The following is a 57002-nucleotide window of genomic DNA, read 5'->3' as shown; positions in this document are numbered from 1 at the left end:
TGTACTTTTCTGCAATAAAAACCCCTAATTTGGAGTTGTTGAAGAAATATAAGTAAAAGTGCTGCTGCTTTTTAAGATAATTCTTTAAAAAAAAGAATATGAACTCCGACAGGTTTTGACTAATCGCCGCTACGATCGCTTTTGTCGCTTGAAATTCAGCAGAATTTAGCTAAAATTTCAGCTATCTTACTGCTTTTTTTCCTAAAAAAAAAACCTGTAAAGACTAATTAAAACTTCCTTCTGGTTATTTTCCTCATTTTCTCATTTTATTCATAGAAATGTATTTTACCTATTTTCTGAGGTACAGTTAACAATATAAAATATGTCCTTTCACTATCAAAAAAGAAGGTGTAAATATATTTTATTTCATCATTGAGAATTTCTCATATTTCTTTATTAGTGGCAAAAAAATGGACTTGTGTGATATTTTTTCTCGTGAAAATTTGTCTCTTTTTTTTAAATCTTTCTCTCTTAAGGCACCTAACTTTGTCATTGTCTCATGTCTAAATGCTCAGGTTTTCTTATCATCAGTATTTTCTCCTTCAATGCATTTGTTTTGGGGAATGGAAATTGCAAAAAAAAAATGGTATACTAGTGTTTATCTTAAATTCTCTAAACTCCTTTCTCCATATTAATGATTTTCTCTCATTAACTATTTACACACTGATCTACGAATTCTTATTAGAAAAAAATGGGTAATATTTTTTTTGTGTCTTCTTCACTTTACAAGAAAAATCTTTTTTAATAATGCTTTCCATTTTTCTTGCATTTCTTTTTGTGGAAACTACATATTATCTACCAATTAAAAACTACAGATATTTCCTTTTTAAATTATTTTTCATCTCTCATAGAGATTTCTTTTTTTTTTTTTTTGTCCCTTGCGCTTCTTTATGTCCTTTCTACACTGCAATATTTTAAAATATATTTAATTTCTCTTTCTTTTCCTATCAGATTTTGCGTCTTTCATTCTCATAAAAGAAAATTTAAAAACAAAAAGAAACTAAAGCGTAGAAGGGATTAATAAAATATTCGAGTTAAAAAAAATGGACAAAATATTTTTTCCGCACAATCTTTCAAGACTTTGCAAAAATTAAACATAAAATAAAAACATGAAATAATAAAAAAATTGACCAGAAAATGGACGGCCTGGATTAATTCTTAATATACATTTGTAATTAAGAGATGAGTTCTTTTTTTTTTCCTTTCTTTAATAAATGAGAAACTCTTGGTTCTTTTTATACATTTTTTCCCTTCTTATTTCAAGAGAAAAAATCACTTCATTCGATAAACTTTTCTTTTCTTAAGTATTGTCAAACAACTAATCTTGTTTCTTTTTTTTCATGATATGAACTTTTCCATGCTTCTTTTTTTTTACATGCAAGACACTTTTCTTTCGTCGGACGATCTTACACAAAAAATTGATGGGATTATATTTTCGAAAAAATACTTTTTTTTTGAGATTCTAAGAGATTCTAAGTAATAAAAAATCATTTCATTTATATAAAAAACACTATTCACAATAAAAATTGTTATTCCTACTTTTTGTGGTGATTTGTCAGCTACAAAAAAACTGAGAGGATTTTTTTTTTAAACTTACATTCACGATCTATCTCCATTTGATTTTTTTTTTGGAACACAACATGGCAAAAAATTGCTTTTTAAAGTTCCTTTGCCATCAATATCTTTTACGTATTCCACATTGCCATGGAGATTAGTGATAGAAAACCTCTTCCAGTTAGTCTAAAGTGTCGAATGGTGATTGTGACGATGGCTCCCAGAATGAGGAAGAAGGGAACAGGTGCTCTAATAGCTGCATTGTAAATTGCACAGTACGGACACTGTGAGCTGCCGCAAACTTCGCAAATATTCAGCAAATACGTCGGAAGGGCGTCAAATAATGTCTCATTGAATCGCTCTAAATACGAAAAAAAACATCATCAGAAAAGTGGTTCACTAAACCAATTCGCGGGAAGCTTGATCTAACCAGTTTGCAACGATTAAAATCGATTTAAACTTATTTGGGATTCCAAGACCTTTCCAACAAAGCCAAACTTGATAGAATCGGTTGAAAAATACACTTAATAGAGACTTTTCAACCCTTGATCTTGAAAAGCCGTTATTAAAAATAATTCAAAGACATTTTCGTATAGGTACAAAAATTTTAAAAATTGCAATAAAGGGAGGTGGATCTACTTTAAGTTGTGGGACTATATTATATGATTTTCCCGAATATTTCTAAAGGAAACTAGGCTTTAACGCAATGTAATTTAGATAGAAAAAACAATAAGCATTTACGAAAATATACAAAAATGTCCCATGAGCCGACTTATGAGAGTCACGGAAAAACTTTAAGTATCTTTAAAAGTCCTTTTCCTACGTTTTGAGAAATTATTCGATCCATTATCCTCCATATAATTTCGTCCCCTTTTGGCTTACGGGATTTTGGCTTTTTGGGATTTTGGTTTTTCGTGGTTTTTGGCTTTTCAGAATTTGACTTTTCGGGATTTTGGGTTTCGGCATTTTGGTTTTTCAGGATTTTGGCTTTCGGGATTTTGGAGATTCGGAATTTTGGCTTTTCAAGGATTTTGGTTTGGATTTTGACTTTTCGCAATCTTACTTTTCGGAATTTTGGCTTTTTGGGATTTTGGCTTTCAGAATTTTGACTTTTCAAGGATTTTGACTTTTCGCAATTTTACTTTTCGGGATTTTGGCATTTTGGAATTTTAGTCTTTCAGGATTTTGCCTTTTCGGGATTTTATCTTTCGGGATTTTAGCTTTTCATGATTTTGGCTTTTCATGATTTTGGCTTTTCGGGATTTTGGATTTTCGGGATTTTTTCTTTTCGGAATTTTAACTTTTCAAGGATTTTGGCTTGGATTTTGACTTTTCGCAATTTTACTTTTCGAGATTTTCGCTTTTTGGGATTTTAGTCTTTCGGGATTTTGGCTTTTCATGATTTTGGCTTCTCGGGATTTAGGCTTTGCAGGCTTGTAGCTTTTTGGAATTTTGGTTTTTCGGGATCTTGGTTTTTTCTGGTATTTTGGCTTTTCAGGATTTTGGATTTTGGCTTTTCGGTGTTTTGGCTTTTCGGATTTTTGGCTTTTCAAGGATTTTGGCTTGGATTTTGACTTTTCGCAATTTTACTTTTCATGATTTTGGCTTTACGGGATTTTGGCTTCCAGGATTTTGGCTTTTGGGGATTTTGGTTTTCGGGATATTGCATTTCTTAATTTTAGCTTTTCCGGATTTTGCTTTCGAAATATTTGCTGTTCGCAATTTTGCTTTTTGGGATTTTGGTTTTTATTAGGTTCTCGGTTTTTCGGAATGTTGAATTTTTTGGGATTTTGGCTTTTCGTGATTATGGGTTTTCCGGATTTCGGCTTTTCTGAATTTTGGCTTTTCAGGATTTTGGATGTTCGGTATTTTGATTTTCGGGACTTTGGCTTTTCGCGATTTTGCTTTTCGGTATTTTGACTTTTTAATATTTTGGCTTTTCGAGATTTTGCTTTTCAGAATTTTGCTTTTCGGAATTTTGGCTCTTCGGAATTTTGGCTTTTCGGGATTGAGCTTCTTGGAATTTTATCTTTTCGGGATTTTAGCTTTTGTGAATTTTGTCTTTTCAGGATTTTGGCTTTTCAGGAATTTGGCTGTATAATTTTTTCTAATATTATTGGCTGTGTATTTTTTCTAATATTAAAATTATTAATATTAGAAAAAAAACTGAACCTCTTTAAAAAAAAGTCTCTTTTAAAGGTAAATGATGATGAGTAATAAATAGAAGAATCCCTTTTAAATCGATTTAGAATGAATTTTTGGTCTACGGAGAAATCGTTAAATTTGAATTCATTTTTTAATATTGTTTACTTACCAGGTGCGTAGTAGTCGTAAATACGAATGGGCAAGTAACGAGACATATTGGCTACAGGGAACCATCGTTCGATCGTGAAGTTTACACAAATATCCTCAGAATCCAACTGAAATACAGAAATAATCCATCGTCAGTATCTTTAACAGAAATCCAAAAACCAAAAAAAAATAATAATAAAAATAAAAACTCACGTAATCAAAATAGAAGAGTACTTTCTTCTCTTGATACTTTGCCCTCTGCAGATTTCTTACTCTTCTGCTGAGAATATAGCTATCCAGCTTCTGTTGTTGCATGAAATATCCCGTGGGAATGGCCACATCCAGCACAGCCATGCCCGATCTTATAGATTCGTTGACATTGATCCACCTGAAAACCGAAGTGAAGAGAAAAACATTCATAAAAAAGTTCAAAGAAATCCCGATGATTCCGCTAAGGCTTTTTACCTCTGACATGAGTAGTAGGTGATATGAGACTGATTCCTTCCGTGGAAGACTGCATGGGCATTGAGATCGAAAGCAGGAACAGGTGGAGCAGTCTGATATTTCTTATCATCGACATTGTACTGAACGTGCATCTGGAGGATGGCATAACCAGCGCCCTTGGCTTGCACCTTCACAGTACCCCAAGCATTTGGAATCTAAAGAATTCAGTATTGGTAAGAATTTATCAGAAAACGGGTGCAAAACGTTCCAGGCATTGCGAAGTGTTCGAACTTTACTTTTTACCGGTTTAAAACCGATTTAAAAATCACTCAAACGATCCCCCAAAACAGTTTTAAGAAAAAAATTGATTTACGGACAAAAATTACATAATCGGTTCATAACCGGTTAATTACCGGTTCACAACCGATTTATAAATCACTCGAAAACATTGTTCAAAATACCTTAGGAGTAATATAATTGATTTTCGGACAAAAAAATATTTAATCGGTTCATAACCGGTTAATTACCGGTTCATAATCGATTTATAAATCACTCAAAAACATTGTTCAAAATACCTTAGGAGTAAAATTATAATTGAGTTTTGGATAAAAATTACTTAATCGGTTCATAACCGGTTAATTACCGGTTCACAACCGATTTATAAATCACTCAAAAACATTGTTCAAAATACCTTAGGAGTAATATAATTGATTTTCGGACAAAAATTATTTAATCGGTTCATAACCGGTTAATTACCGGTTCATAACCGATTAGAATTAGTTCAGGTTTGTGAGAAATTCCAAGGCCTTTCCAACAAGCCCAAATATGTTACCATCTGTATGAGAAATACGCAACCTAGAGTCTTTCAAACTTTTGACCTTGAAAAATCGTTATTATGAATAATTCAACGGTATTTTTCGTAAAACGTAAAATTGTAATTTTAAAAAATCAAGCTCACCTCGATACTTTGCAGTTCTGCAAGGTTGTTGTCCGTGATGTAGAGTGTCTTAGATTTCCCAGGAAGCGAAGTAGCTTCAACTGTCACCGCCAACTGCGACACATCCCTGATCCTCGTTCTAACTGTGTACTCGATAAGTGCCTTCATGGCCACGCTAGTGTCCTGCGTGGACGCCCAACCACCGTCCATTAGCCTTTGAGCATTGAGCCATCGTACAATCGGATCCACCATCAACTCCCTTCTCGTCACGTAGACCAACAAAGCGTACGCCGTCGTCTCAATGTTCATCGAGTCGTACTTGTACGGAAGCCTCGGCAGACTGAAATATTTCTGATTTTCGAGTTTTGTCGGTGGTTGCGGCACTTCTTCATTGCCCCAGTACATGAATTCTCCAATTGTTCTGGCATGCCTTGCCAGAACATTGAAGGATTGTTCTGCATGCGGTGCATTGCTCTGCATCAACGCATACGTGACAATGGCAGCTTCATACGGTCCTCCTACCTCTTTTATCAACTTCATATTCCGTTCTATCCAATCTATAGCTCTCTGCTGTGCCATTGCCACTCTCGCTCCCAATCCTCCAGATGCCAGATCTTTGACACTGGCCAGAGTCAGCAGAACATGAGCTGTTAATGTAATATTTCTAGATCTAAGAACCTCATTCTGTGTGCAATTCATCTTTCTGTCCGGTGACCAAGTAGTTTCATAGAAACTCCCTTCGGGCGTCTGATGCCTGAGAATCCAAGCGACACTCTTCTGAATCATATTGGGATCGATATAGATGAAATTTTCCCATTCATAGAAGCTTGCTTCTTGGAAAATTCGCACGCAATAGGAAGTGAGCCAAACACTCGGATCTGATTGATTCCAGTCCGAACGAAACAGTGAAAAACTGCCATCTTTGTTCATAAAGCTCAACTGTCTCTGATACCCAATGTTGAGATGATGGAAAGCATGCTTTTCCATTGTCTTATTTCGCTGATTGATCAACCTCATGTACATCACTGTAAACAAATTTGCAGCAAAACTGAACATATTCTGCTCAGCTGATTCCATTGGCAAATCCAGCAAACTCGTCACATTGACCGGCATTGTGGGGAAAATGGGTCCAACAACATCACCAACAAGACTAATCTGAGCCTTATTAGACCCATACACGTAATACCTGTCAACTTCATATGGTATAATTGGCGTTTCTGTCACATTGACATGCATGTACTGGAAGACATATGCTCGATTGCTGAGATCCAGCAAAATTGACTGATGCCGATACTGTGGCAAACCATCAGCTTCCACATGAAGCTTCCTCGTTACCTTATCCATTCCCAGTAGAGTTGCTGCATGCATTGTCACCTCAATGTCCCCAAGACGCTGTGGAACAATCGGCAGATAGACAATGGACGTTTCCTGAGCCTCCAAATAGATGAAGAACTGATGTTCACCAAAGGACGTACGAGGATTGTAGGATGCCACAATACCATTTTCCTCCACATGAACGAATTTGTAGTCCGGAGATCCATGTAGGACAACCGTGGCTTCAATTGCATTAGTCATGTAATTGAAGACTGTTACACGGATGCCCACTTGTTCTCCCTGCCGACAATCACTCGGCATTTCGACATTAATGAAGAACGGCTGAACTCCCACGTACTCTATAGCCTTAGCCAACATTCCGAAACCCATCGTTGGACTCACCTACGGACCAAACCAATTACAGAATCTAAGCATTTAAAATCAAAGCAGAACTTCAGGTAAGTTAACAATTAGTGGGCTGAGTCGCCACTGATTCTAGTACCCAGCTAGATTACCCCAAGAGACCCAAGTCCACACGTCCTACTTTTCTGACGTTCTAGATCAACCTGACTCGCTCTGTTATCCAATGACACCGCAGCGGCTTAGAAGCGAGTCATAGCCGACCCGATTTTCAAGTAAAACCCATTAAGTGATGGAACTGGAATTTACCCATAGATGGCCCTAAGTTGCCATTAAATCGCGTCATTGACGCCATCTTGTCTTTTTGACATTAATGACATTGACATTAGTGAATTGTTTTCTGTTAGAGTCTACAATTTTTGAATTATGCAATTTGCTGTGTCAATTAGCCGAAAGACGAACATTACGACAGAAGTTGAAATCCAAGCCTAAGTAAACTATAACAATTCGAACGTAATATTGATACCTGATGAAGAGGACATCCATCCTCGAAACGTCGTAGAGAATAAAATTGTGAAAATCAAAGAGAGGTTCAGTATTTTCATCCATTTCCTATTACAACATTCACAAAACCGCTGCAGAACCGTATCGAATGGATGTCGAGCTTACGTTGGGCATACAGTAGACTCTCGCTAATTCGGCTCCTTTAACATCGGGTGACTTTTTAATTCGGGCAGCAGTTAAATTTGAAAAGAGTTTGTTGACATTTTTGAAGTTCGATTGTGATTATCGAATGAAGCAAATATGCTCAAATTTGCCATGCTTTGTCTCAGTTGTGATGTGATTTTGCATTATTAAGGGGCTTTCATAAAATTTACAATTATTATGAGCATGTAAACTTAATATGAGTACGCAGAGGAGCTGTCCGAGATATTTTGATGGATAAATTTTGAAGTAGAATGAACTACGAATTGGAGAAAGCTTATGGACAACCCGACATTTCTGTCTCTATCCTCGAGAAACAACTGAGATAGTTTGGTCATGTTCACCGAATATCAGACGACACCATGCCCAAGAAGCAACTTAATGCGAAACGGGAGGGAATGCGCACGAAAGGACGTCCTCGGAAAACATGACATTAGGTAGTGAACGAGGTCCTTAAAGAGCTGGGCGTGTTGCAGGGGTGGTGGAGGGCCGCTATGAATCGCGGAGAGTGGCAAGCGGTAGTCCAAGAGGCTCTGTCCCTTAATGGGACTTAGTGCTATCTAAGTAAGCGAGAATTGAAAACTTTGTTGAATGAGGATAACACTCAAATAATACACTAATTTCTCCGCGGTGGTATTCACAAATAATGGAAGAATGAACGTTGAACTTCCAAAGCGCATTGATCAAGTTTGTCAAATAAAGAAAGCGCTAGACAGAAGTGCGTGAAGTCCGTGCTTAGTCGTTAGGCTAAATTATCGGACTTCAATGTTGTATTTATTCCTATCTTTACCTACTGTCACGACACTTGAATAATCACTAGAAATCAAATGAGGTAAGTTTAAGTTGCCCTGACACCCTTTTCCCATCATTCCATTTCCATCCATAAAAAGAAGCCATCAAGCTCCGAAACGTTGGCGAAAAATAAAAAAAAAAACAGGAAATATTGTAAAGTTCTGATGGGATTACACTATTATACTCTAGAGGAAAGCTTTTATAAATGAACAGAAAGAGATCTGGGATGTAATATTAACCTGCCTCCCGTTCGCCTTTTCGAACCACAACCCCCCTCTGGCTGGATTATACAGGAGTCACACGTCCTTCTCGGTCGGTGATCAACCGAAAACAAATTACTCTTTCGTCCGTCTCTTCGTTCTAACCGTCTACTGGTCCATGATCGTAACATGAGTCAGAGTTGGCAATCCTTATTATCAGCAATGTGTGCAAGAAGGAGGAAAGTAGTACAGCTGTGAGAGACCATCTCCATGGATGAAAAGGTAGCATCACAGGATGCGAAAACCGGGTACCACTACCGCGTTTGATAGTCGGCAAGTCTGAAGCTTACAATGTCATCAGGTTAAAATCCAGTGTTTTCACTTCTTGAAACAACTAAGGACCGATCAAACCATTTTTCTTCGCAAAGAGCTAAGAAATAAGCAACCCATTCTTCGTGTTGGTTACAACTTCGATGGTGTGGTCATAAGTCCGGACCAATTAACCAAAATAGCTCTTCAAGTCATTATGAAGAGTCGTCAACTTAAAGGAAAACCTAAACGAAGGTTGTCTCAAGCAAATACAGGATCTTAGCCGGGAACGCCTCGGAATCGACTTCGAGAACCTTTCTGACACGGGGGACGATCAAGGGGCGTTGAAAGTTAACCTTCAATGTCTTCGAAAACGAACCAGTCGTTCTAGAGAAAGCTGGGAGTAGAGCTCGTAATCTTACCCAATATAAGCAATATTGATCAAAAAGACGAAAAGAAACTCGGATAGGGATTGAGCCAACGACGGACAATGAACGTATAGAAAGTAAAGTACGCATTCCTTACAAAGCTTGAACTGCACAGTAGCTGGTCTATCTTCATGTATTCGTTTGAAACATGAGTCCTCAGTAAAGGAAATAGTTAACTCCGAGTTTCGTTACAGAGGAGGATTCTACGATGGATTTTTGCCCCGTATGTGAGAAGGGATGATTTTAGAGCCTATGAGCCATTACGTGTATAAGTTCTACCGAGAGCCTTGTCATCTGGTTCGTAAGGATGAGGAGAATCTAGCCTGGAAAGTCGTTAAGGATATACTGAGCGGAGTCAATGCTTCGTGGAAACGAGGTTGACCCAGTATCTGATGGACCGACGTCGTGGACTAGGATGTCTGCTCATTACCGAGGGAATGAGGAACGGAGTTGGAGCATATTGGCGTGTAACAAACTTGAGTGGCGACGAGTCTAGAGTCAGGTCAAGATAACTGGTGGGTTGTAATACCGGTCAAATAAGTCGGTAAGTACAATTTCCAACATCAAGTTCCCTACTTCGTACGTAACAAGGGACAACGGATAAGCGCATGAGTTTGAATTGATAGTACCATCCTACACTCACACAAGATGTCACATTCCAAGAAACCGCATCGCCACCTGTTACATCTCAAACGCGCTACATCGCATTTCAAACAATTGAGAGGCCTGCATGTTTCTAAGTTTTGGTCACCACGAGGAATAAGGGTCTCCCTTAATTCGACAAAATCTGCGTAAATAGATTTCGCAAACTTTCCAATTCTCAGATTTATCTATTTTTTTCGTCAATAAAAATATTGCAAAGCTGAAAAAATGTAAATTAGAAAGAAGACTCACCCCAAACGCCGAGACCATCCACAGGGCAGGTCGATGAGGCACGTCGATATTGAAGATGAAGCGTCCATGTGGTCCAATGTTGACGTCCTTCCATAGCCAGACGTTCTCATAGTGCCTTTTAATTCTGTTGAACCTGTACTTTCGGAAATCCGCCAAGAGCGTTGCATTGTGATAGTCACAATTAATTTCATCAGTTCCATCTTCACAATCAAAGTAACCATCGCATTCCTTTTCGAGCCTATAGCACCTTCCGTTGAGACATTCTCCATACCCTAGACTGACATTGCAGGTCTCCAAGCGTCTTGGAATAATGGCATCTGTGAAGACAACAAGTCCCGCGTACTCAAACGTTCGATTGGCATCAATACCAAAAGTCGATGAAGGGTAGTAGACAAGTTCATCGGGATTTCCTTCATGTGAATACCAACTATGCTTGAAAGTTCCATTTGTTTGTTCATCGAACGTCGACATTTTCGTAATGACATTGGCATAGGTGAGTTCATTGCCGGCCTGCATGGTGTAGAATGCATTGTCAATGCCTGAGAGTCCGACATAGGCTCCTGGTTCTCCGTAGATCGCAACTTCAACCCTGTCTCCCGTTCGAGCTTTGCGATTGTTAATGAACACTGTAAAGTTGTTGCGGGAAATTCCGTTGACGGGGAAAGTCAAACTGTCAGCAACAATCAAACCCCTACGGCCAACATGCCAAACTACAACTGTCGACACTGGCGCCATCTCGGCACTCAGTGTAATAGCCATCGTCCGAATTCCTTCATTCATATTCTCAAGTCCCGTCAACAGAACAATTCCCTTGGACATGACGATATAGTGGAAGTTGTCCATGTGGAAGTTTGACTGAACATGGAGTACAATATACTCTCCGACTTTTGCATCAGTCGTACTCGTTGTGACCTTTATCTGCTGATTCAGGGGTGAATGATGACCCAGTAGCAAGAGTTCTGTACTAGCTCTTTCACCCCTTGAATCAATGAAATTAGCAATGAGTCTCATTGAAGAAGCCTCATTGAGAAAATCATTGGATTGCTTGCTATTATCCAAATTCAAATCATTCCTCAGGTCAACCTTCAACTCCCAAATACCATCTTTCTCAGACATTCGAATATTCCTCAATGGATAGTCCCTGCGTCCACCAGCTCGACTCTCAATCCATCCAGTAATCTCCATTGTTCCATAGAAGAAATTGTCAAAAGGCAACGGAGATCCATCGTGATACTCAGCCACGAGGTAGCACGTGAAAGGCATGGCTGGTTTGAATACCTGAGGAGTGCCACCCAAGAACGACACCCTAATCGACGAATTATACACCCTAGCCATTGCATACCCCTCGATCACTTCATCATAGAAACGTTCACCAACAGTAGCCGTTATCAACACTTCCATTCCCGAAAGATTCGGAACTAACTGCTCCAGTTCAGCCATTGGATACTTGAATTCAAAGGTTCCATTGAAGAATCTCAAGTAGGGTAGTTGATTCCTGTAAGATCGGGTCCAGGGATCAAAGACCTGATTGTACTCTGGTTTGTCCATCCAAAATGGCCAGTGTTCGTCAAAGTTGAAATGTTTCTCAACAATGTAGGAATCCTGGAAGCCGGCTTGTTGTTGATAACGGTCATCGAGGAACTGACGATCAGGAGGGATGTTTTGTGGCCCGAAGAGGTTGTAGTAACTAGCATCGCGATTGTAGTATTCGTCTTCTCTGCGGTAGCCTAATAACAACAATTACAATCAACATCTGAATGAAAATTCAATTTAAAAGATCTGAAGGCTATTCCTCAGCTATCCTCCCTAAACTTGTGATTTTTTTGCCCAGGAAACTGAAAACTGATCCAAATTTTGAAAAGATATTTTAACTGTGATACAATGTACAGTAGACTCTTACTCAATCGGCTCTTTTTCAATCGGGCGATAAATTTTGTTGACAATTTTCACGTTTAATAATGAAGCTAATTCGCTCAAATTCGCTGCAGTTCTTCCTATTTTATCGTGATTCTTTATAATTGAGCACTTTTTGTGGAATTTACAAAGGCTTTGACGCTCAATTCTATCGCTAAACCGGATGACATTTTGCCCCATATTCCCGATTGAGAGAGAGTCTACTGTAATAATAAATCCACCGCATCTGCTCAAAAAATTCCGGGACCATGGAAGAAGTATTCACATTGCGGGGAAGGCGCTCTTGAGCGATGTATGATCAGCACATTCTTCTAACACTGGATATACGACAACATGATTGAATTGTCAACATGATTTTTTCATGTTAGTAGCTCTCCTGGACAATTCACGCTTTCTTGCAACAGGCAGTGGGCTTCATTTGGGTAGCGCCCGTTGGCTCTACTACCGCACTCTGAGCCGTCCCGTGACATATTGACTCCACCATACATGGCGCCAGGATGTCATACCACTCACTCTGAAGCAGGTCAAGAAGGCAACCTCGAGATTACAATAGAAATAGATGCCAATGGCAAAAAGTGTAATGATACGATCGCTACTTTACCATTGTCTAATGGAAATCTTCCATATGTTGGAAAAAAACATCAAAGAAAATATGTATAGGGTGCAAAGCAATATTTACTCTTAAGTACAAGGTATTTAGTAAGTGACCTGCTTACGCAATTGACTGGTGTGGGCTCCAGACTGTTGCAAACTCTCCGCACTATGTCCGACCACTTGTACGACTCAACGCGAACCCACGTCCGAACTCACTAAGATCGTATGATCGACTAAACTATTACATTGTGTGAGACATTGTGTTGTGGACAGAACGCCATCTGACGGAAATTTGATGAATTAATATTTTCTGGCATTGTAATTTAGGGTAGGCCCTTACGGCATTTTGTCTTTTCGTTTTGTGACTTTAATGACGAGACACGCGTGACGACGACGAATATAGAATTTTGGTTATTTTCTCGAGTTGATTAAATATAGACAGATGGATATAATGAAAGGTCTGCTAAAACATCACAAATTTAAAAGATCGAAACTTCAACTATGGAAAATTTAATGGAAAATCTATTTTCTAAAATACAATGTCGATTATGTCAAAGATCTATTTTTAATTTAAAAACATTTTAATATTATTGTAGTAGATATCGAGAACATATCAACAATGGATTGTACTACCCCGTAATCCGGGTTTGATCGGAGCTATAAACGGAAATATCTTAACCTGATATAAATGCAGAGTACTATGGATCGCCATGCTACAAAGATGCTCCGTAAGTTGAAAATATTTTTTTGATTTTGATTTGTTTTTAATATTTAAACATAGGGTAAATTAAGCTACACAGTAAAAAATGTGTTAAATTTTACTACTATTATAGTGCAAAATCGACCATTTTAGTTGTTTAATTTAAAAATGTTTGAAAAAATACACAATATTTTGGTAATTTATTGTCACGTGATTGACAATTACCACTATTATAGTTGAAAAATTATCAATAATATTGTTTAATTTGAAAATATGTAAAATTTTAACAATATAATAGTGTGAAATCGGATAAATTAATTATTTAATTGCGATCTGTGTAAAATTTCTCACTGTTATAATCATAAAAAATTTTCAACAATGTTTTGTGATTTAAAACTGTTTGACAAATTCTAAAAATGACCACTATTATAGTATGATTACAATTTTTCACATTATTATAGTGTGACAAAATACACAACTTTATGGTATTTTTCGTCACATGATCAAAAATTAACACTATTATAGTTTGATTATAATTTTTAACACTGCTATAGTATGAAGCCTTATGTATTTCAACCAAATTTGTTGAATTTTTAAACAAAAGTTGTGTAAAAATTGTTGAATTTCCAATTAAGACGTATACTTCAGTCGATATGCTTTTTATTGGGCAAGTCATATAGAACATCAAATATTTATAAGCATAATAAGTCTATCGTGAAGATCCGAGCATCAGATGCAATCATTTCGCATTAGGAGGGATCCCGAGTACAGGAAAAACCAATAAAAATGTCTAAAAAGGCAAAAAATCAAAATCTTCGAAATGAAAAGAAAATTCAACAATAAACAGAATTCAACATTTACACATAAAAATTCAACATTTTTTAAATTCAACAATTCCAAATTCAACATCTTGAAATTCAACAACTTTAAATTAAACAATTTTAAATTAAAAACTTTTTCCAAATTTAACACTATATTAGTGGTGTGAAAGATTACACACTATAATAGTGTTAATTTTTTTTACTGTGTAATTCAAAACCTGCTCCAAATGGAGAATTTTCGCTGCTCCAAATAGAAACGTCATTGTTTTCACGTTAAATACAGTACTAAATTATTATATTTATATATTTTCATCATCAGGACGCATCAGGATGCGTCGTTAGCAACAAATGCTTTTTAATGAATTTATAATGAATTTTTAATAAATTCATTATAAATATTTTTCTACTTTCCTGAAAAAATCGCGAAGCGGACAGAACACGAAACGGTCAGCGCCTACTATTCCAAATCCAAAAAAGACTTTTTCCTTTTATATTGGCTGTACCTGTACAAACTTGATTTACCTTTAACTCTTAACTCTTTCGCGTAATTAGGGTCATATATGACCCGGGGAAAAAACAATTTCTTTTGACTATTTACATTAAGTGAAATCTATCGGTTTGTGCACGACATCATAATAGAAGGATGTAAGATTCTTGGCTAATTTTCTCAAGACTCCAGATATTCAGGAAAAGAAAATATTTGAGATCAAAAATCACGAATTTCGAACTTTGTGAAATGACTTTTCTTTTTCAAAATTTTTTTATATTCATTTATTTTTTTCAGCAAAAAGTTCTTTAGAAATACAAAATAGAATATCCAAAGATTGTATATTGCATATTTTGATATAATAAACTACTCTCAATTTCCCAGGAAAACGCGTAGAATTTTTCGGGTCATATATGACCCTATAGTCCCCAAGGGTAACAGTGTTTTCGTCCCAAACCTGCAGCGAAATGTAGTTGGGACATTGTTTTTCTTTGTGAAATGCAGGTGGGACATCTTGCTCCTGGACATTTCATCTTATATCTGATGAATTATAACATATTTTGCAATATTTTAGAGTATTCTGCAAGCGTCTCATATTGTGCAATTGTATTGTGTGTGTATAAATATGTGGATAAGTTTATTTTTGCCAAATACCACTCAAAATATTGTGACAGTGACAGTTCAAGGGATTACCAGGAAGATTCCTTGAACACCAGGAGTACAGTGTTCATCAAGACAATCCAGTTTGCCATGGTTTTGGCCAAATTAGTAACTTCAAGCAAAAAAAACTATTAAAAAGCCCGTGATATAGATTTTGAAAATGGTAAATACACTTCCCTTGAGGACAACAGGGTCATATATGACCCGGGGTTTTTCCGAGTTTTCACGCAATGGAAATTTTTTTTCCTCTCTGAACTATTATATTTGATCATAAAGCATTAGGAAAAACTCAATTTTGCATGAATTCATCTGCTGAATAAAAGTGGGACGCGAAAGAGTTAATTATTGCAACCTTCGTCCATTTTTTTCTTTGATATATTGTTATGAAAATATTTGTCTTCTGAATTCAATGCCCTCAAATTAACCCTTTTTCAATGTTATTTTTATTTAGATTCAAGAGCCATTCAATCTTCTTTTACCAACCCCCAATCAATTTAATACTCCTTCAAAAGTCGTCAATTTTCAGGAAATATCACAGTACAATAGCCAAAGAGTGGCTTGAAATGATTAGCTGAGGAAAACAAGAAAGCCCTCCAGTGCAAATTTCCTAAGGGATTAAGAGCTTAAACAAAATAAACAAGTACTTTACCTCCACTATTGCCCACTCGATATCTCATATTGAGAATCTTTGGATTGATGAAACCAATCGGTCGAATGGTGGCTTTGAGGGTGAGATTTCCCCGAACGGGAGCACCACTAGTGAAATTTGCCATGACTTTGCCATAGATGAAGGGATCGCTGTTGAAGAAGAAGGCCGGCATTGTCACATTAACTTCAAAGCGTGACTGGTAGTATTCTTCCACTTGGAACGTATGTTCTTCCACTTGTCCACGTGCCACTACTCGAATTGTCCATTCACCATATCGTGGTTGATCTGAGAGTTTGTAGTAAAGACTGACAGTTCCCAAATTCGATTGACGCGAGAGCCATCGTCGCATTATGTGCCCTTGGGGATCAACCATGTACACATCGACAGAATTATCAAATCCTCTCAGTTCTGTCGTGATGGGAATTGTTCGAAAACGAACAGTTTCCCCTTGCATATACACCGGTTTGTCCGTTTGTACGAAAATTGTCATTGAACGCTGTGAGAAGGTGACTTTTGTCTCATTGAGAAAGGCAATGCCACCAGCAACGGCATTATACAGCCCTTCAATTCTCAATTTGTAATCCCCAATAACACTTGTCGGTGGCATTCTCATAAGGAGTTCCTCTGGAATACCTTCTTTCACTTCCTTCGAATCTGCCGTCATCTCAACACCATTTCGCGAAATACTCGCTCTCACTGTAATTGGCAATGGTGTAGAGACAACATTGACGGCAATACGATAAATCTGTCCAGGACGCACCATCCTAGAGGCTACGATAAAATATGTAGCCTCATTGATGATCAAATTGTCATCCAAGTAGTTCCGACTGAACGGATTGAGGATATTTGGATTGAAATCCCGATCACGTGTTGCAGAAACAAAAGGATTTCCGCCAACACTTCCTGTCGGATTCCTACCAAAATCCCTATTCCCAAACGTCCCACTAATACCATCCGTTCCAAATGGCCTAGTGCCATCATAGGGATCTCTAGGTGGTCCAAAAGGATCCCTAGGTTGACTAAAAGGATCTCTTGGTGATCCAATTGGATCTCTTGGTTGTCCAAAATTGTCATTGGCAAAGGGATTTACACCCCCAAAATTTGTCCCATCAGTCGTTCCACCATAATACCCACTGTCTCGCGTAACACCAAACGGATTCAACTCATTTGTATCACGATCCAAACCAAGCCCATCATATGTCTGTTGTGTTGGAAATCGATTATACTGATCATCTGATCCATATCGAGTATACACGTCATTGGGTGAACTAGCCTGCTGACCAATTGTCTTGTCAATCACCACAGTCAGCAAGAGCAGAAGAGCCACAACACTTGCCCTCCCAGTGGGCCAACAACGCCCACACTTCATCTCTCACCACCCTCCAGTTACTCTTCACTTTAAAATCTAAATAATTGAAAAAAAAATCACAGGAAGACCGCAAATTATACAATTTTTCACGCACAACTACACACCAGAAAAAAACATAGATTTGACAAAACTTACCCTTTCAAGACAATCAAATTAAATGGAGCTTGACCATGCATTCAACGTCACGAGATTCAAACTGGAAAGAGAAGAAAATTGCTTTGGGTTATTTTTAACAAAAAAAAAACACACACTTGAAAACAGAAAATAGAAGTGATATAGTCATTGAACATCTGCAGTGAAAACATCCTCAGTAAATGACTGTCTGGAATTTCTAATTCATCGCCAGACTCAATTAAATAGATATCTATCATTTTAAAGAGAATCAGATGTAACTGAAAGAATGCTATTATGAAAATTCACAAACAACATTTGCACTGACCATTTAAGCTCAATCCAAATTATTAACTTGAAAGTCCTGAATATTCGGATACATTTGCAACGAAATGTATTGACTTTCGAAACGAAATGTAGTGACTTGGATGCCATACTCCAAAAGTACTTTCATATCATTTACCGTTTACCGGTTCAAAACCGATTGAAACCGATTTATAAATCACTCAAGTTCGTCTGAAACTTCTTAAGCGCAAATTCCCTACGTTTGTGCAAGAGAAACTCTTCAATATGGACATAAATGTCTCTAGTGTGTAGAGGCCATAATACAATTGAGTTTCGGATACAGATTAGGTATTGGTTCAGATCCAGATCATTACCAATTCATTACCGCTTCATAATCAATTGAAACCGGTTCATTCTTATCAAAAATTCCAAGACCCTTCCAACGAACCCAAACATTAAGCCCTTATGTTGGGGAATACGCTCTATAAAGGCTGTTTAACCTTTAACCTTGAGATACTATTATGAGGAATGATTCTACAGTGCTTTCGTATACGAACAAAATGCCACGAATATGTTCAAGGGAATCACTTAAACATATCCAAAAATTAAAAAAAAAAATCGAACTACGTATATTCCAGCAATACCAAAAAAAAATATTGCTTTTATTTATAGTTTTTATCATGAAAATATTTGATATTCAGTAGTGAAAAGTTTTAAAAATAATATCCTAAAACATAAAAAAAAGAAATCCTTGTTACTTGTTTTCGATTCCCCAATATCACTTTTCCAAGAAAAGAAAAAGATTGGAGGAAACAATGACATTGATTTTTTGAAAATCGATTTTTGGATTAATCGGACTTTCGGTTAAATTGTATGAAGTTGGTGTATTCAGAAGTTGTAGCTAACCAGAGCTTTCAAAATCACCAAAGAACTAATTTCTGGCAATTAAAACTAAAGCTATGGCCACTTGAAAATTGAATTTTTGACCCCTTATGGCTCGGGTCAGGGGAGTCGATGGGCTTAAGTTTTCTTTTTAATAGGAAGCTCTTAGGGGCTAAAATTTGAGGTCGATGCATGCCATTAGGGGCTCAGTTATTGAGAAAACAAAATTTGGGGATGTTCCAAAATGTCGGAAGGGGGTTGGGGCTTTAGCGAAAACCGCTTGCCGATATCTCTCTCCGTTCTCTCACCAGAAGTACTTATACGACAGACGGGACTGGACATCCACGATAATCATTTTTTTTCTATATATAGTCATTCGAGGAGAGATGGAACACCTTTTTTATATTCATTATTGCGGATACGTTTTGAATGCGAGACAAAAACGAATCTCACTGGTTTAGCATTTGAAGACTCTAAATTTAAGATATCAATATTAGAAAAGCCTATATGAAGATAGTCACTTCGAAAAATAAGACTTAAAAAAATTGCATTTTGAGGCACTCAAAAAAAGTGCGGGTGAGATGGAACACTCCTGATTTTAGCAAAATATTCATAATTTATTTTAATAATTTAGAATAATAGGGAAGTGATTTTAGACATGAACACTATTTCATTGAATTTATTGGAGTTTATTTTATTTTCTCAGTATAATTTTTTTTTAAATTTATTTTTGTGGCTGTTTATTTATTTGTAAGGTTATTTGTGAGGTGCTCTAATTTGTCTTAGAAGTTATATTAATCATAACCCTACTTTTTGTCAAATATTAGATATACCTTCCGATATTTAATTAATTGTAATTTTTATAACCTAAGCATTTTTTTACAAATCTTTTGTGACAGAAAACCTTATTTTTTAAATAATTTGTTTTTAGTCTACACAACAGGGTATGAATTCGGAGATGGTGAGTTTTTTACGTGAGAAATTTACGGCTCTTAGATCACGTTTAGTAAGCATTTTCTCAAACTTTCGTAAAAACTTTCATGTGAATTCTTAGATGCTCTAAGTGTTTCGCGTGACACTTTTTGTGAAAGCTTCATCAAACGCTTACAGGAAATGATCTAAAAACCAGGGGGGGTGCCATTAGCTCTGAAAAATGCGACCGATTTTAGTGTAAATTTTTCCCTGTTTTCGTTACACATTTCACGAGATATCTCCAAAACTACGTTGAATTGACAATTTGGGGTTTTCGGTTGCCTATTCTATATTAAATTGGCTTTTATTTTGTATTACTATTATATTTGTTAATTCATTCTAAACTAACAGAAAACAGCTAATAAACCCAAAAGTTTTTTCGGCGCGCTAGAAACATATGGGAAACATAGAAAATGTCATGCCCCTGCTAAAAACCGTGAGTTTCTCACGTGAAAAACTCACGCATCTCAGAATTAATACCCAAGTTTTAATGATATCACAGATAATACTTTATAAATACTTTTTTAAAAAATTAATAAAATTATCATTAAAAAATCAGTTAATAAATGGTTCAGCGTTCATGGACCTTAAAATAGATGTAAACTTATGGCACCGGCACACCTTTTAGACCAGAAAAATTTCATAAAATCAAAATTCATATTCCTGTCTTTCGTAAAATTTTTCGTATAGCCTCTCCTAGTCCACGCACTCTTTTTCTTCTTTTGAACATCACACCAAATTAAATTTAGGTCCAATTTTGAATCTGAAAGAGTGCGATAGACTTATGCATTTTTTTGTGAAAAAAAAGGACGCGAATTTTGATTACATGGAAATTTACCGATATAAAAGATGTGCCGGAGGCATTACGATTTAAAATCATTCTTGAAGACAGACGAAATGTTTGCTTTGGAGGTTTGTTTTGAAAATAATAGCAGATCCTAATAAAATCAAAAAAAATGTTTTGGGATGGTTCCTGTGGGGAAATTCTGTAACACTGAACAGAAAATCATTTCCGAAAATGTGATTCTGTAGCCGCGACATTGCCATTTAAGCGCACGTGGCATTGTCAGAAGTGACATATTTGGGATGTATGGCAATTCAAATGATAATGGATTTTATTTAACAAATCCACCAAAGACGGAGGACTGTATTTGCGTAATATTACAAAGTACAGTAATTTTATTAAAAAAAAATAAATAAATATATCGCATTTTCGAAAAAAAACTCGATTGAAATTGTCAGGTTTCGAACTTACGTGTAACAAAATGCTAGAAAAATTACAGAAATTGCGTATTTGTTTACGAAAGCGACGATCGAGTAGATTCAAATTATTAATTTTGCTACATTCGAGTGGTAACTGACGTTATGTAGAATTTTAAAGACTCAGGGAGATCACCTCCTATCGGGTGCGTCAGTGGTGTTTCGCTTTTCAGGGACACTAGTCCTGACACGAGTCCAGTTTCATCTCCCTGAGTCTTTATAATTTTGCTACCTTCGAATTTTATATCCCTTATCCATTCATTCATTCATTCATTTTCAACCGCTTATCCCTATTGGGGTCGCGGGCCCATGACATCCAATCTAGCAGCCCACGCCTGTCGGTCCTCCGCCACTTCAGGAAGATGTTCGAGTTCGATCCCGAGGCGTTCCAAGGCAAGATTTTGAATTTGATTCAGCCACCTTGTCCTAGGTCTGCCTCGAGGCCGAGGTCTCCTCACAATGGCTTGCATAGCTTATCCTTATCCATATGCTTTGTATTTTATTTTCGAAGACAATAAATTAGTCTTTAGGAGAAGTCTCTAAAACATTATGCTGTTGAAATTAATCTAACTTTCAGAATCACATATTTTTTCTCGAGCATTTTCTGTAGATCATTTTGTGGTTTCTTCTCCGATAAACACTGGTTTTTATGATCTTTTCCGGTGAAGATGAAAATCGTAATGTTCCAAAGAAAACATACATATAGGAACGCGATGATTGAAGGTGGTAATTTAGGGCACACCTAAAATAAGTATCTGTAATTAACAGTGCATAAAACTATCCTAATTCCACGTATCAGATTACCCTGCAACATTTCTTTTTTTTTGCGTTGAGTTTCTATTGATGAAATACAACCCTCAGTCATTTTCAGCAGATAGCTACTCAATTCCTGTGACATTTTGCAAAATTACCTATTCAGTGGAAACACGAAACTCACAAACCGAAAGACTGTTAAATGGCCAAATGAGAATTGAGAACTGGAAAAAGGAGGATCCATATGGATTAGGGTCGAGAATTTTATCACCACCCCGGAAATTTGAACTGTTTGAGTCTCACGACAAATTATATTTAAACATCATCCATCAGTGGGTGTACCATGTGTCCTCCTCGAAATGCACATTCCAACATTTTCCCCCTTTTTCTCTCCCCAATACAAAGGCATTTTCTCAAGTGGTTGAACATCTCTATACCTTTATACTTTTTCAGAAGACCTCGCAGTGTTTACTCCCGGGATGAGAGAAAAAACAGACACACAGTATTAGGTGAGATTCTTAACAATCTCACCTACTATAATCCTAACAAAATTTCATGTCCTCCGATCGCGCTCAAACTTGGCCAAAATGTGTTTCGCCACTTCCTGATCACGAATATATGGGGGGCTAAGTTACGTTCCCGGCCGGCCGGCCGGCCGGCCGTCCGGCCGTCCGGCCGCTCTTTGGAGCTTAATAGCTCCTAAACTAAAAAAGATATCGACTTGCGGTTTTCGGCAAAGGTTAAATATCGTATGAAAATTGCAACATGGTGCATTGACCCCCCACCCCCCACCCCTCCTTCCGCCATTTTGAAGACCCTCCTTTTTTTGTTTTCTCAAGAGCTCCGCCCCTATGGCATTCAGCGGGCTCAAATTTTAGTATGTTATAGCTGGGCCTTAGAGCTTTCCATCAATACCAAACTTAAGGTCCCCCGACCCCCCTGACCCGAGCTATAAGGGTCCAAAAAAAATTTCTTAAAATGGCCATAACTCCGGTTCTAATTGTCAGAATTTAAAAAGTGAGGGCTTTTTGGAAAGCTCTCATGAAATGCCACTTCCCCTTCTAACATCGCAAGTTCATAAAACCACCGCTAGGGGCGCTATTATTAAAAAGAAAATTTTTAAATCTTAAAAGTTAAATAACTCAAAAATTCCTTATGCAATCGGGCTGAAATTTTAGTATGTTGTAGCCGTTGATTATACCTATCAAACAAAAAAAACCTTAAGTCGATCCATAACCCCTGACCCGAGCTATAAGGGGTCAAAGTTCGAACATTGACCGGCCTCTATCTCCGGTTCTAATTAACATATCGACATAAATTTTACCTTTTTGGTTTCGTCTCGATGAGCAATTTTAGATGGAAGTTCAAAAAGTCACTACAGGTGGCACTGTGATAGCGTCAAAATTCATCGAAATTCAAAGTCACTTTTCTCAAAAACGGCATTGTGCAAGTTAATGAAATTTTAGTATGTTGTAGTCCAGTCTAGGACGTTTCCAAAATGGTGCGTATGTGCGCTGTGGTTTCAATAGAACCGGAGATATGAGGGGTCAAAGTTCACAAAATTTAAAAAATCATATCTCCGGTTCTATATGACCGATTTTGATGAATGAGGGCTTAAACGAAAGATCTCACCAAATGCTACAACTTTCTAAAATATTTGAACTTCGTGGGACCAACACCAGGGGCGCCACAGTCGAAAAACCAATTTCAATATCACATAACCTCAATTATCTCGACTATCGCTAAACCGATTTTGATGATTACTTCGACATAATTGTAGAGCACATTTGTCTCTACATTTCGTCCATACATCATTTTCCACTCAGACTAAGCTATCACTCAGATTTTGCCGTTTAAGTGTGAAAAAATTGATTTTTCCCATAATAACGCTTTGAAATCACTCAGATGCCAATTTGACTGCCTCTACTCCACCAAGACACTTAAAATAGGGTTTTAAATGGAAAGTCCCACAAAATACAACAATTCTTTGATATAGTTGAAGTTCAACAAATGACTACTTGGGGAACTCTGGATGAAAAAACGAGTTAAGAAACAAAAAACCTCGATTATCTTGACTTCTGAGTAATCGATGAGATCATGTTCTATGGAAAAATTATAGAGAACATTCTGGTCTACATTTCACCCATATAACACTTTTCTGTCAGTTCATCCAAATCCTTGATATTTTGGTTTAAATACAAAATTTGTATAATTTCACGAATTTTATTCAAGATAACTGAATGGCGTCTCCCAACTTCAGCTCTAAATCGAATTTGCATGCACTCCGAGTTAGCTCACGTTAAGAATCTCACCTACATAAGCCGGTTAGGATTATCTGTCCCTTTTATCCTTCCCTGGAAATTATGCCCATGTTCCGTGGAAATTGATAAAATTACACAGAAGCCAACTATCAACCTGCTTATCCCCCTTTAAAACATACATTTAAACCCAAAAAGAACGCCAACAGAGAAGATCGCAGGACATTCGTTGATTGTTTGAACACACGATCCCATTTATCATATTGAACTATTTTTTTTCTCCGAACGCTCATTTACAAACCAACAAAAAAACACTTTACGTACTATTACAACAGTCAGTTGGGAAATTTAATCCTTCAGTGAGCACAATTTTATTATTTTTATTTTTATGTACACCAAGATAGAATATTGAGAGAAAATTCACCATTAAAAAATATAAGTTAGTGCAATCATAAATTTTCGTATTTGCCACATGAACTTTCCACTAAACAATAAAACATCTGTTTTATATTCCCAGATAGAATTACAGCAGTTTTGGGGCCAGAAAAGAGACGGATGAAATGAGGCTTTTGGCAAAAATACCACCCTTGTGAATAATTTCTCTTGAGCACATGGGCAGAATATACATTACAGAGGCAAATTTCTCATTCTTCATCCAACCTCCTTCCTCACAAAAATATTGCATCAACAATTTCCTCACTCACAGCAGCAGAAGCAGTAGCAGCAAAATTCCCAACTGTGAATTGAAAACGCCCTCGAGATAAATGGAAGAAATTGAGGGTGATGCAAATACTGAAGGGTGACGGTGTGTTAATCTAATTTTCAGCCAAAACGTGCGATGAATCCGTCTGTAAATCACATGAATATCTCAACCAATGTGCGGAAATTAAAGTACAAAACACACTATGTTTCAATTCAAGCGCAACAAAACGAATAAAGATTCACGTAAAAATTATGAATAATGCGGATGTGGATTAACATTAGAATTAGGATAATTGTTACTTATATTTTGGTCAAAATAAGTATCTCAATTTTGCTCTGGATTTGATCTGAACCAAAATCCCGAAAAGCCCAAATCTCGAATAGGTTAAAATCTGATATCGGCCAAAATCTTGAAAAACCAAAAATCCGAAAGCCAAATTTCGAAATTAAAATCCCAAAAGCCAAAATTCCGAAAAACTAAAATCCCGAATGCCAAAATCCCGAAAAGCCAAAATCTCAAATGGATCGAAATCCCGAAAGCCAAAATCCCGAGTGGATCAAAATTCCGTAAAGCCAAAATCCCGAATGGGTCAAAATACCGAAAGCCAAAACTTCGAATGGATTGAAATCCCGAATGGGTCGAAATTCGGAATGGGTCGCAATTCAGAATGGGTCCAAATTCCGAAAAGCCAAAAACTTGAAAGCCAAAATCTTGAAAGCCGAAATCCCAAAAGCTGAAATCCCGAAACCCAAATTCTCGAACGACAAAATCATAATTGTAAAATCCCGGAAGCCTAATTCCTAAAATGTCAAAATATCGAATGGCCAAAATCCAGAATAATGGACTAAATAATGTAAAAGTACATTTACTGATTAAATTGCTGATTAAAAAAATCCTGTTTTATCAGTTATAGTAAATTAAATTTTAGTAATTAGTTTTTTTATTCTTTGTCCTCTATCTTCTAAAAAAAAACTGTAGTTCTCTACGCTTTGGTGTAAGAAACTTAAGTTAAAAATGAAGTATTTCACCGCCAATTCAAGTTTTCTGTGTTCATTTTTTAAATTATTATAGCTTTACATTGGAAGTTTTCTCTATTGTAGGGTAAATGTCCTAATTCAAAACCATTTCCAGACGCTTAAACTTTACATAAATTTGCCCCTTGACTCTTCTAGAATGTTGCTGTTTAGTGAAAATTCTTTAGATATAATTTGAAAACTTCTTAAATACAGTGGGTGTCAATAGTTTGTTGCCTAATGCATGTTTGAGAAATCAAGTGAAAAAAATTATAGGAAAAAATACTTTTACAAATTTTGCTTTTTGCAGATGAGTTCCCTGTAATCCGTAGATATTATTTATACTTTTCAAAAAAAATAATTAATTTTATTTCATATCAAAAATAATTGTTTTCCAAAAGTTGGTCATTTTTGAAAAATCAAAAGTTTATTGCCTCATTTAAAAAACTAATTTGAAATGATCAAAACATGCAACCAACTTAATGTAAACCGGTTACATTTTGGGTTTATGTCATTTGAGAGGCAAATGGTGGGTTTGTACATTTTTAAAGTTGTCAATGGTAAATATATGTATATAAAAGTGATTATAGAAAACAACAAATAATCTGTTTTTTGATAATTTATAATTTAGGTTAAAAATGGCAAATTACAAAAACTTAAAAGATGGGAAATCGTCCAGAGATACTGCCAGAATGAATCTGCGTCGTTAATTGCCAAATTTTATAGAAAATCACTAAAGGTTATACATAAAATATTCAAATATTATATTAATGAGGTACGAGTACATCTGAAAAACGCTACTGGCAGACCTAGGGTATCGACTCAGAGGGGTGATAACAGCATTGTAAGTATCTCTGATAGTGACCCAATGATGTCTGCTTCATAAATTAAAAGATAGTTGGTTACTGAAGGAACACAGGTCCCTACAGTTACAAAAACGAGCTCATATTGAAAGAAAATGGTAAGAATGTTTGAGTGGTTCTCAATATTCCATTGGTAAGCAAGACCAATCTGAATAAAAAGTTGTAAATTTACTTGAAACATGTTAAACAAGTAAAACTACAATATTTTATCCAGATTAAACTAGCTAACCAATGGAATATTGAGAGCCACCCAAACATTCTTACCATTTTCTTTCAATATGAGCTCGTTTTTGTAACTGTAGGGACCTGTGTTCCTTCAGTAACCAACTATCTTTTAATTTATGAAGCAGACATCATTGGGTCACTATCAGAGATACTTACAATGCTGTTATCACCCCTCTGAGTCGATACCCTAGGTCTGCCAGTAGCGTTTTTCAGATGTACTCGTACTTCATTAATATAATATTTGAATATTTTATGTATAACCTTTAGTGATTTTCTATAAAATTTGGCAATTAACGACGCAGATTCATTCTGGCAGTATCTCTGGACGATTTCCCACCTTTTAACTCCGACTAACATGCCATTTTAACCTAATTTATGAATTATGAAAAAAACAGATTATTTCTTGTTATTTATTATCACTTTTAAACACATATATTTACCATTGACAACTTTAGAAATGTCCAAACGCACCATTGGCCTCTCAAATGACATAAACTCAAAATATGGTCGATTTATTTTAAGTTAGTTGCATGTTTTTGACCCTTTTGAGTAACTTTCCAAATGAGGCAACAAACTTTTGATTTTTCAAAAATGAACAACTTTTGTAAAACAGTAATTTTTTATATGAAATAAAATGCAATAATTTTTTCGAAATATATAAATAAGATCTACAGATAACAGGCTACTAATTTGCAAAAAGAAAAATTATAAAAAGTAATTTTTTCTATCATTTTTTGCACATGGTTTCCCGAACATACATGAGGCAACAAACTTTTGACACCCACTGTACATGAAAAATACGCGAGTGTGAAATGCTTCTCTTGGAAAGACATTAATCTAAATGGAGACAAGGGAAAGTTTCTAATTGGAGACAAACAGTGTAAGTGAAACCGCGACAAAAGGCTTCCAAAACCTTGTTGAGTTGCTCTTGAGTGCAGGATATGTACTTATTCCTGGTCTATTCTCCTTTCCCATCTAAAACAATAAGAAAATCTCTCCAAAAAAAAAAATTTTCCAGAAATATGACATAAATGTTAAACAAAACAAATAAACAACAGTCATTTTATTGTGTTTTTCATTGGAAAACATGGTCGATCGATGAAAAATTTAATGGTGAAAAGGTACACTTTTAATTTTTCTGAGAAATTAACAAATTAAAATTTGTGAATATAAATGGATTTTCACTTTATTTAGAGCAAAATTAACTAAATAATGAAACTGTGGTATAGAAAATATATAAATATAGCAATTTAGTACTGTATTTATCATGAAAACAGTGACGTTTCCATTTGGAGTAGCGAAAAATTTCCATTTGAAGCAGGTTTTGAATTAGCTTAATTTACCCTATGTTCAATACCTTTTAAGATAAAAAACAAAAAATTTAAACTTCCACCGGCTTTGAGAGATAATTGTGAAAACAAAGATATTAATATTTCTTTAATTCCCTTTTAAAAATATATTGTTACAGGAAACGAAAAGCACATTTTGGTTGTTCTTAGTGGAATTACCTTACTTACATCATTCTTCCACATTCCTGAATGCGGATTGCAAATTAATTTGCGAATTGATCCCAAACCCTTCAACCAAACAATCGAAACCCTGATTATTCCTAAGGAGGCCTTATAAGTAAAATCGCAAAATCTGCGTTCATATGACGCACATGCGATGCGTCTTAGTTGCATTCAGAATGGAGCACATTGTGCTATAAATTCATGTTGAGTGGAAGTGGCTCTAACATTTTTCAATCGACTCCCAAATAAATTATGTCTTTGATACACCTGTTTCTATTGCATTCTCATCAACTCCCTAAAAAAATTCTTCTGCTTCCTTTGAGAACTTAATCATCCGAAAACAACATTTTTATAGTTTGTTTATAATGTTGCCTCTATGTATTTTTTGCTTGTCACATCAACACTCTTTTCCTCCAAAATATCATGCTTCCGCGTGACAATTTTATATCAGTATAGCATCTTGCAGGGATTAATATCGGGAAATTACCAACAACTGGTCGATTTGTGGTTGACTTTTATTGTGGGAAATAAATTGAACGAGATCACTGACCGTAATTTCCTGACACCACGCACTGACAAACTCTCTGGCTATTATCACCCAGCCTTGATGAATTGTTGTATCGAAAATAGAACTTGATGAACTATTTGGAAAAAAAAGAATTAGGAATAAAAAAAAACTATGCTTTGTGTTCAGCTGATGTCACTGTCGCTTTCAAACGCGACATATTTCTATGTTGTGTCTAATTAGTTGTTGAAAAATTGCAAGACTTCTTATAAATTATTCAACACTCAGGAAAAAAATTTGAGGGATAGCAGATGGGTAAATTTGTTCTTTAAAACCACAAAATTTTCAAGTGACAGATGATGGTTCGGGTATTTTCCTAAACAAGGGTGATTAATGCATTTCTTTTAATGGATTTATGTAGCAAACCATCAGTCTTTTGATCTATACTTCTTGTATAGTTTAAGATTTCGAAGTAATACACCTTTGAATTTTCAAAAATGTTAAATCATTTGATCACGATTGATTTCAAACTGCCAATCTTTTCCTGTCTTTCTGAGCATTAAACAATTGTGATTTAGTATGTCAATCCTAAACTTGGAAGTAAACATCCGGAATTGGATAGTGCTTCTTTTCCCCAGCACGAAGGCTTAAATTCCTTCAATCCCTGATCTGTTACGAAAATTCTCAGAAAATCTCTTGTCTGGTTAATTCAAACCATTCACTTTTAGATTGTTTCAGCCAAAAACCCAAGAATTGTTTGACGTTGAAATTTCAAGCTCATTTGTAGTGTTCATCCAAAGGCATCCAACCAAAAATAGCACAACATTTTCAGATGAAAAATCCCTCGTGAAAATTGAAGTGTCTATCAGTATTTAACATTGTGACATTTAGACCCGGTCTACTGACTGCATTCTAATTCTAAAAAGGAGAATATACCATATATATATTCTTCCTCGTACCAAAACCTCTGGAATACTGCTTTTTCTTTCCCTTTCAAAATTTCCTTTCACGCGGATCGTCTGTTTTTCTTCCTCATCCATGGCGCAAAAAAAGAAACACATAAAGAGGCAAGATAGTGAAGTCTAAGAGACAAGCAATAAAATATAAAAACAACAAACACACAGGCACCAAGAAATTCTTAAAAGATGTGAAGAAAATGAGTTCTATTTCCAGAAAGTGAAGATTGAGTATATTGGTCTTAAAACAACAAACTCAGCAAATTCCTATAATTACAATGATTCTAACAATATACTCTCCTCCGGCTTTTATATACTCTTCTACATTATCAGCTTCTCTTGTCATATTGTAAACTACTGACCGTTTTATTAACTGACTCACAATCTCAACCCATTTGATATGTTGTACAATATAGTGTTGTATATTTATTATGATGTATAGACGCCAGTGAAAAACTCCCTGAGAATGACTCATAAAATGCGAATTGTAAACGAAAACTCTTGCAATGTGCTCATTCAACAGTCTCAAATTGTTCGAGACACACAAACAATTATTCAACTAAACGACACCGAGTTTGATGCCTTCCGATAGATGGGTTAATAATACTCTCAAAGTTTAACTAAAGTCTGAAAATAATCATCTCCCAGGCAGTTTTAATACAGAAAAAAACTGATTATTTAAACAAACACTATCTTTATAGTGTTATTGATCTCTTCCAAAGAAAATCTCTGAAAAAATGTTTTGGGTGAAATAATATGACACTTAAAATCAATCCCATAGAGAGCGTCTTAATACGAAGCCTTCGTAATACGCACACTCAAAATAGGGATTTATTTAATTTAATTGCCAAAAGCGAGGTCACGAAAGGGCCTCCTTTCAATCGTTCCTATATTCTCTCTTTCTCTCGAACATCTCATTAACATTTTGAATTTTGTTGCTCGAACTCAAAGAGACAGCTATTAGACACGATCCTTTGATTTTGACTTTTCTCTACCAATTCGGGTAAAAGTTTGGAAATTTTAAGGAAACTTAACATAAAATGGCATCTCATTATCTGGACTTATCACTCATTTTCTATTTTAAATAGTTTGAGTACCGAAGGCGCCGAAGGCCAACGAAAGAAAAAAACGTTTATTGAAAACGGTTAATAAATATTAAAGATAGAGTCCGATCAATTTCGATATAGTAAGGGTCAGGTCGGGCCACAGTGGAGTGGGGTAGCACGAGTATGATAGCACGAGTCAGGGTAGAGAGAGGGCAAAGTGTGACCTATTATTGGAAAACACTTGACCTCATATACAACATATTAAAACTTTTCAAAATTGACAATGAAAGTCCCCAGACATTGGACATCGAATTTTAGAAAATCAACATTTCGATTAAACGGACCTTCGATTAAATCGGATTAAAATGGGATGATGTTCAAAGAGTTGTAGTAGTTAATTTTATTTCTATTTAATTACTAAAAATTTTGTTATACGTTTTGAAGGATTATTTCACTCATTTCTCGTTGCAGGTGATCTATTCGCTTGAAATCGTTCTCTCACAAATCTTATGTCGAAGTCGAAGCCTCGGTTGTAGGTACATTATGATCTGTCGGAGGAGTTGCTACAGCTACCGATTCTTTTAAAAGATTCGGAAAATACGTCACTGCTGTGTTTCTATATCGCCTTCAGTCTGTATAGGAATATTCTTCTTACTTATTTTATTATACTTATTATATTCTTATTATCAAAAAATTAATCTACTGACCGATCATCTAATATTCTTCTTACATTTGGTTATCAATCAAGATTGAAAATCAAAACCCTGAGATATTCCACATCGAATGTTCGAAAAAAACTTTTCGATTAATCAGCCCTTTAATTAAAATCAATACAAATGTAGTGTTCAAAAAGTTGTAGCAGCATTTACCGAGGGCTTCCTGAATTACCGAAATTTTTCAAAGTCTAACAATTAGAACGGGGATATTCCGGTTCTTATTGTCAGAATTAGAAGACAGGTCAGTTTGAAATAGATTGTTTGACCCTTTATAACTTGGGTCAATGCGGTCGGGGCCCTTAAGTTTTGTTTTCTATCGAAAGCAGGGCCAGCTATGACAAAATTTGATATCGATCGATGCCGTAGGGGCTAAGTTATTGAAAAAACGAAATGTCCGTCACCCGATCTTTGGCCTTTGCTGAAAACCGCTTGTTAATATCTCTCTTCGTTCTCTCTTCGGAAGTGGTTATACGACGGACGGGACGACCACGAAAATCGGTGTTTGGCGAATATGATATTCGTGATCTATGAGAGTCAAATTATGAGCCCAATCTGACGAGGTCGTATTTCATCTCGGACCATAGAAAATGACATTGTAAAGAATCACAGCCAACATCTTAACCGAGACACCTCCAAAAGGGATAGGAAAAACAAATGATATTATAGGTCCAATCATAAGTAGAGTTTGCTTCTCCAATAGTGTCTTGGATACAAGATAAATAGAACTCTATTTGCACAAAAAGTCGTTGTTATTCGAAGAATTCCAATTCAGTTTCGAATTTTCATACTAAATTTTTGTGCAAGAGAGAAAATTTATGTATGAAGCATCACACTAAAAAGCTCACAAAAGAGTTATTCAGTGATTATGGACTGATCAATTTAATAGGACAGATGCAGTAAACGTCGTTGCTTTGTGTTTTTCTTCACAACAAAGTGAAGAACCCTACACATTTTGACATTTGAGCACTTCGAAATTCGAAAAGAATGTATTACAGCCACCTTACGGAATTATCAAAAAGTAAGAATATCTCATTTTTGGGTTTTAAATAGATCTTTGAATTTTTCAAACTCTACTTGTAAATGGTAAGTATTTATCAAATTTATAAACTTACATTCAATTAAGGGGTCTTGGAATGCTCTGCAATTTTGGACTATTTTTTTTTATTTTCGAAATAGAATTAATTTATTTATATTTGAAATTTTTAGCAATGTAAAAAAAATTCTTCGTGGAATTCTCGGTACTATGTCCCGTGAATTGATATTTCGATTAGAATTAAATAAAATCATAATGTCATAACTAACTTCAGGGCATATCAACGAATCCACAAGTTCGAACATTCTGCAAAGACTTCTACACTTTTTCACCCTATTTTCCTACCACAGTACTCCAAAAAAAAATACATTCCCTTCAAAATTCTACTGAATAGAAACCACTTGAATTGTCATCTAATTAAATATCAACCGTAATTTATTCCACATGCAAAACTTTTTTTCGTGTCTAGGTGTAAGTACAAAAGTTGAAGAAGGAATAAAATCGCATGGAAATATGCATGAGGTAAGACCCTTCTTTTTTTATCATAACATTGCACACTCTTCTGAACTAAACAATATGAAAATTTTTATCTAAGTATAAAAAAAAGAGAAGTCCATACAGCTGCTGAATTCGTTATGGGTGTGCATTGTGCATTCCTTGGGCGAAAGGGGATGCAAAGACAGCGATTTAGAACATATGGCACACGGACAGATACACTTATTGAGAGATTATTGCATTTTTGGGGGAGTTGTATTGCAGATCATGGCGAGAGACACTTTCAGGACAAATCACATTAAAGGCTCAGAATGGGATGACCATTAAGAAGCCTTTTAATATATGGATATAGTAAAATGGATAACCTTCTGGAAGGGTCTTTGGTGAGTATAACGAATAAAATATTTATGATAGAGGCTCTGAGGTTTCTTATACCGGGATTACGATTCCTTAAATCTTAACAAGAATCTTAAAACTAATTAAATACAGTAATGCCACCAATTTAATTAGTTATTTTAGCTCAATTTCATGCTTAAATGCATTCATATATTAATATTTTAGTAATTAAAATATGAAAATTATTAAAAGAAATAATTGCAATTGTAATTTATTTTGAAGCTTAAAATCACTATAAAAGTTGGGGAGGAATTTGAAAAACTTTAAGTCATTTGTAGTAAGTGATCAAGTGCAGTACCCAAACCAAAATCAAGATGAAAGTAATCTTCATGCTACTGTCCGCTCTCGTCCTTTTAGGAGCAAGTAAGGCTAAACTCTATTAAAATAAAATAATTTATGATATTTGTAATAAAAACTCAATAAATTTACAGTCGTCGGATGCACGGCACAATTCCAGCAGGATTCTAATTCGCAAAATATCTTAGGGCATAGACGTAGAATGGATTTTGGTGATTACTATTGTGATTTTCTCTTCTAAAATAACAACAACTTGATTGAATACGTATATTGAAATATTTTGTCTAATTTACAGGACGCAGGCGTGATCGACGCGACTGCTAATCCTTGGGATTCTACTTTAGCCCGAGTGTCCTAGTATTGGCACACTATATAAAAATATTGAGTTCATTCAGAATTAAAGTTCTCAAGGAATTAATGTCTGTAATTGTTTTTCTTTTTTGTAAATTTTGGAGTTATTGCATTTTACGGCCACCGCCGTCTTAGCGTTGATTACCAATTTCCGGAGTGAAAACGGTGGAAAACTCCTTCGCATGTTGTATATGCCAATCATACATAAGATATAATTTTACAATTCCTCATATGCTTCATATGCAATAATTTAATTTAATACCTTGCCTCTAGGAATAAGTAGCAACTTAAAAATGTATCAAATTTTGTGTTGTCGCTGCTGAGTTTTCACTCTCTAAGTATGAAAAAAAATATCTTTGGAATATAATTTCGCGCCTCGATATGCATTAATCATTTAATCAACATAAAGGTAATTGTTATACAATTAAATTACTTTTATGTTAGGTATATAAAAAATTCACAGCTAACACATACCGGTACTTTAAATGTAATTCCTGTAGTTCTAATATCAAAAGAGATTGTAAAGAATCTCAGCTAAAATATGAAATATATTTACCTAATAACGCTTTTTATACTGCTATTGGAATCAGGTAAAACATATGACCCAATCACTATAAGTTTCGTTATAGTTTTTCTTTATTTTCATATTACCCTAACTTCCAGTTTATTGCCTTAAAATTCAGATAATTGGTATGTTTATTATTAAAGATTTTATTGCATTATTAAACTAATTATTACAATTGAGAACTCATATCAAAATAAAATAAAACACACAATATTCTTTTTGAAGGAATTAATATGGATGAAAAAGAATCTCGACAGAATCACAGACGAATACGATTTCGACAAACTGAGCATGAACTGGAACGTAGAGAAAGACTCGAAAATTGGATGGAATATCTTAGATCCTTATGTTTTTGTCAGGAAGGACTGTGGGACAGAAATATGGAGTAGGGGATGGTGGGGCAGTTTAATGAAAGGGCAATTTCAATTTTTGCATATTTTTCTTCCTCTTTGAAAGGAATAGGATAAAACATTTAAAAAAGTGGTACGTAAGCCCCATGTTCACAAAAATTACTAATTTCGCACCGCTTTTCGTTTAAGTTCTGCAGCGGATTTTATAAAATTTACAACAAATTGAAACTTTTTGTGATGTCATATTTTCACTAATTACTGATAAATTGCAATTATCTATCGAAGTAACGCAATTGTAATAATTTACTAATTGTTGACGATTATAGTAGTGTACTTATCATTTAATGAATTCTAAGATAGTTCTGATAATTTTGTTTTAAATCCTGCAGGTACCAGAAGGGCAGTTTATGCAAATTCACAATACCGTTTTCTTATTCCTATAACATCGTTTTTTATTTTAATAATTAACAACTTTAAATGTTAATTGTATTAGTTTTTATAACCGTTGTAGTTGGTTAAGTTCGACATTTTGAAAATATTTTTCCTAAAACCTAAAACAAAATTTAAAAAAAATATTCTTTTATTATTTTAAGAATGCCTTCAAATTGTCAATTTCATTGTATAATTATAATTTTTCTGAATGTTTTCTGCAAAATTATTCTGTACTTTTGTTATAGTATTACGAGGGTTCATGTTTTAAAAATATTCTTATAACTGTAATACTGAAAAAAAGACACGTTATAAAGTGTTATAACGATCATTTAATATGCAGAAATAGAATAGCACTGTAAGTCACGGTATATGTATTTACAAATTAAATTATCAAAATTGAGCAATCGATAAAAGATTATGACAAAATCTGAAGTGTTCGGGCTTTAAAAAAATCGGTGGCAGCCAAAATCCCGAACGCCAAAATCCCGAAAAGGCCAAAATCCCGAAAGCCAAAATCCCGAAAGCCAAAATCCCGAAAGCCAAAATCCTGAATGTTCAAAACCCCGAAAGGGATGAAATTATGTGGAGGAAAATGTTTAGAATAATTTCCCAAGATACAAAAGATTTCCCTTTGCCTCCAGCAAGCGCGGGTGCAATCGTGGGAGTAGCTATGACACTTTTAAGAATACGGAATTTTGGCTTTCGAGATATTGGCTTTCGGGATTTTGACCGGGACCCAAAAAAATATATAGAATTAAACTTCTATAGTGGAAAACGGGTCAAAATTAGCCAGAAAATTAAATTTTTCCATTACGCATAATTTCTGAAAAACATTTTTGAATCAGACTGATTAATATTTCCACGAATAGGGAAGGAGTTAATTACCTTAAATGAATACGTGTTTGCTCAATATTCTACTGTCTAATTCTATCCGTAGCTAATTCGCCCCGGGTTCCCCTAATGAAATCCATACTCGATTACATTTTTTGTATGTTTAAAGTGTTATAGTCTCAAAATAATTATTTAAATCTGTTCTACAGTATCTCAAGATTTAAATAAATGCAAATTTTTATTCAAACCGGGGATCAATCCGGCCAAGAGCTAACGATCTTGCCTATTGCGCTACTGGGATTCCCGGTTACTAAATGTAAGACAAAAAGGTTCTAATATCATCAGCCTCTGCAACTCTATAGCCTGATAGCCTGCAAATCCATATTTCTTACCGTTCTGTCTTTAGAAAAGCTTATTCTACCTATAAACTAAAGAACAATCCAACATTCATGAAATTCAACTTCAAATTAGGTTAGAGTCAATCAATTCGGGTAGACTTTTACTTTAGACCACAAAAGCAAAGATTATACATAATCTTAGTGAGACTTTTTCCTATCAGTTATCCATGAGTTATAATCGTTGTTTTTTTACCCTAACAGCTAGAGCGCTACATGACCATCGAAATTCCGGGTATTATGAACTATGAACTCCTTATCTGAAATCTGTCCGCATCTACGACTATACTCTAACAGCTTTGAATTTTAGTACAATGATTAAGGGCTACACTGTTATACGATTTTTCGTCTATTTAAATGAAGCTGCTCCTTAGAATTATTTTATTTAAATCCACAATTGTTTTGTCTATCCAAATTACTTCATGTTCAAATCCAGTTTCCTTTAGAAATATGCGAAAAAAATCGTATAACAATGTAGCCCGACCTCCCCCTACTATTTGTTAGCATGACGGTCAAGTGCAAAGAAATTGATTAATTGACACTCATTGATTGCATCAATTAAAGCAAATTATATGGCCTAATTATAGATCTTCAATCAAATGCGTTCTAACATAACATCTGCGGGAATTCGTACTATAGTAGCTTTTCTAAGCTTTCGCCATGAAAATTCTTAAGATAGTGACATTTACTGTTCTTTTTCTTGTGGCAGGTAAAATTACAAGTGTATTTGAAATAGTGTATATTTTTTAGAATTCTTTGTATATTCCAGGTGTATGTTCCAGTCCTGATTACAATTACTACTACTCCGGATGGCCCGGACATCCTCCTACATTTCCTATCCAACAAAACGGAAATCCTTTTTCAAAATAGTCAACATAATAATCTGTTACAAAGTTGTTCCATTTATCTACTATGTAGAATTGTCAGTACTGTGAGATCAAAATAACCAAAAATTAAAGTCCATCTTTTGGCAAATTACCCTATTTACGTTTTCATTAAAGACAACATGTGTTTAGTATGAGCTAGAAAAGCGAATTAATGTATATTTCTTTTATAGTCCATTATTATTTACACACAGAAAAATTTTGACTCTAATTAAGAATATATAAGATCCTGGGAACTTAAATTGGACGTGAATCCCCGAGGCGTTTAGGTTTAGAACCTCTGAGCGAGTAAAATGGACTAGAATCTCTATCTGTTTCATGTTAAGAGATCGGGAGTTTAAGTTCAGCATTAGCTGAAAAATGAAAAATGGCATGAGATTTGCAAATTACAACTAAAACTAAATGATCAAGGATTTAGGATTAGGGCATTGGCATTCATTGGATGGGATTTGAAATTAAATTTCTGGGTGATTCTGTTTAAGAATTTTCCATTTTTCTGTGTGCATTTCTTCAGTGGACAAAGAGCACTATAGTACCTATGAATTGAATAAAAAAATGCACTGTTTACAACTACCCCGTGTTGACTACTGCCCCAAGTTTCCACTAGTACAATTTTATTTTAAAAAAATACTTAGAAAATTTAATTAAATTTGTAAATCAAATATTATGAATATTATTCCTTCAAAATATTGTGAAATAGTCAATTATGTTACAAATTTTCTATGTAATTTTTTCTGTCCCTTTGAGAAATGTTAGTTTCTTCTTTGCAATTGCAGTTATATTAGAATAAAAATTCTTCTAAAATTTATTGACTTTTAATCAATGAAAAACATCAGTCCCATTATTCAAAATAGTTTTTTGCTAATTGAGCGTTTTGCGATAATAATTTAATTGGTTTTTTTTCAATTTGCATTTTCCATTAAGTATTTAGTATTTAAAGCTCAATACTAAATGAAAACACTTACGTTATTACAAAGTCACAATGAAGTTAGCTATTATAGTATTACTAGCGTTGTTGGTCATTATAGCAGGTAAAGCAGAAAACTATCGAAATTATAGTATTGTTTGTTATTTATCATGAATATTGTATTTATAATTTTTTATTTTTAATATTATAGAGTCCCTTAAACTTCGTCGATTTGACGGTCGTGATATGGATCGTTCTGATCGATTTGGTCGACGTGATATGGATCGTTTTGATCGATTTGATCGACGTGATATGGATCGTTCTCATCGATTTGGTCGACGTCATATGGATCGTCTTGCTCGATTTAATCGACGTGATCGTGATCGTTTTGATCGACTTGACCGACGTGATCGTGACCGTCTTGATCGATTTGATCGTCGTGATCGTGATCGCGAACTCAATCGCTTACTTCAATTGCAGGGTGGTAGACGTGGACATAACCGTAGACGCGCTAATAGGCGTGATAGAGATAATCGAAGACGCGACAGTAGGCGTGATCGACATGACCGAAGGCATGATCTACGTGACCGAAGGCGTGATAGTATGTTTGATCATGAGAATTAGATTAATTTTATCAGTAAGTACATTTTACATTTCGCATTGGAGCCTTAAAGAGTTATGTTCGCATAAAACTTACTGCCTTCAAGAAGGATTCAAATATAGCTCGTTAAACAAAATCATTAGCACATTTTTTTTTCCTTTCCAGTCTGAATGTTACCTTTTCGCTGGTGATACCGATTCAACATGGCTATTTTCTGGTTTATGCAAAAGTATTCTTTGAAATGTTACGGAGCGAAATAAAATAAATAAGAACTTTATAGTGCAAATTTTGTTGTTTCATTAAACATTGATAGCACGGGGATTTCGTGAAGTATTTGGTCAGAGCTTTATTTCTAAGTATGGAAATTTTCACGTTAACGCTGTAAATCTTTTCATAAAGTTTTGTAGGCAAACCCTGAGTCATTTAACTTATCAGAAATCTTCAAATACACCTTGTGTTAGAGAGAGAGTATTTGAAAATCTCAACGCAACACCCTTCTGTAATGTAATCATCATTGGAATGAATTAAGGATAACACACAATTTCCGAGGGGTTCCTTCCTTAAGTTTTCTATAGGGTGGCGCGTGTTTCTCTCTTTAGATTTTGATACAATATTCACCCCCTTTTCCACAAAATCACTTTCTCTCTTTTCCCTTTTCTCTAGGTACACACACACTCATCCAATATTTATTCGAAGCATGTCAGCAAACACCAAATACGACACAGAATCCTCTCGTGGGACATGAGGAAGGCAAATCCTATCTACTAAAGGATACATGCACCCTTTATTGAAGTATTTGCTGGTGTTATTTTTTCGTGGAGAGATTAGAGTGAAAAATAGTGCCCAAAATTTCGCCGACAGGAAGTTTATTGCAGAAAAAAAGTCGCTCAGACAAGGAATAACTAACAAAAAAACATCTCTTCCACCCCTTGCATTGCAGCCGGCCATAACAGAGGTCTTTTTCTCAATCGAAAAAGTTGCATATTCATCCAGAGATCTATAAAATCTAACCCTAACACTGGCACCCGGAATCCCCCATATCAACCCTCGAAAAACAAGCCCTGAATTGCATTCATTTGTCGGTGCACATAAAATGCTTTTGTCCAAAGGGAACAAGGATGAGGAAGGACCGAAATAGTCGCAGGGGCGACAAAACAATGTGCATAATGTCAGGCTACCATAAAAAATTCACATTCCCTCTACTATTAACATTCCCCCCAAAAAAAGGGAGAGAACGGCAAATAAAAAAAACCTACATCAAGATTTGAGATTAAATGCAAAAAAATAGGGAGACACTTATCACACAAATATTTGTTTTTAATTTTATTGGTAAAATTCTTCAAATACTTTCCAAACATTTCCTTCTCCTTTGAAAGTCTTTTTTTTTCATTATTAAGGAAGTGTCGCCGTCAAAAGAGGAATTCAATTAGCTTGAAATTCTAGATGAAACGAAAATATAAATTTACGTATTAAATTTTTTACTATACTGTTATAATACGAGACAGAGAGAGTGTGAAGCACTAGAAAAACATGGAATGAGTTCTATTGAGCATTTAATTGAGGACCAGACAATCCCCTTGGAATTTTCACATTGTCAGCGGAATGGAAAAAATAATGTTGAAAGATACAAAGGGACAGATAATCCTAACCGGCTTATGTAGGTGAGATTCTTAACGTGAGCAAACTCGGAGTGCATGCAAATTCGATTTAGAGCTGAAGTTGGGAGACGCCATTCAGTTATCTTGAATCAAATTCGTGAAATTATACAAATTTTGTATTTAAACCAAAATATCAAGGATTTGGATGAACTGACAGAAAAGTGATATATGGATGAAATGTAGGCCAGAATGTTCTCTATAATTTTCCCATAGAACATGATCTCATCGATTACTCAGAAGCCAAGATAAGCGAGGTTTTTTGTTTCTTAACTCGTTTTTTCATCCAGAGTGCCCCAAGTAGTCATTTGTTAAGCTTCAACTATTTCAAAGAATTGTTGTATTTTGTAGGACTTTCCATTTAAAACCCTATTTTAAGTGTCTTGGTGGAGTAGAGGCAGTCAAATTGGCATCTGAGTGATTTCAAAGCGTTTTTATGGGAAAAATCATTTTTTTCACACTTAAACGGCAAAATCGGAGTGATAGCGTAGTCTGAGTGGAAAATGATGTATAGACGAAATGTAGAGACAAATGTGCTCTACAATTATGTCGAAGTAATCATCAAAATCGTTTTAGCGACAGTCGAGATAATTGAGGTTATGTGATATTGAAATTGGTTTTTCGACTGTGGCGCCCCTGGTGTTGGTCCCACGAAGTTCAAATATTCTAGAAAGTTGTAGCATTTGGTGAGATCTTTCGTTTAAGCCCTCACTCATCAAAATCGGTCACATAGAACCGGAGATATGATTTTTTGAATTTTGTGAACTTTGACCCCTCATATCTCCGGTTCTGTTTTAACCACAGCGCGCATACGCACCATTTTGGAAACGTCCTAGACTGGACTACAACATACTAAAATTTCATTAACTTGCACAATGCCGTTTTTGAGAAAAGTGACTTTGAATTTCGATGAATTTTGACGCTATCACAGCGCCACCTGTGGTGACTTTTTGAACTTCCATCTGAAAGTGCTCATCGAGACGAAACCAAAAAGGTAAAATTTAGGTCGCTATGTTAATTAGAACCGGAGATAGAGGCCGGTCAATGTTCGAACTTTGACCCCTTATAGCTCGGGTCAGGGGTTATGGATCGACTTAAGGTTTTTTTTGTTTGATAGGTATAATCAACGGCTACAACATACTAAATTTTCAGCCCGATGCACAATGGAATTTTTGAGTTATTTAACTTTTAAGATTTAAAAATTTTCTTTTTAAAAAAAGCGCCCCTAGCGGTGGTTTTATGAACTTGCGATGTTAGAAGGGGAAGTGGCATTTCACGAGAGCTTTCCAAAAAGCCCTCACTTTTTAAATTCTGACAATTAGAACCGGAGTTATGGCCATTTTAAGAAATTTTTTTTGGACCCTTATAGCTCGGGTCAGGGGGGTCGGGGGACCTTAAGTTTGGTATTGATGGAAAGCTCTAAGGTCCAGCTATAACATACTAAAATTTGAGTCCGCTGAATGCCATAGGGGCGGAGCTATTGAGAAAACAAAAAAAGGGGGGTCTTCAAAATGGCGGAAGGAGGGGTGGGGGGTGGGGGGTCTATGCACCATGTTGCAATTTTCACCCGATATATAACCTTTGCCGAAAACCGCAAGTCGATATCTTTTTTAGTTTAGGAGCTATTAAGCTCCAAAGAGCGGCCGGCCGGCCGGCCGGCCGGGAACGTAACTTAGCCACATATATATTCGGAATCAGGAAGTGGCGAAACACATTTTGGCCAAATTTGAGGTCGATCGGACGACATGAAATTTTGTTAGGATTATAGTAGGTGAGATTTTGTTAAGAATCTCACCTAATATGCCATTAAAGAGAGGTTTTTTTTCGCGAAAATGTCGACAGGGATGATATTGCTATCATAAATTTTATTAATGGATTAGACTTTTGATATAAAGGGTCGTGTAATGTTCCAACTTTTGTACTATAAATATTAAAAAGTGCAATAAAGAGATTAATCTTATTGCTATATTTCGCGAAATACTGTCAAAAACATTTTTGCACCACCCTTATTCTTAAATCAATGAAAATTTTGTAAAGGTGACCTACTAAATTTACGAATTTTCAGTCATTTCTACGAGTATTTTAGCAAAAGAATACAAGGGCCTTGACAGACCTGAGGATTAGCCGAGAGACGGCTTATCGTAATTGTATTAGTTATAAAGATTAAACTATATTTCCATTATTTTCCACTAAGTCGTCTCTCGGCTTAAGCAGTAAAGTGTGTTTAGGGCATAAATTACATTCAAAATAAATCTCTGTTTTGTTTAGCTTAAGGTTATCTAAAAATTATACAATACAATCATTATTTATTAATTATTTTAAACTATAAAGTGAACAAGATCTAATATTTCTAAAAACAAAATAATAAAACAAACATAAAATTTTATTTCCCATACTATTATAGGATAGAAATGTTTAGGAGTAATTTGACTTCTTCTTTAGTTTATATAATAAATTTTGAAATATTTATATCAATTATCTCGCACATTATGGATTATCTCTAATCTGCCCACATAAATATATAAGATAAATCGCAAGAAATTAAACAATCGAAAATACGATATCAAAAATCAAAAGGATAGCAAATTGGTTTTTTCCTCTTCATCTTTATCGGAATAAATCTTTGATAATTTTCCCAAATTTAAAATTAATCACTAATTATATCCAAAATTTTTAAAATGTACTGTTTTCGAAATTTTTTTTTGCAGTTTTCAAAAAATAATTTTATATAAAAACATTTAATTATTTTCACTCTAAATTTTATTTTTCGGAAATAATTTACAACCGGTGCCAGCTAAAATCTCGATAGTCACAATTCCGAAAGGGAAAATTCCGCAGAGACAAAATTCCGAAGGCATCAAAATCCCGAAAGGGCAAAAATCCCAAAAGCCAAAATCCCGAAGGAGTCACAATCCAGAAAGTCAAAGTCCCGAAAGTCAAAATAGTGAATGATCAAAATCCCAATGGGCCAAAATCTCGAAAACTAAATCCCGAATGAATCGAAAACCCGAATGAGTCGAAATCCGGAATAGGTCGAACTCCCGAAAAGCTAAAATCCTGAATGGGTCATGAATCCGAGTGACAAAATCCAAAAAAACAAAAACTTGAATGGTCAAAATCATAAAATAATTTCACAAAACACAAAAAAATCCCTTTGGCTCCACCAATCACGAGTGCAATTGTTGGAATATACATGACACTTAAGAATTCGCGATTTTGACTTTCAGGATTTTGGCTATTTCGGGATTTCAGCTTTCGAGATTTTTGCGTTCAAGATTTTGTCTCTTCAGGAATTTAGCTTTCGAGATTTTGCTTTTCGGGATTTCATTTTTACGAAATTTTGTGAAAATCCGTGAAAATTCAGGATTTTCACGTTCGGGTTTTTGTGTCATAAGGATTCTGGCTTTCGGAATTTTGGTTTTAGGGATTTTGCCTCACCAGGATTACGAGATTTTGGCTTTCAGGATTTTTTCTTTTCGGGATTTTGTCTCTTCAGGAATTTAGATTTCGAGATTTTGCTTTTCGGGATCTCATTTTTACAGAGTTTTGGTGTTTGGAATTGTGTCTCATCACGATTTTAGCTTTCAGGATTTTCACGTTCGGGATTTTGTGTCATAAGGATTTTGGTTTTCGGGATTTTGGCTTTTGGGATTTTGGTTTTAAGGATTTTGCCTCTCCAGGATTTTGGCTTTCGAGATTTTGGCTTTCGGGATTTTGTTTTTCGGGATTTTGGTTTTACGGGATTTTGGAGTTTAGGATTGTCTCTTCAGAATTGTGACTTCCGGGATTTTGAGCGAGATCTATTCACAATTATTACATGAAGCAAAAAGTATGCTTTCCTTCAAAAGTCTAATACATTAATCTTGTCGAAGGATCACGTATAAACAATTTTAAAAAGAAAATTCTTAATTTTTAACCTCTTAATAAAGACGAGTGTCAAAAATTGAAGGTCAGAAAAATCTTTTTTTGTCACTTTTTAAAGCCATACTTCACTTCAGAGGGCCTTGGGGATTTTTCTTTTGTATAATCGATTACCCAATCGTCCTTAAAAGCATTAACGATTCAAGGGTTAAATCTCTCTTCAATTCAGTTCTATTTCTATGCTCAATATTTAAAAAATGTTCAAATGCATTCAGGGTCATTATGACAAGCATTTAAGACCACAAGGTCTCAAAAAGCTTTTTATCTTTTTAATTTAGAAAGGCTTAACGACATTTGCGAATACAGTCGTAAAGTCCGTCTAAAACAATGTTCAAAACATTTCGAAGAATTGAAACAATATAATCAGACATGTTTTTGAGAGTGTTTAGGGAAAAAGGAAAAGAAAAATAAAATGAAAAGCTTGTTAATATTGTGGAGGAACGATATGTAGGCTTTGTTTTTCAGAGAATGCAGGCCCGTATCTCTAACCGTTTGCCATCTTAATCATTTTCTGAAACCTTGGTTATCTAAAATGGCTGAAACATGTCGATTAGAAAGGGAACCTGAATCAAAATGTGACAGAAAATTGATATTTCCTAATTTCACGAGCTTTTAGAAAATCTGAGAGACTTCTAATCACATTCTTATAGGAAATTTACTGCTCTACAACTTCTTGCAATACGATATTTTTTAAAAGAGAATCGTGCTTTGAAGCCATTTTATAGAAATTAATTTTTAGCAAACTCTCAAAAATATTTCAATTAATCGGCATGGGGTAATTTGAGACATATTTTTTTTATTTATTATACAGTTCATGCCCCTGTTGGAGTACAACAATTTGAGACTATATAAGGGACTATGTACTACATTGATGTGCTTTATTCAAAGCTCTGGTAAATGAAAGAAATATTAGAAATATGTTTTTAAGAAGAAATCTTCTACAATCTTTCCGCAAATTATTTTTTTTTATCATAAAAAAATGTATTTTTAAACAATTTTTACAAGCAGCAACCGCCGATTTGACCAGTTTTTGTACATCGAAAATAAACAATACTTCACCAGAAAGGTGCCGCCAACCGTGTCAATGCTCTTATTAAAGGTTTTTAGAAGCAGTAGAAAAGGCGAACTGGAGATAAATTAAGCCATGTCAATTTCATTTAATTCAGATTTTTTCCGCTTTTTATTTGGAATGCTCATTTTTGATAATGAAAAAATTAGAAAATCTTTCAAAAAAAAACTTCTGAATATCTTTAAATGGACAACAGTTTCTTTTCAAACGAACCGTATCCAAATTATTTTGGAAGTACTGCTCTAATGCTTAATTTTGTTTTAAGCAAGTTGATCAAAATCAATATATCTCCAGTAAGGAAATTACTTTTAAAAGGGAACTAAAGAAATATTAATAAATTTGTTTTCACAATTATTTCTCAAAGCCGCTAGAAGTTTAATTTTTTTGATTTTATCTTAAAAGGTATTGAATATAGGGTAAATTAAGCTAATTTAAAACCTGCTCCAAATGGAAATCTTTCGCTACTCCAAATGGAAACGGTATTGTTTTCATGATAAATACAGTACTAAATTGCTATATTTATATATTTTCTAAACCTCAGTTTGATTATTTATTTAATTTTGCTCTAAATGAAGCGAAAATCCATTCATATTCACAAATTTTAATTTGTTAATTTCTTAGAAAAATTAAAAGTGTACATTTTCACCATCGATTTTTTCATCGATTGACAATGTTTTCCAATGAAAAACACAATGAGGTGTCTGTTGTATATTCGTTTTGTTTAACATTTATGTCATATTTCTGGCTAATTGTAGTTAAATTAAGTGCTAATCTTTATTGTTAACGATACGTGAAGTTTTCAAATGAAATAATTACCTATTTTGTGCACAAAAAGGATTTTTCTGAAGTGTCTGCAAATGCTTTAATAGGAAACCCCGGAAGAGATTTTTGAAGAGATTTTCTTATTGTTTTAGATGGGAAAGGAGAAAAGACCAGGAATAAAAACAAGTCCTGCACTCAAGAGCAACTCAACAAGGTTTTGGAAGACTTTCGTCGCGGTTTCACTTACACTGCTTGTCTCCAATTAGAAACTTTTCCTTGTCTCCATTTAGATTAATATGTTTCCAATAGAAGCATTTTACGCTAGCGTATTTTTCTTGTATTTAAGATATTTTCAAATTATATCTAAAGAATTTTCACTAACAGTAACATTCTAGAAGAGTCAAGAAGCAAATTTATGTAATTCCCTTCAGAAAAAAAATATGAACTTAATGTGTGGAATCTTCTGTCAATGTTAAAGCGTCTGGAAATGGTTTTGAATTAGGCCATTTACCCTAGAATATTTCAGCTTGCCACATTTGCCCTAGGTTACTCTATTTTATCATTCCATCAAAATAATATAGCAAAAATTATTTTGGTTATGGTATTTAAAATAAAAATAATTTTTTTAATCAGGGGTCAAATTAGTCTGGGGGCAGCCACAACTGGTTTCCGGTTACTATTTCTCTTGTCGATTGCGCCTAATTAATCGGAAATTTAGCCATGGCCAAAACCAATTATTTCGTACAACACTCCATTTTGTATTAATCCGAGACACTTCCCCTTCTTTTATGCAGTGAGGCAAAATAATCTGAATAAATTTTGTTATCGAGTAACCAGTCAAAATCATATCTGGTGCATTTGGACTCTGATTCTGTTCTATTTTGTGTTTGTTGAACAATCTTTTGTTTTTTTTAAATAAACAGAAATATTTATTTCTTTTATTTACAAGTCATTTTTGTGGAATTCAAGCAATAGAAACCCTAAAAGATTGTTCCCCAATAAGTTAAATAATATTTTTATCGGTCAATCAGATCAAAAACCTCTGCCACAACGAAAATTTCACCCGCGATGCACGCGGTTCAAAAGTTGTTTTTATGCGGGAAAAGGTGTGTCTGTGTTCGAAACAATTGCACACACTCATTCATTCATTCATTTGTCTGAATGAGTGACGTAAACAAGGTGAATCTTAAATCCTCAATAATCCGATTAATACCCAACTAATCCCCAATATAGCTGCATCAGTAGGATGCTTAAGGCTATCCGGAGGTTTTTGAGGCAATTTCCCGGCAGACAAAGGTCAGGAAAGGGTTAAATTTGGAAGAAACATGACCTCTTTGAAAGGCACGCCCCATTTTTATTTTCTCCTAAAATCCACAGGTGTAAATCCCAATTGGATGGATTACGTGGACATTGTCCAGTGGGAAATCTCACAAATTGCATTGTATGGGGTAAAAAATGCAGAAATAGGGAGAAATACGCTAATTTTGGGGTAATTTTTGAATGCGGTTAACGCCCAAATATGCGAAACATGCAAATCACCTGTGTATTGGTTGGATGGATGATTAATCCTCTGAATTTTCAGCTTAATCCACTAAATGCTGCCCAGCATTGGAACTACACTGTCACTTTGCACCTCTGACTATCCTTTTACACTGGTTTTTCACACACAAAACCCATTCATCACAACAAATTAAACGAATTTTCCTTTCCTAAAGGAACGCCACAACCGCACGCAACAAACACCACCAAACAAATGAAGTACGTCAAAGTTTCACTTGGTACTAAAAGCAGGCGGCGCCACTGGATTTTAGTACAAATTCTTAAAACCCGTTAAATGTTGAGACATTTTTAAGGTTTTGCACATTTTTGTAAAAATTTCCTAAGGTAAAAATTCAGTGGGGTGAAAACGTGGTGTTTTTATTGTGAAAATTGCATTTTCCGTGGAAAAAAAGCTTTTAAAAAATGCGAATAACAAGTCAAATGCTGAAGAAGGTTCATCAGCTTTCTATTAAGTATTCCAATTTCCCGGAATCTTATGTTAAGAGGGCAATGGAACAGGTAGGAGAATTGAAAGATGTTTTCTTGAAGAAACGGAATAAGGAAAAATTTCCTTTCCAGGTTTACTGGAGGACTCCAAATGAGCCCAATTACCAGCAGAAGGTGATTGAGAGACGAAAGTTCAGATTCACCATGAACCGGCCGTGGACGGGTCAGTTTAGGCAGCAGAATATGCCTCGATCCCACCGGAAGAAGGTTTTCGTGGAACCAATTGCCGAATGGTCATTTTTCCGGGGAGATCGAGTGGAAGTGCTCGTGGGGAGAGACAAAGGCAAGCATGGGATAGTTAAGCAGCTGATTCCAGAGAGAAATTGGGTAGTTGTTGAAGGATTGAACTGCCATTTGAGAAAAGTCGGCGGAGATGGAGAATATCCGGGAATTTATATCAAGTCAGAAGCTCCCCTTCTGGTGACAAATCAGGTCAAATTGGTAGATCCATCGGACCTACAGGCCACGGAGATTGAATGGAGGTACACAGAAGAGGGTGATAAGGTGCGAGTATCCACGAGAACTGGCAGAATTGTCCCGATTCCCAAAGAACAGGAAGAAACTCACGATTACAAGAGCAAAGGCACCTATATAGAGAAGGCCAAGGACACTCCGGCCAAGGTGGTGGAAGAAATCACCTTCAAGCCTTCCCTGCAGACCTTTGAGATGGAAATCATGAAGGAGATGGGCATCCAGGAGGATAGAATTCCCAAGAAATCCTATTGGTACTAAAAAAAAAAGAATCCCAACAACCAAATTTTCCGACACATGCAGAATCATCCGTGGACACTTCAGAAGATTCTCTCGCGGAATTTATTTTGTTTATAGGGTGTTTAGTCAAAGTATTTCTCAGAGAGCAATAAAAATTTAAATTGCACGCTTTTTCATGTGATTTACCACCACCTGGGGATTAATGGTGTATTTACCTGGATCGAGATAGAATCTTCTCACAGTGTCTTCACCTCCCGACCAAACAATTGGCTCAGTTCTGTGCAAATCTCATTGAGTCATCGCGAAAGGAGGTTATGTCTCAGGTTTTCTGCTGAATTTTCAAATTCCCAAAATTATGGATTTCCTGCCCCAGAAGCACGCAAAGTACTTTGCCAGGTTCCTCAATATCCTCCCAGCTCGATTGGCATCCCATGATTCCACCAGGTAAGCCAGATGCAAGCCCAGCAAAAGTTCAGAGAGTTCAAGGATCTTCCGGATTGTTTTCAGGGTCACCATTGCTTTCTTTGCCGTCAGTGGACTCGATGTCCTGGATTCCCTGGATCTCCTGACGCCTAGTCAACGACAGAACATCATCAATTGGATCTACAGCTATCAGGTGATCCCAAAAGGAGGCACAAAATGTGGAGGATTGCAAGGATCCAGTACACTAAGTATCAAATCCCAAGATCCTGCCCACATTGCTGCCGTTGAGGCCTACTATTGGGGTCACCTGGCCATGACCTACACAGGAATTGCTGTCCTACTGGCCCTGGGAGATGATCTCAGTCGCCTGGACAGGAGAGCAATTGTTGAGGGAGTGGCAGCTGTTCAGCGTGAAGATGGGAGCTTCAGTGCCTCCGTCGAGGGTAATGAGCAGGACATGAGATTCGTCTACTGTGCAGCAGCCATTTGTGCCATGCTCAATGACTGGGGCACAGTGGATCGCCCCAGGATGGCACAGTACATCCGGGAAAGCATTGTAAGTACCATTTTCTCTGAATTTTTTCTGGTCAGGAAATTTCAAATCCAATCCAATCGATTTATTCACCTGGCTCAAATGGCAATTTAAATATTTTTTGCAAGTCTGGAGATTTTTGTCTGAAGGACAGTTTTTTATTACAATTTTATAATAGAAGTTTCTTGTGATTTTTGTTTTTCTTTCTTTATTATTTTATATAACATGAAAATAATTAGAAGTTGGTTAGTGGTTAAAAAGACTCAGTGAATTCTCACAGAAAGGCGCAATTGAAGTGATCATTTTCTAGCAAAATAAATACAAAATTTTAAGGTTATGATAGATAACCTTAAAATTTTGAGACTTTTTTACAGTTCTAAACACAATTTTTTGGACAGTAATACTTAGTGAGAAAAAGAACAACAGAAACAAGAAAAGAACTTTGTTCTTATAATAATAATAATGCTGGCACAACATTCCATTAAAGAACAAGGCCTTCCCGCAAGGGGATTTCTAGACATGCATTATTATTTTTTCTTGTACGGGATGAAGTTGTCAGTCCCATGCCCGTGGTATCAAGTGCAGTGAAGCTCACTGGATGCAATCCAAACACCTTTAACGCCAGAAAAATTCCTGGTTACCTAAAGGGGATTCGAACCCGGGACACTTGCATCATAGAGCGAGTGCTCTACCACTTGACCCATTGAGTGTCCTTAACCTTAACATAACCCTAAAACTTTAGGACTTATGTGTTACAGAATTTCAAAACACAATTTTTGGATAGTTTACTATAAGAAAAGAACAACAGAAACATGAAAAGAGCTTTGTTCTTACTTTCATATAAAAATAAATTCTAACCTCACAAAAAAATTACTAATTTTGGACAGTTCAAATCAAACGTTTAAATTCCGAAAAACGACCGTAAATTCCTTCAGAAGCTTTAGAAGTAAATAGAACTGATCTTAAAGTTCTCTTCATTTTAAATAAATTTATGTCTAACCTAAAAATGAATTGCAGTTTTTTATTGGTAGTGAAAACATTCCCGGAGTGTTTGGTTAAATTCTGTGAACAAAAAGTTCGCAAACTACTTCCTTAATATAAAAAAAACTAAATCTTAAAGTTCTTTTAATAAAGAAATAATTTCTAACCTCAAAGAAGAACCTCACTTTTACACAAAACGGTCAATTGAAACATTATAAGATTGTTTGGTCGAATTCTGAAAATAAGATCAGTGTTTTTTTCAATTTTCAACCTTTTTTCTTACTATAAAAAAAGATTTATTAGGTTATGATATAAATTTTTCGCATCTAATCTAAAACAAATAGGCAGTATTTTGGAGAATAGTAGCTCTCTAACCATTTAAAGTTTTAAAGATAGATAAATTGAAGACAAATTCGGAATATTTCAACATTAAAATTATATCAAAATCAAAATATATAAAATTCTAACCTCAAAATATCTTTTCCAAGGTTACTTAAGAATCAATGCAGTTTTAAGTTCCAGAAGCTCTTTGGTAATAAACGCAAAAGTTTGATTTCTTGACTTTCTGCCCTCTGGAAATAGCATTATTTGCAATTTGGATAATAAACTTTGTAACAAACAAGGGGATTTAGCTCTTATTTATTAAAAAGGAGTGTCCCGGTCAAAATCCCGAAAGCTAAAGTCCCGAAAGCCAAAATCCCGAACGACAAAATCCCAACTGTTTAAAATCCTGATAGGATCCTTTCAGGATTTTAAATAGTTGGGATTTTGGCTTTCGATTTTGGCTTTCGGGATTTTGGCTCTCTCCGTAAAAGGATATTTTTCAAAAAATAATAACAATTTCAGGAAATAATTTACTGGGAAATTTTCGCGAAATCTGAATTTCTCAAAAAACAATAATATTGTATTTCTTTCTGGAAAAAGATGCGGAAAAGTAATATAGGCTTTTTGCTACAAGGTTTTCATGTCGAATTCTTCGTACACAACTTTTATTTCATTATTTGTGGAAGCTTTAAAATTAAAAAAAAATGTTACATAAAACCCTGGAAAAGAATGACAAATTCTTACTATCGTCGTCACTTCTTTATTTTGCTAAAGATTTCTGTTTGTAATGTGAGGTTATGTGTAACGTAACCTCAAAAATTGAGAATCTTAAAAATTTCAAGAATCATGAAAATCTAGAAGACAAGAAAATAATTTCAAGTTGTCGCTGAAATATTTTAATTTTTAACCAAAACATCATGTTCTTTTTTTTCCTTTTTTTACCCAAAATTATTCCTCCAATTTTTTAGATTATTTAAAAGTGGAAACAAGCAGAACGTCACATTTTCATGTAAGAATAGAATTAGAAAATAAGGCCAATTATTTCAAATTTTATTATTTTTGTTTGATTTTTCACAATCTTTTTCACTCGTGATTTTGAGGTTAGAATGTTTTTAATTTTAAACCTTTGAGCTTTCAAAACTAAAATAATGGTAAAATACTTAATTTTGTCTACTAAATCATCTGAAGCAGCTTTAAAAGTAAATTTAAGGGTCTTTATCACAAAATACCAACTAATTTTTTAGGTTAGGTACGATACAATTTTATAAATGTTCTAAACAAAATGATGTGGCGTCTGGTTATGCTTTCAAAAACGACTTTTTACGGTTAACTCATAGAGTCTGAGGTTGTTAAATGCAAGCCTTAAAGTACTTTTTATCCCTAGAAATTCACACAATTTTTGATATTTAGATGTCAGTATGGAAAAAAGTAAGGTTATAAAACTTTTTTTGGGATATAAAAATAATTAGTTTACAAAAAGCAGCACAAAATTATGCGAATATTATAAAAAACAATGCTCGTAGTCATCATTGTTAATTCTTATTACAAAGTTTTTTTCAATACTTATGTCACATTTAGAAATTTCAGAAAAAATACTAAATAATTTGTAAAGTGCATTACCAAAGTCATTTATTTTGGTATTTGATGCTCTTTCAGCGGATAGATTTTGAACTGGTAAATTTAGTTATGTTCGTTATGTTTATTGTTCATTTTTCTGGTGTCAAAAGTGGCAAAATACTTCGGTTAGAATTGACAAAAAAAAACACGAATTTGAATGATTATTTTCGAAGTTGTAAATCTAAAATAGGTAAAAAAAATATATATTGCAGTGTTGGGAAATTTAGTCGTTATGTACAATTTCTTCAATAATAAAAGATATTTAAAAAGAAAAATTCCTAACAGGAAATAGAAATGTATTTGACAATTACAATTTCAGCATGTTTTAGCCAGCGGACCTGATTTCATTATTTTATAAAGTACTCTTTAATTTGAGGTTATAATTAACTAACCTAAAAAGGGAGTGATATATCTTGTATTTTGAGGTTAGGTCTAGCATAACCTTAATCTTTTCAATATCAGCAAGAAAAAGAAAATTGGGCTCATTGGACATATTACTTTTATTTAGAAACTATATTCTAAAATTTGAGGTTATGTTTGACCTAACCAAACATGATTAAAAAAATTTAGCTTAGAACAAGGATTTTTAAGTTCTTTTAGATTACATTTTTATCACTAAAAATTTACTAGGCCTAATTTTCTAATTTATATGAAAAATTGCTTTGCAATGTGAAGTTATGCTAAACATAACCTTAAAAAATATCTTTTTGGTCTTTTAATGGAACAAAGTTTGAATTTTGAAGCCATAGGGGAAAGTGCTCTCCCTTCGAACGTTCATGCCTTCGAATAATATGAATTTTCTTTTAGTTTTTTTTTAAGAGACTTATACATTTCTATTAAGTTTTACTCGGCTTATCATCAATTATTGATAATTCTGTGATAATTTAGTGTAAATCTCTTACGAAAAACAAGAGAAATTCACATTATTCGAAGGCATGAACGTTCGAAGGGAGAGCACTTTCCCCTAGTAAATAGAATAAACATATTTAAACCAGATCTGATTCTAACCTAAGATTTTCTAACCTAAATTGATCAGATTCTAACCTAAAAAAAATAGCTGAATCATTTCAATTGAAATTTTGTAATTAAAAAAAATCTGCGCCAGACTGACGATTTCAGGAAAAATTGCTAAAAATGCGTAAATAAATATAGCAAAAATAGAAGCTTAAATTAAATAGTTCTGTTTAATTTGTAAATTACATGCTGATCATTCAAATTTACGACGCACAACTGTTCCACTTTGCGTGAAATCTCTGGCCAGACAGAGTTTTCCGCACGTTCCGCGTTAATTACAGTGCAAATCAATTTCCTTATCGCGGGCATTTACTATTTTATGCATGGCTTTCAGAGATATGACTACGGAGTGAGTCAGCACAAAGAGATGGAGGGCCATGGAGGCACGACATTCTGTGCTGTGGCTGCACTGCATCTCAGTGATCAGATGCACATTCTGTCGCGGAAGGATGTTGAGGGTATGAAGAGGTGGCTGGTGATGAGGCAGGGAATGGGATTTCAGGGGAGACCCAATAAAACCGAAGATACCTGCTATTCCTTTTGGATTGCGGCCACATTGAAAATTCTCAATGCATTTCATTTGACGGATTTCGAGGAGAATCGTAAATTTATTCTGTCGACGCAGAACAGGATTGTTGGGGGCTTTTCCAAGTGGCCGGACTTCAATACGGATCCCTTTCATACGTATTTCGGCATCTGCGGACTGAGTTTTGTGAATGAACCCAATGTATTGGAAGTTATGCCCAGTCTCAACATATCAATGCGAGCCTACAGGCGACTTAAGGAACTGCAAAGCACGTGGAAGATTACGCAAAACCTCAACGATGTACGCCTCAATATTGACTGAGGAGATGATCTCCTCTCCCCAGGAAATCGAGAGCACAAAAAAATGGAAGTGACGAAAGTTCTGTTGATAGAAGTAAATTTTTATGTAATAATGTACTTGAAAAATATTTCTAACTATTGCAATGTTATTAAATATACACTTGTATTATTTTGCGAACAAAACGCCATTTTAGAAAAATAAATGTCTTTTATTTTTGGCGATTTCAAATTGGTTTTGGATACGTTGCATAACCTGATCATGCTATGAGGTAACGAAAAGGTAAGGATTACGTTATAAAAATTACTTGAATCAGATTTTAAAACAATGATTTACAGCTTCTGGAATCACTTTATTGTCTGCTATCCGGAAAATATTTGAAAATTCAAAGCAAAAGAATAACTTGATAATGCCACGCCTCCTTAAATTAAAGACCACGCCCATTTAACCTAAATATGTTCCGTAATGCCCCACTTTAACTCTTTCGCGTCACACTTTTATCCAGCAGATGAATTCATGTAAAATTGAGTTTTTCCTAATGATTTATGATCAAATATAATAATTCAGAGAGGAAAAAAATTTTCCATTGCGTGAAAACTCGGAAAAACCCCAGGTCATATATGACCCTGTTGTCCTCAAGGGAAGTGTACATACCATTTTCAAAATCTATATCACGGGCTTTTTAAGAGTTTTTTTTGCTTGAAGTTATTAATTTGGCCAAAGCTATGGCAAACTGGATTGTCTTGATGAACACTGTACTCCTGGTGTTCAAGGAATCTTGCTGGTAATCCCTTGAACAGTCACTGTCACAATATTTTAAGTGCTATTTGGCAAAAATAAACTTATCCACATATTTATTCACACACAATACAATTGCACAATATGAGACGCTTGCAGAATACTCTAAAATATTGCAAAATATGTTATAATTCATCAGATATAAGATGAAATGTCCAGGAGCAAGATGTCCCACCTGCATTTCACAAAGAAAAATAATGTCCCAACTACATTTCGCTATAGGTTTGGGACGAAAACACTGTTACCCTTGCAGACAATAGGGTCATATATGACCCGGAAAATTCTACACGCTTTTCTGGAAAATTGAGAGTAGTTTATTATATCAAAATATGCAATATACAATCTTTGGATATTCTATTTTGTGTTTCTAAAGAACTTTTTGCTGAAAAAAAATAAATTAATATAAAAAAATTTTGAAAAAGAAAAGTCATTTCACAATGTTTGAAATTATTGATTTTTGATCTCAAATATTTTCTTTTCCTGAATATCTGAAGTCTTGAGAAAATTAGGCAAGAATCTTACATCCTTCTATTATGCCGGCTTCAGACTTGAGGTTTAGCCCAATTCCCGAAGGTCTCAAAAATCTAAATAACAAGCAATTTTATTGATTTTTCAAAATCTAATGGATCATTTGCCCTTAATATTTAATCCTAAACAACACTTCCCTAAAAAAATCATGTCTGGATAAGGAATTAGAGGAGTTAAGCCAGATGGCTAAGCCTTAGGTCTGAAGCCCGTATTATGATGTCGTGCACAAACCGATAGATTTCAATTAATGTAAATAGTCAAAAAAATGTTTTTTTCCCGGATCATATATGACCCTAATGACGCGAAAGAGTTAAAGCCGGTAAAGCCCAATTTTTTTTTGTAATTCCGGAACGTTGTTGTTTACCCTGAAAACAAAAATAAAAGAGATAGCAAAGCATTCGAGGTTTCAATTCTGTAATTATTTGTCTCTTTAGAATTTTTGCGTGAATATCAGTTTAATATCAATTTATTAATTTAATAATTTTAATATATTTGACCTTTAACCTTAAATAATCCAAGATGACGATTATTCCGGTGAAAGTTGTCTATGGACGAAATTTTCAGCTACACTACCTCCAAAACTATCCAAAAATTAACGAAATCGCCCGACCCAAATTTGAGATAAGCTAAAAAAATATGTTTTTGAAGGCGATGGAAAGGCCAGTGGGTGGTTTAATTCATTGCAAATATTGAGGATGTTTTTGAATCTAATAGAAGGCACAAATTTGTTTAAAAAATTTTAATGTCCGTGAACGAACTAATTCACGTGAATTAATCTA

General features: G+C 35.0%; 4 protein-coding genes and 1 long non-coding RNA gene across 5 annotated transcripts; 4 read left to right on the top strand and 1 right to left on the bottom strand.

Moving 5' to 3' along the window:
* Positions 1-244: 244 nt before the first annotated feature.
* LOC129807725 (CD109 antigen) lies at positions 245-48189 on the bottom strand. Its single transcript, XM_055857176.1, has 9 exons — positions 47966-48189; positions 17559-17619; positions 16055-17459; positions 10230-11956; positions 5249-6943; positions 4312-4505; positions 4060-4234; positions 3869-3974; positions 245-1915 (listed from the first exon to the last, which is right to left on the bottom strand). Exons 3-9 carry the CDS (start codon positions 17421-17423, stop codon positions 1686-1688), a joined length of 5496 nt encoding a protein of 1831 aa, XP_055713151.1. The 5' UTR covers positions 17424-17459; positions 17559-17619; positions 47966-48189; the 3' UTR covers positions 245-1685.
* On the top strand, positions 33672-34121 carry LOC129807734 (uncharacterized). Its single transcript, XR_008752307.1, has 3 exons — positions 33672-33769; positions 33838-33927; positions 33999-34121. It is a non-coding gene; the product is annotated as an uncharacterized LOC129807734 (long non-coding RNA).
* On the top strand, positions 38481-39305 carry LOC129807733 (probable splicing factor, arginine/serine-rich 7). The gene is made up of 3 exons (XM_055857186.1): positions 38481-38542; positions 38630-39055; positions 39185-39305. Exons 1-2 carry the CDS (start codon positions 38494-38496, stop codon positions 39040-39042), a joined length of 462 nt encoding a protein of 153 aa, XP_055713161.1. The 5' UTR covers positions 38481-38493; the 3' UTR covers positions 39043-39055; positions 39185-39305.
* Positions 48190-48297: 108 nt separating the features above from the next.
* Positions 48298-49349, top strand: LOC129807731 (probable 39S ribosomal protein L24, mitochondrial). The gene is made up of 2 exons (XM_055857184.1): positions 48298-48484; positions 48545-49349. Exons 1-2 carry the CDS (start codon positions 48389-48391, stop codon positions 49202-49204), a joined length of 756 nt encoding a protein of 251 aa, XP_055713159.1. The 5' UTR covers positions 48298-48388; the 3' UTR covers positions 49205-49349.
* Positions 49350-49429: 80 nt separating this feature from the next.
* Positions 49430-55103, top strand: LOC129807729 (geranylgeranyl transferase type-1 subunit beta). Its single transcript, XM_055857182.1, has 3 exons — positions 49430-49627; positions 49691-50162; positions 54409-55103. Exons 1-3 carry the CDS (start codon positions 49539-49541, stop codon positions 54919-54921), a joined length of 1074 nt encoding a protein of 357 aa, XP_055713157.1. The 5' UTR covers positions 49430-49538; the 3' UTR covers positions 54922-55103.
* Positions 55104-57002: the final 1899 nt, after the last annotated feature.

Source organism: Phlebotomus papatasi, chromosome 3 (genome assembly GCF_024763615.1).
Source record: "Phlebotomus papatasi isolate M1 chromosome 3, Ppap_2.1, whole genome shotgun sequence".
In the NCBI taxonomy this organism is placed as follows: Eukaryota; Metazoa; Arthropoda; class Insecta; order Diptera; family Psychodidae; genus Phlebotomus; species Phlebotomus papatasi.
The sequence above is the reverse complement of the archived record's forward strand: the minus strand, read 5'-3'. Positions and strand labels throughout refer to the sequence as shown.

Bases quoted from the DNA above. Each gene is read 5' to 3' on its own strand.
- LOC129807731 (XM_055857184.1), top strand. From the start codon at position 48,389: ATGCGAATAACAAGTCAAATGCTGAAGAAGGTTCATCAGCTTTCTATT. The intron at 48,485-48,544 runs GTAGGAGAATTG...TTTCCTTTCCAG, and splicing joins TTAAGAGGGCAATGGAACAG to GTTTACTGGAGGACTCCAAA.
- LOC129807733 (XM_055857186.1), top strand. From the start codon at position 38,494: ATGAAGTTAGCTATTATAGTATTACTAGCGTTGTTGGTCATTATAGCA. The intron at 38,543-38,629 runs GTAAAGCAGAAA...TTAATATTATAG, and splicing joins GTTGTTGGTCATTATAGCAG to AGTCCCTTAAACTTCGTCGA.
- LOC129807729 (XM_055857182.1), top strand. From the start codon at position 49,539: ATGGATTTCCTGCCCCAGAAGCACGCAAAGTACTTTGCCAGGTTCCTC. The intron at 49,628-49,690 runs GTAAGCCAGATG...GATTGTTTTCAG, and splicing joins GCATCCCATGATTCCACCAG to GGTCACCATTGCTTTCTTTG. The intron at 50,163-54,408 runs GTAAGTACCATT...CATGGCTTTCAG, and splicing joins AGTACATCCGGGAAAGCATT to AGATATGACTACGGAGTGAG.
- LOC129807725 (XM_055857176.1), bottom strand. From the start codon at position 17,423: ATGAAGTGTGGGCGTTGTTGGCCCACTGGGAGGGCAAGTGTTGTGGCT. The intron at 4,506-5,248 runs GTGAGCTTGATT...TGAATTCTTTAG, and splicing joins CAGAACTGCAAAGTATCGAG to ATTCCAAATGCTTGGGGTAC. The intron at 3,975-4,059 runs GTGAGTTTTTAT...TCTGTATTTCAG, and splicing joins TACTCTTCTATTTTGATTAC to TTGGATTCTGAGGATATTTG.